This window comes from Spea bombifrons, chromosome 2 (assembly GCF_027358695.1).
Source record: "Spea bombifrons isolate aSpeBom1 chromosome 2, aSpeBom1.2.pri, whole genome shotgun sequence".
NCBI classification, from domain to species: Eukaryota; Metazoa; Chordata; class Amphibia; order Anura; family Pelobatidae; genus Spea; species Spea bombifrons.
Window position 1 is genome coordinate 131,725,449 of NC_071088.1, and position 69,340 is coordinate 131,794,788.

Consider the following 69,340-nt stretch of genomic DNA (forward strand, 5'->3'; position numbering starts at 1 on the left):
AGGCGGGAAACAGAGATGAACGTCAAGATGCACCCGGCGGCGCTGAGAACAGTTGAGGGACTAAAAAGTGAGGCGTGTCTTTTTTTGTGAGGGCGGAGAGTAGGCGTGACTAAGCGGTTCATCGTTGAGCCCGAATCTTGTGGGCGTAGCAAGAATGCTGGGTGGGCGTGTACAGAGAGTGTCAGGTTGCCGGGAGTGGGCGTGTCGGTCCTGCCTCTCCTCTGTCACCCCGTGTCTCCCTTTCCCCTGCCCGGTCTGTGCTCTCGGCTCGGCCTGCGGTGCACAGCTTGCCGGCAGCCCTGCCTCACCGGGGACAAGCATCACGATGAACCGGGGCAGCCCTGACACCCTCTGCAATAGCAGCAGCGACTACCTGATCTGCAGCAACTGCCACAAAGTGCTGAGGAAGGTGAGTCCGCAACTCCCAGCCAGCACTCTCGCTGCAAAAAAAACTTGCATTAACCCTGCCGCGGCCGGGCTAACTCACTGAACCCATCTAACCTAACTTAAAGTGACCACATCACGGTAATGCACCTCGTAACCAAAAGCCGACGGCTACGGTGCCAAACGAGCTCCAAAAAGCTGCACGGTTAACCCTCTGACTGCCAGGGGCAGTCAATGTACTTTAAAGTTTCAATGAGAAAAACAAGTCCCCTCCGCTGCTTGTCACAAAAGATCGATCCCCTTAAAGTGTTAAAACCCCACGAAAGATGACATTACAGCCAGTGATCGTGCGATCCATGTAATAATAGTTACCCTTCTGCCCCTTTAGACCCTGTTTATTGCTCAATATGCCAAAAACACTTAATTTATCGGTTTTGATGGCAAACCGGGGATCGCTGTATGTTCGGACTCAATTGATTCCGTAACTCCTCCGCTTTCTTTATCACAAGTCACTCCTTAATTAGATTCTGACATCATTTTTGAAAGATGGCATTCATTAAATATGATCATCTACCCCTCTGCCAATAAGAGCGGGGCTGAAAATCACTTGTTTTTGTCATGTTTGCCCCCACACAGCCCCCCCCCCCGCCCTTTAAAACAAACACTTCTTTTAAACCTATTGTTCCTATGGGATTTTTCCATGTTTTAAGATTTTTTTTCCCTATATTTTTTGGATCCCCCCCCATAATAACCGACATGTCATTGTCGCTACTTTCCCATTTCTCCGCTCTTTGTCGCCCTGTTGATGGCTGGATGTGGATTGCATACTTTTCCTGATCTGTTGCAGAATTTTATCTACCAGTCGTCGGCTTTATTAAGATTCGATTCATACGTGATTGCTGTTAAATAAATCTGTGCTGATTGACGGATTATTATTATTATTGACGGTGTCTTATTGTTGTTATTGTGTTACATTATCTCTGATGCAATCCCCTGACAATCTGCCCGGTACCCGTAGTATTTACCGCCTGTACGTAAATATGCACCCTACCCTCAATGGCCATGGTTAGACCCCGACCCCCATTAAGGGTTAACCACGGAATCTTTGTGGTCTCCCATTAAAGCAAATCTGCCCCCCCATCCTTGGTTATATGATTGATGTTTTATATATTATATTGGTGTTTTATACTGATGGCTGCACATCCGCTTACAATGTATCGCTGTTCTGATTTGCCCATCAATGGCCCCCTATATATATATATATATATATATTTTTTTTTTCTTTATTTTATTTCTTTCTCTCTTTGATTTGATGGCTAGGTATGATAAATGATGTTTGATAAACACGATAAACTCCAGTGTTGGAATGATAGAAAATTGTTTTTATTGCAGTTATTGAATCATTGGTGGGGTTCTTGAGGCATACGCGGTTTGAAAGTATTCCAGGTTGATTATCTGGATTTTGATTCTTGTTGACGTCGTGTAGTCATCTCGGTGGGAATACCGATGGAACTGTCTCTTTACTGTTTGCTGTAGAGCTCACACAAGTCCTCGGCTACGGTGCGTTGTGTGGAGCACGGTGCCGTTTATTCACTAAATGGAGAGTTTGCAGGAGATCTGTGTTTCAGCTCCTTGACTTTATTATACGTCGTGAAGAGACAACAGAACTGAACTTCTGCAGCAAGAAGAGCTTGGCTGGCCCTGTATCATGTATATTCTTTAGTCGCCACATGAATTGTATTATGCTTTATACAGGGCCTCTGGGGGTCAGGGCTGTTGTTTACCCAACAACCAAGTAAAGCAAATTCAATGGCAAATAATAATAAAATAACAAATAAATAAAAATAGTATTTAATGGGAAGGGAAAGAGCTTTCCGAGAGACCTACAAATGGATACGTAATGGATTTTAGATCACTCATTGGGATTCTCTATAAGGGGGTAGATTGGATTTTTATGGCTGGGTTGCCTTGGTTCCTTTTAGCATGAATTTGCCCCTGCAGTGGCATGGGGGGGCAGATCAGTGGTGACAAAGTGATCGTCATTCTTGATTCCAGGTGTTGATAATCTGGTGTCGGAAATAAACCCGTCCTGTTTTACTGACATGCTGTGCGAACAGACATTGCAGCCGCATCACCATCCATCTGTCAATTTCTGGAATGACTCCGAACAGCGCTCTCGTTTGGCAGAGAAGGAGTTAAGTGATCTGTTTTGGGTATAGGGTATGGGGGGGGGCAAGTTTAAAGAAAATTGATCATGTAGATCACGAGACACAAAGATCGAAATTGGCTACTAAAGCTGTTTTGGAGGGATGCATGCGCAAAATGTATGGAAATTTGTTGATCGGCCCCTGCTCAATGTTTAGATAATAATTATTATTATTATGTAATGAGGGGAATCCTCAACTGGCTCCCTGGCCCCAAGTGAGGTAGCCTCGTGGTAATCCGGGGGGGGTATAATATTTAATTTTTAATACAAGCCCCCTACCTGGAAGCGATTGGCGTTGACCAATTTACTGCTAATTGCAGGACAATGTATTCTTTAAGGCTTTACGGGGCGTGCACGCGGAGAGATTTTGGGACATTTACAGGGGAATGAAAACTCCTGTGGGGTGTTCATTATTAATTTATTATTATTATTATTTGTGTTTGTTGAAGGGGCTCGATAGTCTTCACGTCTTCCCGAATCACCTCCTGATGGAAACCCCTCTTTTAAAACGATGCTTTATGGGAATTCAAACTTATTATCCATGAGCCTTTCGTGTCCCCCATTAATATATAGATTTTATTCGTTATATATTGTTTCATAACGATATACATTGTGTCATAACGTTATATAAATCAGTAATAATTATATAGTAATGAATATATATACTGGCGGTTCTACCCCACCTAGAGGGCAAACTGGAGACAAAATGTAAACAAAGGCTGTTGTTTTCAATTATTTAGTAATCCGTCTATATAACAGCAGAGTGTTCTGCGTCCAAGTGTTGCTTTTTATAAGGGGGAGGCTGATACTCTTGTTGCGTGTTGTAAAAATAAACGTTAAATTATTAATAATAAAAATATTACTGCAGTATTAATGATCAGCATTTATACCGCTGGACTAACGTGCCGGATCTGCCGCGTGTAACTGGGAACCTGGTTTGGTTGCTAATGAAAACAAAAAGCCATGGCGTTGATGAACGGAGCCGTAATGGTGCAGAATATTGTATGGAACCAGCATGGACGCCGGAGACGCTGCTTATTAGTGTTTATTGATTTATATAGCGCCGTCATATTCCACAGCGTTGTATAATGGCTAAACAGGACATAACAAGTAGGGTATCACTTCTTAACAGGTAAGGAGGCCATACCTGGGAACTACTGAGCTCCGGCTACCCGGAGCCTTCCCTTGCGGGACGCGGCCAGGACTGCACACTGACGTAGGTGGGCGGTCCAAATGACGTCAGTGGGCGGTCCCAGTGATGTTAGTGGGAGTTCCCGCTGACATCATTGGGGAAACACCCCCATTTAAAGGGAAAATTGGCGGGGAGCAGGGCATGTCAAGACCCCGCTCCACGGAGGATTCGGGTGTAGAACCGGAGAAACGGTGCTTCACCTGGAGATCTCCGGGTCAAACCCAAAGTGTTTCCAAGTATTTAAGGAGGATCTTGCTTGTAGGATCTTACAACCGTCATATCTAAATATTGTTTGTCTCTGGTGTCTGAATATTCTGCGCTCCTTCTTCGGATGGGGCCATATCTGCTCGGTGGGGCGTTAGGTGCTGCTTTTGCTGTTTGCCCTTTCACTTACCATACTTAATTTATATCTGGAAGGGGTTAAACTGCCGTTTTACTCTCTTTTACGTTCCAATGTTGGTTATAATCCCATCGGAAAGAAGATTAGCCCGTTTTGGTGTCAAAGGGGGCAGCGATATAATCTCTTTAATGCAGAAACCAAAAAGATGGCTGCTTTCGGGTAATTCTCTGTCCTCATGTTAACCCATTGAGTGTTCGACTTTGGTTAAGGCCAATAGTGGCTCTTTCTGGGTGTTTGCTGGTAAACGATCTATAAATCAATAAATAATAATAGCAAAATCTGAAATAAACCGCTTCCTTTTTTAAGTCAGCCAGGCAAACCCTGAATGTGTCCGGCGGTGGGGAATCCAATTCAAGTAATTCACCCCCTCTGCTGATTTTAGATCTAGAGTAAAGAATGGAAGAAATTTGGTTATAAGTCTCCCCAAGTCTCCATTGATTACACTTTTAAATCCCTAGTAAAATTAACTGATATTAGTATTAATAATAAAATTGTTTAATATAGCGCCATCATATTCCGTAGTGCCGTACAAAGGTTAGACAGGACATAGCAAGTAGTATATAGGTTGTAAGCTCTTTGAGCAGGGCCCCCCTCAACTGTTGTCTCTGTAAGTCAAATTGTTATGTTACATACTACTTGTTATGACCTGTCTACCCATTGTACAGCGCTACGGAATATGATGGTGCTATATTAAACAATAAATAATAATATAGGCGTTACATTTGGATTTGCGGAGTCAGGTGAGCGGAGGGGGCTGCTCGAAGGAGCTTACAATCTACAAATGTTAAGTCAGTATGAAAAAAGTATTTAATACAAAGAGGACGCCTGGGTTATGTGACAGAGGGTTTAAAAAAAAAAAAAAAAAAAGCAAATACTTTGAAACGGTATCGTTTTTCAGCTCTTTGTGGAAGGTGGAAAATGTTTTTCTTCTGTTCTCTGGCGAGGAGCCAGTCCAAGTTGTTTTTCAAGCCGTATTCTGTTTTTTTGGCAGCTGGATCCCATGTAAAAGGATCTTGTTTAAGTGGAAGCTCGCAGATCGGGCTCGCGGATTGCAGGCGGAGGGAGCCGCTTCGCAAAAACAGGATTGGATGTCAGGAAAAAAAAAAATCAAAAACTTAAAACAAATAACGGCTAATAATAATAATGATCTAGTTTACATCTTATGAAAGGAGAGTGTGTGCAGTTATTTCTCTCTTAACTCCTCGGACCACCCCATTGGACTCCAGAGGAATGAGCCGCCCCCTACATTAACCCCTTTGTCTCTTGAATAGAGGATTCATGACTTATTATTTCAATGTTGGGAATGTTTGTTTTTTTCTCCAGAAGGCCTTCCCCCTTTTTTAAAAAAAAAATTGGCCATGGAGGAATACAAATAAGGTCTTGAAAGGGTTAAGCGCTAATGAAAAATGCATTGTGTGGGATTATTTTGGATTTAGTGAATATGGGGCTGTAACTAGCACATCTTAGGCAAAAGCCATAAATCTTCACCAAGCGGTCGGTCTGAGGAACGTTTCTTGCTCCAGATGTAGTTCTTTGTCCAAAACTTGGTCCGGTTTGTATGAAATAGATTTGCTGAATGTTGTCCGGGGCTGAGATGTATTAAGCTGCCCCCGGGAGGCAGACAAACAGACCAGCCTTCGTTTTGCTACTATTTACTTAACCGTGGAAGTTGGTCCAGAGAAGGTGAGTAAGGTGTAGCCACATAAACTTCCTTAGAGGTCCTTTCACCAGATGTATTATTATTTATTGCTTTATATAGCGCCATCATATTCTGCAGAGGTAGATGGTTACCTTAACCGGGATTGCACTCAAACCCGATATAGTGAATTATTTGAGATCCGTGTGCCAAGAAACTTTAACTCTGTCTGAAAAATCCATAATTTACCAATGCCAAAGAATTCTAATCTATAAGATACCTTTCTCAGAAGTTACAAAACTTCTGTCCCGCAATGAGCAAAACAGTCTGCACCTGGATCGATGGTTGAGCTTAACTCGATCCTCCCTACTGACTTTGCGTCAATCATTGGGCTTTATTCACTAAGGCATGGTTGTTGGGAGAGATATCTGGTTCAAGCTCCCTGGCCTCGCTATACATTATGACTGGCCAACCCCGGTACTCTTTCTGCTGCACGTGGAGTTGGCCGACCCTGTGTAATGTTTTAAATGTGGCGTTCCTCCAGTGTCTCCTCACGCGTTTTATTATGCATCATACAGGGCCAGCCCTTCTTGTTATGAGAAACCTGCCGGTTTGGGCTCTTGGAAGTGAGTTGAAACCTGTCACAGCTACAAAAAATAATGAATTGCGTTATGGGCGAAAAGGTGAAGTTGGCGATATTTAGGAGGACCGGTCTGGAGCGGCCTTTGCATAGATGGGGCAGAGGTCCATTGGGCTTCTGGCCCATTGGAGCAGGTTGTGAACTTGCGTGTGCAATCAGGAGGACGGCACTGGGGGTCAGGGCTGTTGTTTACCCAACAACCAAGTAAAGCAAATTCAATGGCAAATAATAATAAAATAACAAATAAATAAAAATAGTATTTAATGGGAAGGGAAAGAGCTTTCCGAGAGACCTACAAATGGATACGTAATGGATTTTAGATCACTCATCGGGATCTCTATAAGGGGGTAGATTGGATTTTTATGGCCGGGTTGACTTGGTTCCTTTTTAGCACGAAACCTTCGATGACATATTACTTTTTATACTAATCTCTATGGATGGATCCCTCCCTGACTTCTGAAAACACCCAGCTGGCTCACTGGTTCTACATAAATGTTTCAATCCCCGCTAAGGACTCGCTGCTGTCGGTAATTTTCCATCGCCGTGCTATCTGGGTTCCAGCCCAGGGCCGTTAAGCGTCTGGGGGGTTCTGGTGGGTGATATATAGTAGCGTTTAAGGAGATCCGTGGGCAGTCTCCGTTCGAGGATTGTTGCGGTCCTCTCCTCTATTCTCATTGTGTTTGTACGAAGTAAGAAGTGCTGTGTAAGCAGCTTTGGGAGCAATTATTTCTTAGGCACAGCAGACGTACTGATCCGCGGCAGAAATGCGAGACCTCTTTCCCACACACTGCTTGGAGAGGGCTCGGGGTCTTAAAGGGAAAACGCCGCTTTCAGAAAGTATTTAATATACATCTTATAGAACACCTCCGTTTCTTCAGTCTGAGTTTCTGAGTTAGCTCCTTAAGTATTGTAAGATATTTGTCAAGGTTAAAATGATAATGGCTATCCCTGGGCAACCTCGGTCCTAAGTGACCAGTGTCCTTGATGTCTACGGTAGACGTCTCTCTAGTTTCGCCTCCTTGTGTTATCCGGCTTCTGCTTAAAGGCAGAGGACGCTTGCCCCAAGGGGTCCATGTATAAAGTGGGTATAGAGGCAAAAAGCTGATCGTTGTTGGCCTTCTTTACATAAACTTACCCACAATCCCTTGCAGTGGAGGTAGAACTGCTAGATTTCTGTGGGAAAAGCGGGTCTTCTGGCTTGTTTGGTGGTCAGTAGAGGGGGTTTCCTTCACCTTTACCCCACCTCAGCTTATGTTGCGTGTGCCTAGAATAGTGTCGAAATTGGAGATGTTGCCCTACTTCAGGTGCGCCCTCGAGGCTCGTCTGATCCCTGCATGATCACTTTTCCTCCTTGCCTTCCTTCAGAGGGCACTGTGATCAGCAGCACGTTCTTCCTGCGGTCAGAGCCACCCGGCTTCCGTACTTCAACCTACGGATCCCAAGACCATAGTAGCTAACAGACTTTACTTAAAGCTGCGACGGTCACCCTTTTAGAAACTCTTGACGACTATTAAAAAGGGAGTCACACGGGGTAATATGTTTCTTCACCCGTTAAATGTATACAGTGTGCGTTGTGTAGCATTAAGGAAAGTAAGAAGTTGTGTTTATCTGCTGACCAAAACTGAGCTGACGGTCTACAAAGTAACTCATGAGGTTCTTTTCTAGTCTAAGAAGTCATTTTCCCCTCCCCCCATAGACTGTCATAGAAGTCCCTATGAGTGATTAAGACAGAGATGTTCTGTTGTATACCGTGACACAGCAAGATAAGGACTTTTGGTGTTTTTTTCTGGTAGATTTGGCTAAGATAACTGAGCTAAAACACAAACACGTTTCTTATACAGTTGTCAAAAACAATGTATTGCGCAAGAACTAAAACTGCTTTGAAACCGAAAACAACATATTTTTAAGCAATTTATTTTTTTTATTTTATTTTTTTGTTGTTGTTGTTTGCAAATTATCTGTGGCATATGGTGAGCTGGTAACTATTTTTGATGACTGCTACCGCAGTTGTTGATGCCAATAATACAGACACTCCATTGATTTAACAAAAAACCTTTTGTCCGGGGAGGATACCCAACGTTTTCCAGCCGTCTCCCTATAATGTTCAGACCACCGATTCACATCAGACTCAAGAAACTATTTTAAATGACGTTAGGATATATTCAACCCATAAATCATTATAATTCTTTGGATTATTAGTTGAATTAAATAATATAATCAGCATAATGGCTGCAAATCTTGTAATAGAACGATAAGGCGGACATACAGCAGGCAGGAGGACGATTGCCCCCTGGGGTTGTCTACCTGAATCTTTTTCAGCAGTTCTGGGATTTCCCGGATGACTGGATCCTTTATCTGCAACACCTTATGGGTTTTCTATACATTATCTTTCTGGTATTAGCAGTAGAGAGAGGGAAGAGCTCATGTCGTTGTACAGATCACTGGTGAGACCTCACTTGGAGTATTGTGTACAGTACTGGAGACCGGATCTCCAGAAGGATATAGATATGTGGGAGAAAGTGCAGAGAAGGGCTACTAAAATGGTTCATGGATTACAGGATAAACCTTACCAGGACAGGTTAAAGGATCTTAACCTATACAGCCTGGAAGAAAGACGGGACAGGGGGGATATGATAGAAACATTTAAATACTTAAAGGGAATCAACAAAGTAAAGGAAGAGAGTTTATTTAAAAGGAGAAGTATGACCACAGCAAGAGGACACAGGCATAAACTAGAGGGGCAAAGGTTTAATGGTAACATCAGAAAATATTACTTTACAGAAAGGGTAGTGGACGCATGATATAGCCTTCTAGCAGAAGTGGTCGATGTTAATACAGTAAAGGCATTTAAGCAAGCATGGGATAGGCATAAGGCCGAGCTAGATATAGGATAAGGGTAGGTACTAAGGAAAGGACTCAGAGGTTGGGCAGACTGGATGGGCCTACTGGTTCTTATCTGCCGTCACTTTCTGTGTTTCTATGGAAACACGTTTTGGACAGAACTGGATAGTGCACATGGGGGATATTTAGAAGACTTTGACTTCAATACATTGATTCGGGAAGAAGGTTGGAGAGAGAGAACTGTGTTCGGCGGATTAGATTGCAAATCCGTACACATCATGTAATTCAGATCACTTATATCGGTTAAGGGACGAGATGTCCACGGAAACTTTACATTTCGATAGTATCAAGAAACGTCTCGTTTGAAGGACGAGTGGTTCCCGTGCCCGTGGTTTTTGTGTTAATGATCATGAAATGTTGGCGGATCTTCTTTGGTAACAGATGACATTCTTTGAAATGAAACATTTGTAACGGTTCCTCGGAGGTTATGGAGGAAAGTTTGAAAAGTGATGTTATCAACCCTAGCAGCCAATGGGAGCGATCAGCAGGAAAGATCAGATCCCCTCCTATCCGCAGCGATCGCTGCACGGGACCGGCCGGGTTTCATGGTTACGGCATGCTGGCGGATTGTCTAACTGCCCCTGACCCAGCATAAATAAAACTCAAAAGGACTTCTAATCCCCATAAATGTGTAATTTAATACAATACAGTAATAATGCAATAAAATGCCAATAATGACTATTAGTTCAATATAAATGGATGCCCTTTTACATTCCACACCATAAAACACTTTATCTCAACTCTGCAAGACATTTTATGTGCCGCGCAAACCTGTAAATTAGGACAAAATCCGCTAACTTTAGCCTCCGCTTCATCGCCGATGTGGTTTAAGGCTAATACAGCGAGGGGATTAAACATGCGGGGGGTCGGCATACGGCTCCTGAATCTCAGACCAACGACTGATTAAGGTTTGAGTCTTTACAGCAGGGAAAATAGCCGAATGGGGCCGATCTGCTGTTAAATTCTGGTTTTTTTTTTATGGTATGAGGAATAATATTGAAGGAAAAAGTGTTATTAATCGTAAATACCGTATTGGCTCGAATATAGGCCGCATCTTTAAAGTTTAGTGCCATTTTTAAGAAAAAAAAAATTTTTCAGAAAAAATACACAGTGGAATGGTAAAACCGTGTTTTATCTAATGAACAGGAAAACATTTTTGGTATCTATTATTTACAAACAGAAAACCAATAGCCATTTTAAGACCCCCCCTTAATTCATAATGCACCTTACTTACAGATATGCCCCTCTATGACCCAGAAATGCTTTATAACCCCTGGTATGCCCCTCTGCCCCCCAGATATTGCACTCTGCCCCTTAAATCCTTTATAACTCCTGATATGCTTTATGCCCCCCTGCCCCCTAGAAATTACCAGGTGCGCCCCCCCCCCGTCTTACCAATGCACCCCCAGACTCCCTGGTGTCTATCGGGGCCGGCCGGTGAACGTCTGTGCGATGCACGCAGACAGCGTCCGCTGCCGGCACTCCCATCGGGGCTTCTATGGTGGAGCACTGGAAGGTTATGTCACACTGGTGCTCCACCATAGAAGCCCCGGTGGACGTGCCGCCAGCAGCAGAGGTTGTCTACGCGCATCGCACAGACCGCCCGGAGAGGGCTAAATGAAAAAGAAAGATATAAAAAACACGCAAACCGTGCATCCCTGTGCAAAACCCCGAATATATGCCGCACCCCCACTTTAAAGACCTCAAGTGTATGGGGGGGGAGTGTGGCCTATATTCAGGAAAATACGGTATTATAAGACGAAGTTCTACAAATCGTACAGCGCAGTGAAGAAACCGTCCAAAGTCCCGGTAGCCGGCCTGCGATTTGTTGTAGGATACAAAACACAACTTTTAACATTATAAACAAAAACTGGAGAATTTGCGTTAAAACAGCGGTGACGTAGCTCTGATTTCTGCACAAACCTTGTAGCGGCCGAACGTGATAAAAGTTACGGTCGGTTAAATATAAACAATTTTCACCGTGGACCTTCATACTTGGGGCAGGTACTTAGAACACGCAGCATTTTCATAAAAACTGCTTGTTTAGGGTTTTTTTTTTTACGTTCTATAACCAGGATCCGGCCGCCTCCATGGGATCAGGACGGGATGGACGGGGGAAGTCCTCTCCCTTTGTGTCGGTTCCTGTTGGATAAGTAAACACTCGGCAAGGAAATGTATTCCACTGAAGTGCTTGCCCCCTTAGTGTTAACCTCTTCCTTGCCAGTGCATTGCCCCCTCTGCTATTTCTTTTGGTTAAACAGAAATTGGGTCCTACCATAATCGCACAAATTATGAACAGAGATTTCATGGCCTTTATTTTTAGGTGAGCAGCGCCAGTCGCTGATTGGTCAACGAAGGGTTTGTGATTTAGGTACATGATTTAATAATATATAAATAATAATAGGTATCTCCTGCTCATTAGATGTCACAGCTGGAAGAACACTCTTCAAATCCTACACCAGAATAACTTTTTATGCACATGGATTTGTGTCTGTAAGTTTGAGAGAAACCATTTTTTTTTAATTTTTTTGTTCCTCAGAGATGAGAATGACAACAAACCCCGACTAATCATATCAGATCATTTATCTGTGTTTGATGTAAAAGAACTGTTAGCTCTTTAGTACGATGCAGATCTGTTTCAGAATAGGGGTTAGAGGACCCCCTGTCACCGACAGACCCCCGTCTAAGGTAACGTTCACCATGCGATCTAATACGAATATAAGTAAAGCGATCGCACCCATTCAGCCGGAATCCAGCGATAAGAAGCGGAAATGGAACAAAAGAATCTTTAATGAATCTGTAATATCAACATCTACATTTTATTGATTAAGAATACAAAGTCTCCGAGGAAAACTTGTGTCTGATGCGCCTGCAGGGGTCCAGCTGCCTAGGATTTGTGTAGACATCATGCCAACAACACGGGTCTATACTGACTGTCTAACTCACCGTGACGGCAGCTTGTTTACTGCGCTGCTATTGTGACATCACTATCATCATGCTGCAAGCTATCCTTGTAGCTGGTAGTTTATGATGTCATGCAGCTGCAGATGTTAAAGTGATATTACCAGCAGTAATAGTTCTCGGTTCATCACTTATTAAACTTTAAACGTCTCTGAGCTTTGACTCCGTCTTCTGTTGGACCAACACAGCTTTATCCTTTTCCCAAAGCAGTCCGTGACATTGTAGCGGCTCCCTGACTGATATCACAGAAACATAGAATTTGATGGCAGATCCGGCCCGTTTGGCCCATTATTCCTGGTGTAAATATTCTGACCTCAGTCAGTCCTTGGACTTGTCTTGGGGTCATATGCCTATCCCATGCATGTTTTAAACCCTTTAGCACCACTGATGGATGGCTGTTCCACTTATCTAATCTTAGCAGGGATATAACTAAGTGGACGCTCTGCAGCCAGACTATTGCACAGAACGTGTTGCGTCGTATCCCATTCTGTAGAATTTATTTTACAAAAACTGCCTGATAATTGCCTTGTTACCCTACTGGGGGCTAACAGCGCTAGTTACCCAATGATTAATCTGTGGGTATAAATTATATATATATATATATATATATATATATGTAACCATGCTCGTTAGTGCACCGCCAGTCAATTGGGAACGAACATAAGCCCTTATAAAAGCAGTTGGAATCGGCCCACCGATACCAACGCCTTACAGGTGTTCACACCCCCCTATGGACCCACAAAATACTTTAATGTGCATTCTCCTTTCACGGGGCGGCCCCTTTAACAAAACAGAAGCCATATTTTATTTCATATCAACGAAAAATAAATCAAACTGACTGATCCCCGCCCCCCCATAACGCAAGTTTCTAATATTACATTACAGTCACTTTATGGCACTCAGTGTTGTGCATTGCAGCATACATTAGTCACTTTATGGCACTCATAGTGTTAATGATCACAGCATACATTAGTCCAGGGGCGTACAGCCTCTGGCCCTCCAGCTGCTGCAGGACTACATCTCCCATAATGCTCTTTCAGCTAAGGGGCTGGCTGAGGAGGATGGGAGATGTCATCCTGCAGCAGCTGGAGGGCCCGCCGGTTGGACGCCCCTGCATTAGTCGCTTTATGGCACTCATAGGGTTAACCATCACAGCATACATTAGTCACTTTATGGCACTCCTAGGGTTAACCTTCCACCTTTGCTCTGCCAGAAGGAAATGCTCTGACATTCCTGTCAGGTTAAGCTCTCTGCCAGCAAAGCTTCTGCATGCTGTTATTCACATCATTTCAAACTGTAGAATTATGTTATTTAAAGTAGTTTTGCTTGTTTTTATCTGTAGTTTTGGTGAAATAAATTCTTTACCCAGTGTTCTTAATGAGGTCGACAAGCTGCTGCTCCAGGGCTCGGCGAAGCCAACCTGGCTCGCTTTATTGCCCCCGATCGCCTGTATTCTGAGCCGTGCTTCTTGGCAACTTTGCAGCAGGCGACTGTGTATACCATCAGCGCAAACGCCCGCCGGGGAGACCCGTGAAACCAAATACAAAAAGGGCAGGCGTTCTGCAAGCGCTGTCTACTAGAAACTGCAAAGACTATAAAAACATGAAGCACACCTGCTCCCTGGGCGTATAGTTAAGATGTTTCGTGCCTTAATCAAGAATGCTTTAGTTCTAGTTTCATGTAAAAACATTCAAGAACAATATTATTAACCGATATAACCGCCTGCCTGAGGCCGGGTCTATGCCTTTGGGCCGAGGGATCCCACCAGTAAGTGTTTGGTATTTACGTAAAGAAAAGAATATTTGGAAATGATCCATTTTTTCTTATTATCAGTAGAGGGACTGACACTGCAGAGAGTATATTTTTGATCTTCGTGCAGGTGACTCCTTTCTTCGTTGTCCTTATTTTCCGTGTGGTTAGATTTGCAGCGCCGCTGACTCTTCTCCCGTTTGGTATGTGACTTTTCCAGATCACCGGCATCGCTGTCGCAGCATGAAGTGCCCTCTCGGTTGGACATTCATCTCTTATCTGTCAGGGAATCTAGAAACCCGCTTTGCCAGCATGGTCTAGAAAAGAAGCTATTTCTGAACTCTTAGGCACTTATATGCTCCACGGAGAGGTATTTACATCTTTCTATGTAACACAATTACAAAAAGGAGGGGGAAAAAATAGAGGTGGTATTCCGGTGTTCGTAAGTCTGTATTGAGGCAGACCACAATTTAGCCTCGGATTCTTTCAGCTCTTTTACTGATAATTAACCACATACTGGGTTCTCTGTGTAAAGGGAATGATCGAGAACAAAATACTGTATGTGCTCTTTGGATATTCGGTACTTTAAGCTTTACAGGAATCACAAAGCCACATTTATTACACAGAGACCCCCCCCCCCCTGGTCTGTTAGATTTTCTTACACGTCCCAGGAAGAGGCAGCTGGAGATGCGAGTCCCCGATGACTGTTGTTGGGTCTAGAACCCTCGTGTTGATCTGGAACATCGTTGTTCTGCACACCGGTGCCGTGTTCAGACTCTTCATGCCAACATTTCCAAATTGGGCCCCATGCCATGGATTATATATTTGTGGTGAACCTACAATGGCCAAAACGAAGGGTCACTTGGGTGATGTGGCCATTCCTCTCTCTATTGGGTTTCTTAATCCCAGCCTAGATGAGCGCTCCAGCACGCTGTGCCGGGTTATGATTACTGGTTCTCGCGCGTCCTTGTGGAATGGTTTAAGCCTTCATGTTAGTTGGAACGGAATGAAAGGATTAGTGTTGATTATTTGGAATAATCAAGTAAAAAAGAATGTAGTGGAACATGCCTGAACCGAGTGAGCAGCAGCCCCGCGCGATGCCGCCATCCCTGTTAATTACCGTTATAAAGCAAGGCGGCCGCCTCTTAGTAGACTTTATTATTCAAGGCAAACATCTCTCTGGTTCAGGCATGTTCTTTCCCGGTTATAAATCCTGAAAGGTTCCTTGTTTTTATTGCAGTTGGAGCTATTTTGGTTGGTGCAGAATGTTCCACAATCGAGAATATGCATTAATTATACGTTTTCGGAAACAATGAGGATTTATAACATTTTATTGTTTCTTTAGAGGTTTCGTTAAGGTGGGGTGTCGGGGGTTTGTGGGGATTTGGACATGCTTATGATTGATTATTTGCAGAATTATATCATTCTGATTTAATGAAATCATGAAATTGTTTATATTTATCTACTTTTGTAATTCAATTTTTATTATAACTTTTATAGTGATTTTCTCATCCTGAAACCTTTTAAATTATCTGGTAGCAGATTAAAAAAATAAATAAATAAAAAGTCAATTTAAAAGCTGATTTTAATAATAATAAAATTCAATGTAGGCAGTCAAGGTAATATGGGGAAATATTTAAAAAAAAAAATGTTCTAAACACAAACAATACAGTTGCACTTTTTTTTTTAAGGACAATGGGCGGTCCCTAAAGCCATTGAAAACAATGCATTTTGAGCCCGTACATGTACGGGCTTTATCATTAAGGGGTTAAACTTTTGAGCATTATCATACCCTCTTCGTGAGTTTGTTTTAACAGGAATTTAGAAATCCTTTATGCAAATGCGTGTGAAATTGTGACGTTTTTCTTTATTAATTTGTAAAATTATTTGCCACCGCTTCAGTGTTTTCAGCTGTTTGAAGGTCGCTCAAGGACTTTTTCAGGTTTTTTTCAGCAACCTTTTTTTTTCTACATATGTTGATGTCATTTTATATCCATAGATTGCTGTAAAAGCGGCTTTTTTTTTTTTTTTTTTTATATATATTTCTAGGGTTTTTTTTATCTGTTTCCAGGCAGCTGCATATTAGCCATATGTATGTGTTTTAGCCCTGTTATGTTATCTACTGGACAAACATCCTTCCCATTCTGCCATGTGATAACCGATAGAATGGCCCAGTCTTAATCACCCAGACGCTGGTACTCTGACTAAAGAAAGTCTACAGAGTAAAATGTTTCATTGGACAAGAAGGACTTCGTTAGCATGGCCATAAAGCATCGCTGCGGTGATTGAGCAGGAAAGGTCACCCGCATTTACCAGATGTCCCCGACAGCCAGTTCCAGCCGCCGGTCAAGCCAAGTCCAAAACTTCCAGGGGCTGCCTTGGGCCGAATAAAGGAATGAAAAATTCAGCTTTTTTAACCCCTATCGTTCAAACGTGAAAAATGCTGTGGGGGGGGGTAGTGAGCCAGGTCCTGCCAGGGTTAACAAGTCCGTTTCTAGCAGGTGAGCAAAGAGTGGAGAATGAGTTTGTGATTTTTTTTTTCCACGCTGCTAAGCAAGAACATATCTTTTCTGAGTGCACGGAACAACCGGACAAAAAATCAGATTAGGACTTTGGCTGTAAAAAAATAAAAAGCATGATTGCAGTGATATACAACCCCCCCCCAATCCAGTTTAACCTCTTTTACTCCCCTAAGCACAGCATATCGTTGTTTAACCATGATTCCCCTTTTACGTGTTTCGTGTACTCTCACAAATTATTAGAATTTCTTTTCTTATTTTTTGAGCTATGGATTGAAACCAAGGATTTCTAGCGGGCACAATATGTGTTTGGGCTCCTATTTTATTATGTTATATTTTTTTTTACTTTTCATATTTTTTTCCCCACTGAAGACCCCTGCGAGGTTTATTATTTTTAATTTTTATACTGTGTATGTGTATATATAAATATTATACATATACACACAGTGTTTCTCCCTCTTTTTACTTTAATAAAAGAGATAAATACAGAATAAGTAATTAATGCAAAATGAAAGTGTTCTAATGTTTAATATCGTTCATAGTGAAGCGCTGATCGCAGCATCATGTTTCATCTTGGCCAGTTGTTAAAATTCTTTCTTACCCCACAAAGGCATAGCGAGGCTTCCATCCAAGTATCTTATAATAAATAACTTATAACTTCTGAGTGTAAACTAAACTTCGGCAAAGCTGTAATTCATAGATAACGCCAGGGGATGATGTAAATTATCTATTATCATACAAACCAACTGTCCTGGTCCCACCGACTCACCTAGCATTTCGGTCGTTATTTCCTTACTTACAAAAAGGGGTTGGTTATTATTTTTGGAAAGAATAAATTGCTGACGTGACGTGAGACTGTGAATGTGAGGAACAAAGGATCTGGGCTTCATTTTTACAATCTTGGCTATGACATCGTCGGTATGACATCAGGAATTTGGGGAGGTTATCTGTAGGGTGCACTGCTGATTTAAAGGGGTTGTATATTTGTAGGGTTACTCTGGAACACAAAGTGTGTGTTGTGTGAGGGGGGTTAGCGGTAACCTTGCTCGCTCGTCTCTGTGCTCCATCGCTTTGTGTGTTTGTGATGCCCTGAAGCCTCCACGCCGGCGCGCCTCACCCAGCCGATGAAGGTATAGCCGCCATCGTATACGTTCTGGGTTTCTGTACCTTTTAATCTTAATGCCTTCAGCTGTACACATCTAAAGGCCTCAGCACGACGTCGCCATCGGTAACCGTCATAAGATCAAATATTTGCAGCACACAATAAAAATAAAAAAAGACTGGTTGCTTAGCAACATGTTGCTTGGGCCTTTGGTTCTAACCCCCCCCCATGCTTAAAGATGTCGGCCGGTGGCTCTTTTGTTAATTAAGTTACTTGAGATGTGGATCGTGGCCATGCTGAGGTGCTGCCCGCCACACGCCTTCATTGTGGCTGCGAGTTCATTTTTTTTTTTTTAATCTCATTTTCTTGTAGGAGAAGCAACAGACAAGCCCCCCTCCCAACTTTATTCCTCTCCATAGTATGTGACAAACATACACATACTTGCTTAAGACTGATACACATGTCTGTGCCTCAGCATAATGCGTGAATAGGCAAAGGTTTGGTTTTGTTTGTTTTAAATAAAGATTATTGAAAATCACTATATTGAGCAGGATTTAAGGAGAGTGGGGGCAGCAGATATTAACTGAAAGGGACGCTCCCGCCATCACACGCGCTTTAACACGTATAACAGCGGCACGGTTCCCTCGTTGGGGGCCGAGGGGGACGCCATGGAAATGAAAAGGGACCACATAGCTATCATGTGCATGTGATGGCTGGAGGTTCCTTTAATGTATATTTATTTACCATAAAGCATCTGTTCTGTGGCACCCGAGGAGTTAATCGCTGGCGGTGCATATAATGCCCTCCGGAGCGGCGTGACAAGCTGGGGTCGTGGCATTAATATGTTTATGTATCGATAGCGTTCATTATTACCGTTCAAATTAATATTAACGCTGTGGCCAACACCCGCCCTGACATGAGAACGAGATCCGCTTATTTTTGCAGGACAGAAGTTTTGTTGATATAATCGAATAAGTCGTCGGTGTTTGGTTAGGACATCTCCATTCCCAGAATTCTTTGCAGCCGAGCAACTGTGACCACCCTGCTTCAGACAGGCCGGCTAATGCAGCGGGGCGGGGCGGGGGGGGTCTTCAGCCAAACAGCTGGAGGCTCTAAGCTGCCAAAAACCTCGTTAAAGGGGTCTGGTTTAATGTGTTTTTTTTTTTTTCACTTGTGTGGCTTAAGTATATTGATTTATTTTTTTAACCTTTTTGTGATAGATATTTCTATGTAGTTTGTTGTTGTTCACGAAATAACAGCCAATAGTTCCTTTCCGACTCTTTGTGGTTGATTCTCGTTTCACAATTCATTACGAAGTCTGACCTGGCCCTGTATAATGCATAATTCAATCTGTAAAAAGTCTTTCAAGAACTGTCACCGTTTGAGCTATACATTATACAGTGCCAGCCAAGCGCTCCCTCCTGCGGAAGCTCAGTGGGCTTGGCCCTTCGCACTGTATAATGAAGTCGAGGAGCGGAAACTCTTAGATGACTAGAGTAACGGCCGGGGATATAGAGGGGGGGGGTTCTAGTTTGATTCTATTCCTGTAATTTTTTGTATCGGGGAAAGTCGGTAATTGAGTCCCTTGAGTGACCGCGGGAGAAAGCGGCCTGTCCTTTCGGCTGAAAGCGCTGCAGCTTCCCAGTACATTATATCTGCCAGGTGCTCGCTCTGTAAAACATTATCAGAGACTCGTACGTTTTTATGATTCTTCAAGTTGTTAACTTCTAGATTGGAGATTATTCCAGGTCATTGTCACCGTCCCTTGTATTCACGTCATGGGACGCCAAAGCACGAGATGTCCCGGTTCTACTAAGCTGCCCCAGGTCAGGTCGGGTTACTCATACTTTAACATGAATTCTTCTATAGTAGGCAGTGTGGGGGACGTTTAACGCTCTGCTACATTGTATTCGGTGTGACATGGGGCGGGGGGGCTGTGCCCTGCATTATGGTGTGGGCACTGCTACATTGTATCTGTCAGAGAGGAGCCGGCGATGCCTGCAGAGAGGAGGTCAGGCTGTCGGGATTCATAACAGAACCGCCCAGGATTAGAAAACTGCCCCAGCCGGTGGGATACCGGCCACTCGGTAAAGCCTGCTTACTAATAAATCAATAATCTCCTCAGCGGGAGCTCGCGGCCGGCTGCTGTATCGCGACGAGGCCGCTTTTGGACCTTTGCACCCGAGTTGTTTTCATTCATATCCCGTATTGATCGAGGTCTGTGTGCGGCTTCATATCAGAGAAGCGACCGGATGATGTATCGCGCAGGCTAAGGTCCGGCTTCCAGGGCGCACTTGTGAGATACGTTATCTCGTTCGTATTAATGCCCTGTAATCACAGAGGCCTTATCCGGGTGTTGCTTTTCATTGTTAGAGGGTAATGTGATGTTAGAGGGTTCATGTCATGTTTGGGGATACCGTTGTGATAGGGGGTAGTGATTTATTATTTCTTTAAAATAGAATGCTTTTTAGCGCCATTAGAACTCCCAAGTTGTCAAATCCTAATTGGGTTAAGAAAAGTACTGATGATCTTAGGGGGCAAATCCAGTCCGGTTAGAATTTGATGGCGGATAGAGTTCATGAAAATACAAAATAAAAAAAAAAACATTAAGCAGACGCTCCAACGCAAACAAATATATGAGCGCGTTAGACTTGGTTGGAACCGGACTGTAGGAAATAGGGGGGCGGGTGACCCTCAAAGGTTTTTTCTGCTGCTCGCTTTATGGACGTACTCTCCTAGAGGTCTATTAATGATGACTTTCCGCTCTACCAGCAGTGCATTCTGGGTAGATTTCACTCGTACAATAACAACCACTTTTGTTTATTTGTAGCGAAAGAACAATTGGTTTACTTATAAAAATTGGACATTTGCAAGGACACTTTTTTATTATTTTTTTTTTGTAAGGTTCCAAAGCTGGTCTTGTCACCATAGCAACTGGAGAATATGCCATTGTGTTGGTTGCTAAGGTGATGAGATCACTCAGATCATTTTTTATGCGTAACCCCTGTGTATGCTTCCCGCACCCTTATATATCACATACATGTTACCGTATTGTTTTTTTTTTTCTCTGATTATAAGCTCAAAATCATTAAAAATATATCTATAAATTAAAATGCGACTCGTGTAAACTACTTTAATTAGTAGCACACGATAAGTATAGTATTTTATAAGATTTTGATCACTTTTAAGCCCTTTGTCCATTTTATTTTAGGATAAGAAAATCATAACCTCTCAGCCTTCAAGCGGACCAAGTGCCTTTATTCCCGAGAAAGAGGTAAATATATCCTTTGGCGTAACATTTAAAGTTAAGGAAACCTGCTAGCGACACATCCCGGATCTCACGGCCACATAGGGACCTCCTAATAAAATAGGATTATCTATTATTATATTATTATATAATAAATGTAAATGTTAAATAGCAAGCAATTCTTATAGTATTGAAACTCCTAAAACAAAACAAAACACTTATTTTTTTTTTCTTTTTCAATTTTATTATTATTTTGCCAACAATAAATACCCGCTAAACACAGACACAACCTGTTCATTGTAGAGACGGTTGAAGGCACTAAGGATGTTCTTTCATGTTGTTGTATTTTTGGAGGAATAGCCATTTTTATTTAATTTATATATTCATTTTATTCTGAATCTCAGCTCCCCTCCCCCGCTACCGGTGTTCTGCAAAGAGACCCTCTTTTCCATAGGCCCTCTCACTCCGGATGGCCTGTTGGCCATTGGAAGGGTCCAAACGCATCAGATCCTGGTACAGAATAAGGAGATGTCACATATTAACCCTTTCGATCAACACTTTCAACACCAGATTATTTTCTTTAGTATGATGCAAATAAATGGAAGTTTGAGAAATAAAAATGTTGTTTTTTTTGGGGGGGGGTGAGACAGATGAATATTGAACAGAAGTCCTGTAGGTGCTTCTCCAAGCTCGTCACCAAAATGTATATGTTTAACTCAGCTTCGTCGCGTGTCTGAACGGTATCATCCGTGAACATGTACGGAATTAATATTGAATACAAGACCTTATGGGTGCCAAGGAAGGAAGGGGGGCAGTAATTGCAACAACCCTTAGCTACTGTCTTAAACACTAAATGGGAATTGCTTTAAGGCAACGTACACGCATGGAAAGCGTCGCGTGTTACTCCTGCAGACCTCTGTAAAGGATCCGGATCACCAGCCTGACGTCACCCTGATGAGGATCGCGTTTGTACCGTTTGGTTCCGTGTAGAAATGACGTGGGGTAACGTTCCATCTTTTTTCCAGCCCGCGCTAATGTGGACCCTTCCGTTAACACTAATGGAAATACCACAAGCTGTACTATAACTTCATATCTAGTTAGTCTTTCTTTAATACACACTGCCGTTCGAAAGTTTGCAGTCGCTTAGAAATGTCCATGGTTTTGAAAGAAAAGCACATTTTGGCCATTAAAATAACATGAAGTGGATCAAAAATCCAGCGCAGACGGGGTTAATGTTGTAAATGACTATCGTAGCCGTAAACGGCTGATTTTTAATGGCATATCTTCATAGGCGTACAGAGGCCCCTAATCACTCCTGTGTTCCAGTGGCCCTGTATCACTCCCATCACTCCTGTGTTCCAATGGCCCTGTATCACTCCCATCACTCCTGTGTTCCAATGGCCCTTTATCACTCCCATCACTCCTGTGTTCCAATGGCCCTTTATCACTCCCATCACTCCTGTGTTCCAATGGCCCTTTATCACTCCCATCACTCCTGTGTTCCAATGGCCCTTTATCACTCCCATCACTCCTTTATCACTCCCATCACTCCTGTGTTCCAATGGCACGTTGTATTCGCTGATCCAAGTTTAAGCTTAAAAGGATAATTGATCGTTGGAAAATCCTTTTTATAAATTTGTTACAGCTAGAAATGTCCTTGCTTTCCATGGAAACGGCTAAGTGACCCCAAACTTTTGAACGTCCGTGTGAATGTTTCATTCAGCCTGTCCTAGAAGCAGTTAATGATAACTGTGCAGATTACAGGTAGGGCGCAGAAGGCTTTCCTCGGGGCATTGGGGTAAATGTTCCGTATTTCCTTTGCCTGCCCTGGTGGGGGGTTTAAAGGGTCGTTATTGTCTGGTTTGCTCCCAGAGAGTTGAATGTAAGTGCAGTAATCTGCACCGTTATAAAGCACAATTTAGAGTACCATCTACGTACCCCGTATATAGGGCCGTTTGGGGTTAGAAAACTTTTCTGTACTATAGTGGAGGCTGCAGATTTATTTATTTTTTTATTACAGATAGCCTGTGATCGTGTGCATAGTTCACCCTAAACTAGGTATTTGTAAGTAGCTTGGCTTTTTTCCCAAAAAAACAAAAATACTGTAGAAAGTTTAAGCGGTGTGTAGGATTATCAGCTCAGTGTAACTATAACAAGACTATGACAATTGCCCCGGCCCCTGGGGGGGGTCAAAGGGTTAAAGTGTTATTTTTATACGCATAGTGGTGTAAAGTACGGTTAGTGAGCCTTGCTGATACCAGAGTAGCCAGAATTGTAAAATTAGTAAATAAATTGTGTATTAAGTGGCTTGAGCGGATATTAATTTTATTGCGTCTTGATGAGAGAGAAGAAAATAGTTTTGGGGGGTTTTTTTGTGGGTATTTTTTGCATGTCGGTTTAATGATGGGCATAGACTAGAATTTGCTGAGAAATGGACATGGTTGAGCGGTTTTGGTGCCAGAAGTCTGGATTGAGTTTGTAAATCTGCCAGTCGCTCCAAAGTCTTGGCAGAGAGGAGTGCGTGAGCTTTCAGGAGCCCGGGGTGTCCATAACTTGGTCTTTGTGATAAAAAGTTACTGTGACCCAAACCAGGGAGAGTTATCAAATGGGGGTACCCCGGTGCTCATTGATCAGCGGGGATAATGTCAACCACATCACAGGAGCTGCTGCTTACATGGGTATGCCTTTTATATAGCGCCATCATATTCCGTAGCGCTGTACGATGGGTAGACAGGACATAACAACTAGGACAGGAGTTACAGATACCCCATGGGCTGATGTAAAGAGAGAGGATCATAAGATCCTTGTTGCAGATTAGAGCGTCACGAGATCCCCATTACAGGCAGCGGCGCGCCCCACGTGTCCTAAAGGTTCCAGCTATTCTGCAATAAATCAAATAGAAACATCGCACACAGAGCATCTCCCTGCCATTTCTCCCCAGAGTTTGTACGCACACGAACCCCTTATTTTAAGTATAATATATGTATGGAGGCGCGTGCCCTCTCCTCCCTGTTTCTTTCACCCTCGCTCCTGTCCTCCTTGGCTCCTGAGTACGAGCCTCCTGTCACGATCTCGTATCACGTGCTCGTGTTTCAGGGCTGGGGCAGGGTCACCGGGTTTGTCTAGTAAAAGGAACTCGCTGCTGAGCTTGCAAGTTACGTACGGCGCGGGATATATGCAGTGTCTGCAATCGCGTTAAAACAACCCAAAGCCGCAGAAAGAGAAGTAATGCGTGATGACATCCAGTTGTTATTAGAAAAGACATTGCCTTTAAACAATTCCCTAAATGCACAAACCCTTCCGTGTCAGCGTGTGCAGAGATGCCGCCCGTGTCATGCTTACTGTTATATGTTAGAATAGTTTGTATTACCCGGGTCACAGATTGTATGACCTCATTTCTTGTTTAGATTATGACCCCGTGGTCATTTCTCTTGTTTGTGATCGTGTATACAGCAGGAAATGTTGTGCAGTCACCATAGCAACCAGTGGAATGTTACTTTTGAGGAAAAAAATTGAGAACTATACATAACTATTACATTTCTTTTTTTTTTTGTTGTTGTTGTTATGGTGCCATTCCGCTCAAAACATTGCTTGCGCTCTTTGGTATATCGAGCAGATAAACCTTAGAAGGTCTCTTATTTTATTCTTTCCTCTAAATAGAGCTCTGATGGTCTAAGTGGAGAATACTCAGAAGAAGCTCTCGTTGCTAGTGGGGGCACCTTAATGATTCTTTTTAATGATGTTATTACCATAGGAGAGTATGCCCTTTCTACAACCACACAAAGGTCATCAACACGGTTGGCGTTCCTGATGGAATAAGCCAAATGGCTTACGATTGAAGCCAACGGTCGAGGGTGACAGCTGGTTAGGGGCACTGTGCTTTCAGCCATAAGACAGTAGAGGGACTTGGGAGTAATTATTTCTGTGGACTTTCAGGCACCCAAACAATGCAATGCAACGGAGTTAAGTGCGAGCGGGGGGCTGGGTTGTATGGCCGGTGGCATTAGACGCACGAAGAGACAGGTGGTTCTGCCGCTTTACAGATCTCTGGTCAGACCTCATCTAGAGTATTGTGGAGACAACGTTTCCAGAAGTCAGTAGATATTCTGTAATGAAATGTTATCGTTTTATTGAAAGCTTTATTAACTCATTTGTATTCCTTTAAAACCCAACAACTTGGCTGTGAAAACCTGGACCACATGCCGTCCTTTAGCGGTTCTGCTGCAGCTCTCGCGATGCTGACCCACCGGTCACCGCGTTGGGAGAAAGGTGTCCTCTGATGTGTTTATCGTCGGTTGTACATGGGAGTAAAACTGTCCTCGGGATATGTTTGTGGAAGGAAACATCTGGTACGCGGTGATTGACAATTGTTCTCTTTCAACCAGTTTGACCAAGGAAACGATGTGGACAAACTCACCAACCGACTGGTGGAGGAATACAGCACATCTGGCCGTCTGGATAACATCACCCAAGTGATGAGTCTGCACCCCCAGTACCTGGAGTCTTTCCTCCGGACGCAGTTCTACATGATGCGCATGGACGGTCCCCTACCCTACCATTACAGGCACTACATAGCCATTATGGTAGGTACCATATTAAAATGGGTTAGTAAAGGACTTTAAATAATAATTAAAAAAAGCTTCAATGGGGTAAACCTTAGAACTTAAAGGTCCGGCACCCCCAATAAAGAAACATGCATATTAAGACACACTTACCTGATGTAATAGCTGCAGTCCTGATGATTCTTACCACTGGCTACCAAACGGCGGTGATAAAGCGCTCCCATTGAAAGCAATTGGAGTTCTTTTAGTACATGTACCCCCACCCATCGTTGCAGTGCCGGGACTGCGTCGGTGAGTGTATCACTTCCAGGGAGATGTGTTTGGTCGGCTGGGGAAGGGGCAAATGTATACAAGGGGAAGGCCTGTAACTGCTTTCGGGCTCGTGTCCGTCCCCAGCCAGTCCTGCTGTCCCCACCGCAGCTTTCCCGCGCTCTCCGTGCATTTGTCGGTATCTACAGACCAGATGTTGGTCTATTCTCGCCGATAGACTTCAAGGCCTCTTGCTTTGGTGCTCCTTGGCTATGGAGTGGACTCGTTCCCGTTTTTCGGTTGACTCCCTGACCACACGCTTCACTGTTCTCCTCTATGCGTTTTGTATTGCAGGCGGCCGCCAGGCACCAGTGCGTCTACTTGATAAACATGCACGTCGATGAGTTCTTGAACACGGGCGGATCGTCGGAGTGGCTGAATGGTTTGGAATACATACCCCAGAGGCTAAAAAATCTAAACGAAATCAACAAACTTCTGGCGCACAGACCCTGGCTGATCACAAAAGAGCACATACAGGTACTGTGTCCATGGGTTTAGAGCAAGGGGAACAGACGAGACATTTAAATAACCCGATTCTAGCTGCCATCCTCAGCATTGTATTTATTTATATATTACCTGTGTATTTATTTTGTCACCTTTGTGGTTAAAACTCTGGCATACGTGTGCAAGTTAATACAAATGGCAATTGTCTAGCAAGAGCATTTAAGATAATTGAGATGTGACGGGTATAACCTAGAAATGTCTTTAAACACTTTAAACATTGACTCATATAGCATCCATCATACCTTTACTACTAAAGGAGTTTAAAGAAAGGAGGTTTTTTTTTTTTTTTTTGCAAAATAAAATCAATAAAAGTCACGGATGTATCAATACAAAAGGTTGACTTCTTATACGCGAGTCATTCGCAGAATCCCACCTTTTGCGTTAAACTCCTTTTTTTATTTAAATCAAAGTCTTTCTTTGGCAAATATGTTTTCTTTTCTCCTAGAAATTGGTAAAGACGGGAGAGAATAACTGGTCGCTGGCCGAGCTGGTCCACGCCGTGGTGTTGCTGGCCCAGTACCACGCGCTGGCGAGTTTTGTCTTTGGCAGCGGCATAAACCCGGAGAGAGACCCGGATGCTTCAAACGGCATCCACCCGGTGGAAAGAAACAAGTTCTGTGTCTGCGATCTCGCCAACGACAACAACATTGAGAACACAAGTCTCACGAGTAACAACGTCGAGGTCAGTGGACCAAAAACACCTATTTTTTTTCTCAAATATATCATCTCTCAGTACTTTGGTAGTACTTTGGTACAGGCTACCACATTCATATGTCATATAATTGCCCCTTACCGTTTGCTGGTCCTACCCCTGGTGATCATTTTAAGGGGTAGGCTCCATATCCCTGATGACAAGCTGGCCCAAGAAATGACCTTGACCTTGACCAAGTGCCTCCAAACACTCTAGTGGGAAAATCCCCCATTGATATATCAGAGCTGAACATCATCTTAAGAAGCTGAATGTAATGACGTCTGACTTGCTTTGCGATGTTATTAGCTGACATTTAATCTCGTATGAATATACGAGTTTGCCTGTTGGCAGCTATCTTTTCCAACACGTGTGTTTAGTCTCGTGTCCCAGGTTTTAAGGGCTAGATGTTTTAGTGCAAATCCATTGATCTCTGTGATTCTATAAGCATCTTCTAGCTTTGGCCAGCCTCTGGCTTCCTTAATTCGCCAGCTGCCTGTGGTCTCCAGGAGCGATCCTCATTCTTGTGTCTGGTTGTGTCTCGTTAATTAGCAGAATCTGGATTCTGAAAGCGAGCTAGAGGCTCTGATGGAAAGAATGAAGAAGCTGCAGGAGGAAAAGGAAGAGGAGGAGGCATCCCAGGAAGAGATGGCCACCCGCTTCGAGAAAGAAAAGAAAGAAAGTCTACTTGTGGTTTCTGGAGGTAAAACCCCTTTTATTGTGTATCTTGCACATGCGCCACAGACATAGCTTTTCCTTGTGACGGAATGAGCGTCTCCAAGAGGCTTCCAAGAGGATTATAGGTAGGTGAATACTCGGGTGATATTCACGAATCCGTAACCATTTTACACTAAGCCCAGGTCTCATGAACGGGTTGGCAGCTCCCTGAGGATCATGGCGACAGCAGCTCGCGCAGGTTGCTTTCCTCGCTTAATCGGAACATCTTTTATAACGCGTGTAACCGCTGCCTTTTCTTATGATTTTAGCTATATTAGAGCTGGAATTGCACCTTAACGTTATCAAGAGTCGGAGACCGCGGCCGTGTCCTGTCTCATCGAGATAGAACTGGTTATTTCTAAACCATTTAGCTAACACCCTAACGCACAGCAATGTTTACTGATCACATAGGCTGATATGTTTTACGTTCACATTAAACATCAACAGAGGCTGTAATTCCCAAGGACGAGCGCCAGAATCTTTGCTTTATTATTGTCGGGCTTCATGATTGGGTTGTGTCATCTGGTTGTGTTGCGAGGTGTTTACGTGTTTTATATTTGTATGCGCCAGTCAGCGGCTTTTGTGTTTAAAATCAGTCGGTGGAAGAGTTCACCGTCTGTCCGTGTCATACCTTCCAAAAAAATCATGATGTGTTCCCTGTAACCCTACAAGCCTAACCGCCAATGAGATAAAGAAGAAGAAGACATGTGTAAAGGAAGCTGGCAGCACATGGCATGTGAACGATGGCAACTAGTTGCAGTTCATGGATGATGATGGCTTCCATCTTTGTCTTTGTAGAGGAGACACATGTGGCCATCCAAAAGTCTTCCCATAGGGAGCCTCCAGCACTTAGAGCTGGTGCTTCACTTGGATGATGGAGTCTCCTGTGAGAGCACTTCCAGCCGCCAATATATATTTTAGATCATCTACTGTGGCACATCTAATGTTGGTTCCATAGCTCCGTGTTCAGTGACTGAGGCAGCCTGGCTGTACTCCCATCTACATCATTGTGACGGACTGAGGAAGCTCCTGTGATATTGGAGGCCCTAGGCTCTCTTGGGAAGACCGACCTCAGGGAACATTTTATGAGATAGAGCTGTCCCCCCCCCCATATATTCTGATCTCTGTAAAGGTGCAGCCCGTAATGATCCTCCGCTGATCCGCTGAGGTTCTCAAAGCCTTAGGAAAGATCCGATCCTGGTCATGTTCAGCCAACCTTTCTTCCACTGCCTATGGGTAAAACCCATCTTCTTAAAACTGCCTATGGGTAAAACCATTTTGGCATTTGTTTTTTTTCTACGTATATTTCTATTGTTTAAAATATACACATTTCACGCATTGCATTTTGATAAAACATAGCAGCAAATGCATGAACGCAAGGACCATGGACACATCAAGTTTCTCTTACCAAGTGTTAATAGTCTAATGTCTACAGTTATTAATACAGTAAAATAGTTTTGTGACCGAAAAAAATCCATTGTTTTGTGTTACATTATATCATTGACCCCAAAATCTTTTAAATAAATAAATAACTGACTCAAAATATAAAAAAACCCATAAACTTTTCACAAAAATTCTAGTGGCAACTTGCTTATTTCAAACTGGTATATATATATATATGTCCTTGTCGTAGCCTGTCCGGGCAAATGTCATGTTGGACCTGCCATCAGCTAACCTAAACTGTCTGCGAGATAGGATGTTAACATGGGGGGGACACACACTCCCGTGACATCAGTCCCCCGCCTAGTCGAAAATGCTTATAATATGTATGTGTGTGTATATATATATATATATATATATATATATATATATATATATATATATATATATATATATGTGTATATATATATATATATATATATATATATATATATATATATATATATGTGTATATATATATATATATATATAAAATCCAAAATTAACAATTGCACTCCAAATGCCAAATTTCTGCCCGGTGCCAAATAACTGCAGCAGTAAATAATATAAAGTCCAAAAATAATTACCGGCACTCCAGGGACTTTGCAAATGACCACACAAACAACTTCGGTTTTTAAGTCAACGTTTCAGTCTTGTTTATTACAGACTTGTGTCTGATGAAAGTCTGTAATAAACAAGACTGAAACGTTGACTTAAAAACCGAAGTTGTTTGTGTGGTCATTTGCAAAGTCCCTGGAGTGCCGGTAATTATTTTTGGACTTTATATATATATATATATACAAGAAACAAAAACTGTCTGCGCACATACACATAATAAAATAATTATAATAAAAAAAATTATATAATATATCATTTTTTTAAATTGTGCATTATACATCTGCTAAGAAAACAAAAAATACATTTTAGTACATAGCAGATGTATAACACACAATAAAACAAAATAATATTAATATTTATATATATATATTTTTTTTTCGTGTGTGTGTATATGTATGTGTATGTGTGTGTGTATATATATATATATATGTATATATATATATATGTATATATATATATATATATATATGGTTTTCTTAGCAGATGTATAACAAACAGTGAAAAAAACATTTTAAGGCTTATGAATCCCAGTGTGGTACGTTTCTGTTATTGCACTTCTCCTTTAACAAGTGACAGCCACCTCGCCATATGGCGCTCTCTTTCCCAACGCCTGCGGCCTGAGAATTATGGCCAAGGTCAGACGCAGTCAGCCGGATGGTAATTAACTGCATGCGAGGTAGTTACACAATGCAGCCACCTGCCTCTTCAGGAGTAAACGGCTCTCCGGGTAGATAAAGGAACTTTTTATTTGCTAAGTAAAACATTGTTGGAGCTCTAGAGAAATACCTGGTTACTGCAAATACGGGATTTGCCTCGGCTCAGATCGCCGCTGCCTACCTAGCCTCCAATCTATTAAATTGACGTTTCGGTGACATCTTAAACCCGCGCTTTGATTTACGCTCTTCACTAAAATGAACCGAACACGTTTTCTGCAATTTCAGGTGAAAAAGCAGATACACGTGAGGACGCAAGCCAGATAAACGCCGTGCGGGAGGGGTTTATGGATAAATTGCAGCGTGGGTTTTAGATGTGGTTGCGCAGCTGTCTTTATCTTGACAGATACTTTATTGTATCGTATTGTATGTGTGCTGTAAACAAAACTATCACATTACTTAATCCAGATCCACACCAGATACTGATGTTTCATGTTATTTGACTGGTAAATGATTTTATTTCTGTTGTGAGATATATATATATAAATATATATAAGCAGGTTTTGTGAGTCTAGCAAGGCAGGAAATATTGCCAAACTTATTCACTAAAGCTGGATCTGCAATGAGACTTCTACCTCGCACGCTATGCATGAAGAGCCAAGCGTGTGGGGCTTCTTCTGCAAGCTGGACCTCTGAACTTGTATGACGTATAGCAGGATTTCATGAAATCATGTCTCCTGTTGAGCTATGCATTATGCAGGGTCAGCTCTACGCCTCTTGCAGGGGAAACGTACCAGGGTTGGTGCATCATAATGCGCAATACAGTCGGGGAGTTAAAACAGCAACCGTCCTGCAAACTCCCCTTAAGTGAGTTAAAGGGGCACTCAAGCCATCATGTGCACTTTAATGCCTATGATAACTGCGTGGTCCCTTTAAATTTCCATGTGTTGCTTTTTGGGAGGGGGGCTGTGCCAAAAAACATTTGCCCCTAAATACGTCTCCCTGCAAGTGATGTAATCACTTGCACTCGGCTCCATCGCTGGCCCCGGTGAACGCTGTGTGGAAAGTCCTCCTATCGATTTCAATGAGAGCGTTTTCCTACCACTGACTGATGGCTTCACGTACGTGTTTTTAGTTTTGGAAGAATGTATATTCAAGTACTCAGTCCTTTAATATGTATTCTTGTATAGTAGGGGTGTCAGGGTCATCACTTTTTAAGAGGTAGCAGGTCTGTCCAGTGGTCACAAAGACAATACATTTTAAGGGGTGATTACCTAGAAAATAAGCTGTATGTCACATCTTTGTCAGCGGGGGCTATATGGCGGCTCATTAGGGGAAGAACATCTTATCCGGTGTGATATTAAACAGACAAAATAAAAGCTATGCCGAGCAGATACTGAACATACGATGTACCGTGTATCCTAGGAGCGGCGTCTGCCTTCACTGTGCCCGGTACCTGGAGCCTGCGCTGCTCCGGCCCCATAAAGTGCAGTATCATGTGAGGCCATTTTCACTCAAAAATACACGCTTCTAGAAGTTTGATTTGGTTAAAAAATTGAGATCTTCCGTAAGAGGCGTTTGACCTGTAACTGTCAGCTGTCCCTGCTTTCAACCCATTAATTACAGACGGGAATCCTTCTTTGGCTCCTTTTGATGGTTTGGGTTTATCTAATGTTCTCTTTGTTCCCCTCCTAGCTTTTGACGACGACGTGGTTTCCATGTCCAATGCCTCCCGGTACATTGAAGATCCTGGGTTTGGATATAAAGACTTTGCCAGGCGTGGAGAGGAACACCTGCCTACATTCCGAGCTCAGGTACTAAAGGGGTTCTTACCGTATGTGAAGTCCTTTTAGCGGTGCGTATCCACAGAAGAGGCTTACCCAAAAGCCCTAAGAGCCAAGAAGACCTATGAACTCTTACCCTACACCGCTTATTCACCACCCTGAAAATGGGGGTCCATAAAAGTAACATTATTATTATTATTATTATTATTATCTTTTATTTATATAGCGCCAACAGTTTACGCAGCGCTTAATACAATACATAAATTCAAGGGATATGACAAGACAAGAATTGACAGACTAAGACAAACCGATACATTTGGTGGAGAGAGCCCTGCTCGCAAGCTTACAATCTAGAGGGAAAATGGGGTGATAAACAAACATAAGGCATAGAGAAAGGGTGAGAGGTATTGTGGGGGTATCAATGACAAGGATGTTCTAGCAGCTAAGATGGTATGCTTCTCTGAAGAAATGGGTTTTTAGATGTTTCTTGAATGTCGGGAGGGAGGGTGAATGCTGAAGGTTCCTTGGGAGCAGATTCCAGAGATATGGGGCAGCTCGAGTGAAATCTTGTAGACGGGAAAAGGAAGAGGTGATGAGTGAGGAGGAGAGCCTTAGCCCATGGGAGGAACGTAGGGATCGAGTAGGAGAGTATTTGCTAATGAGGTCAGAAATGTACGGAGGAGCAGTATTGTGGATGGCCTTATATGTCAGTACCAGGATCTTAAATTTAATTCTAAAGGTAATTGGGAGCCAGTGGAGGGATTCACAGAGGGGGGAAGCAGAAGAGGAGCGACGTGCAAGGAAGATGAGCCTAGCAGCGGCATTAAGGATAGACTGTAGTGGAGAGAGTCGAGACAGTGGAATGCCAACCAGAAGAGTGTTGCAGTAGTCAAGACGGGAAATGATAAGTGAATGAACCAGAGTTTTTGTGGATTCTTGGGTGAGGAATGGGCGGATACGAGAGATGTTTTTTAGGTGCAGGCGGCAGGATCTGGCGAGGGACTGAATGTGAGGGATGAAGGAGAGGTTTGAGTCAAGGATGACCCCAAGGCATCGGGCCTGGTTAGTAGGAGAGATAGTTGTGTTGTTAATGGTGATAGAGAATTCAGGTAGTGGAGTGGAGATGGAGGGAGGGAAGATAATGAGTTCCGTTTTAGAAAGATTAAGTTTCAGGTAGTGTTGTGACATCCATGAAGAAATAGCAGACAAGCAGCTGGTGATCCGGGACATGAGAGATGGAGAGAGATCAGGAGAAGACAGGTAGATTTGGGTATCATCTGCATATAGATGATAATGGAGGCCAAATGAGTTGATTAGTTTGCCAAGAGAGGAAGTATAAAGAGAGAACAGCAGAGGACCAAGGACTGAACCTTGGGGGACACCAACCGAAAGAGGAAGGGGCGATGATGTCTCGCCAGAGAAGCTGACAGAGAAGGAACGGTTAGACAGATATGAGGAGATCCAGGAGAGAGCTGTATCTCGAATGCCCATAGAAGCAAGTAGGTCAAGAAGAAGGTGGTGATCAACAGTATCGAAAGCAGCAGAGAGATCCAGTAGAATTAGAATAGAGTAGTGACCTTTAGCTTTGGCAGAGAGCAAGTCATTGGAGACTTTTGTTAGAGCTGTTTCAGCAGAGTGAAGGGGTTTGAAACCAGACTGTAGAGGGTCAAGGAGGGAATTAGAGGAGAGGAAGTTAGTGAGGCGATTGTACACAATCCGTTCAAGCAGCTTAGAGGTAAAAGGAAGCAGAGAGATAGGGCGGTAGTTAGTCAAACAGATGGGGTCTGAGGAAGGATTCTTTAGAATTGGTGTGATTAGCGCATGCTTGAAGGCAGATGGTACCGATCCAGATGATAGAGAAAGATTAAATAGGTGGGTAAGTGATGGACCAAGGGATGGACATAGAGACTTTGTGAGGTGTGAAGGGATGGGGTCAAGGGGACAGGTTTGGGGTTTCAGTTTCGATCCACCTCCTTGGCATGATTTGTTCATGATGGGCTCTTCCCGAATATATACCCGCAAGTGACAATTTCTAGACCCACTACTTTACAAATCCCAGCAGCCAGGTTCTTCCTCCCCAATAATGTAATGGCAACTGTAAACTGCTACATGTCCATAGATAAGAGCTACTCTTACGTTGCTTGGTAATGTTTCCGGAACAGGACTACTCGTGGGAAGATCATGGCTTCTCCCTCGTGAACAGACTTTATTCCGACATCGGACACCTCTTGGATGACAAGTTTCGCATGGTCTATAATCTCACGTACAACACCATGGCTACGCACGAGGATGTGGATACCACCATGCTGAGAAGAGCTCTATTCAATTATGTCCACTGCATGTTCGGCATCAGGTATGTGTTATAAATGGCGGTTGTAATACCTTATAGTGGACCTCTTATGTTTATCTTAATACCAGTGACTTGTCGCTTTCCCAGTCTCAAAATTCCAGTATAAAATGTGAATTTAAGAACGTCCATAACACCTTCTTTAGAACATTCCATCTCGGAGACTAGCTTCTACGGGCTTCACCTTCTGCAGTTATAATCTCTGCCCCTATATACGTTGGGCTGTGTTTCTTAACCCATTGGACCCCAACAATAAATTAATAATAATAAATTAATAAATAAATTAGACAAAGCTTGTCTAAGACTCTGCCTGTCAGCAGACATTTTTGCTTTTATGTTTCGCATCTCCACTTCTTTTCTGACGTCAGGGACGGCTTGTGTAATTAAAGGCTTTTTTTTTTTTTTATTAGCGTCGCTGTTTGTATCTAGTTTGTCTCATCTTTATAGTTGTACGTCAGCTTTCAAGTCCATGCGCATCAGTTCTGAGATTTTAAGCCCTTCCATTCGTCCCATGGTATTCTTCCACAAGAATGCAACACACAAACGATCACAAAGTGGTTTATGCTGCTATGGCAACAAAACATTTTATATATGCTATACCTTCTTGAACTACTTAAATGCAGACCAGATGTTTAAACAATTACCCCGTTGTTAATTAAATATAAATAAGGGTAATAAGGTAATATTTTATGTAATTACTGAGCAGCATTTAGCATCGAGTCCTAGTGTGAGTGACGGTGCATAGTTAAAGGAATAGGATCATTTATATATATATATATATATATATATATATATATATATAAAATACTATTACTGTATCAGTTATGTGTTTTTTGTTGGTTTTTTTTTTATGTTTTCTTTATTTCCACCATGTTGGGGGAATAAAACACGTCATGTGGTTAATTGCTTACCTATTCTCGTGTGACTAATAAAGCGTTCTGCTTTCCCGCTGTAAAGATCTGTTAGAATAAGCTCATTTTGTGCGACCTGATTCTCCGTAGGTACGATGACTATGATTACGGGGAAGTTAATCAGTTGCTCGAGAGAAGCTTGAAGGTTTACATTAAAACAGTGACCTGTTACCCCGAACGGGCAACCAGGCGAATGTACGACGGGTACTGGCGCCAGTTCAAGCACTCGGAGAAGGTACGTACCGGGAGTCCAGACGGTCAGGACAGGTCAGAAACATTAGAAAGAGGACAAAGCCGTGTCTGTAGCCATAAAGCAACTCGTTTACAGCACTTGTCTGGGCAAACGTGACAATACTTTTGATGTAAAGCCTTAGATCTTGCGTTGTTGTACTGCGCGTATGTGTATGTATGTATATATGTGTGTGTGTGTGTGTGTATGTATATGTGTGTATATATATATATATATGTGTGTGTATGTATATATATATATATATATATATGCATTCTGTGTGTGGTCTACAAGGTACCTACCTAAGTAACCAAGCTCTAGGTTTAGAAGATTAGACCCCATTTAATATGAAATATGCATTGGTGTTATTATAGACCTAAAACCAACAAGCATGTGCGAAATCTTTTTCATACAATAAATATTACCGTCCGCATTCGTCATCACAATAACTTTAAAGAACACTTGGCTCAACCGCTTGGATCCGTGGTTGGTTTGAATACATTTAACTTACTTGTATAGCGCGATTACAGTAGGGGAAGGATGAAAATGAACCAAAATGTTAAAGCTGACAATGTACAAAGTTGCTAATAAGATTAGTTAAGAATGGGAAGAGGGCGCTGCTCTTGCGGGCTTACAGTCTGTTAGGAGGTTGACCAGGAATGAGACGGAAAGAGAGCGTTGGCTAACAACGGCTCCTTATTAACAATTGGGCTCACGGCATGTGGAAGTTGGCCGTTAGCGGACGATGTTCCGTCGCACCAATGCTCTTCTTACTCCAATCGGTCTTTGGTTGTGTATTTCAGGTCCATGTGAACTTGCTCCTGATGGAAGCCCGCATGCAAGCAGAACTTCTCTATGCACTCCGCGCTATAACCCGTCACTTGACCTGAGCGCCGCTTGCCGGCGGTGTCCCCGACACGCAAAGCAATCTTCTTTCTTACTAAAATCGCAGCAGAAGCCGTTCGTGATGTAGCATCAAAATTATATGCATATCTAGTGTCAAAAGTTTGCCGGTCTGTGCGGCGGTCACGTGCAATGATCTGTGTTCTCTGTACCTACGACGCGTATCATTTACTAATGTTAGCGGAAACTGCACTACCTTTTTTTGGTTTTCATCTTCACTTTTTAGCCATTTTTTTTGCTAAAAAGTTTTGTTTAGACTACAGATCGAAATGCGTTTCCAACCCTCACGCGTTTTTCCTTTTTATTTTTTTGTAGCAAAATCTGATCGTGCCCGTTCCAGTTAACTGTAGTGCTTTGTTTTATATAACAAACAAAACTAGAAATAAGCTATTTGCTAATAGAGAGAGCGAGCGAGAAAGTGTGAGATTACGTGAGGGTTTTTTTTTTTTTAACCATGCAAAAAGCCTGATATGTGCCATAAATGGAATTTTATAGCTATATATATATATTATTTGCTATCAAAATAAAGCTACCGCCGCGTCCGTGGGATGATGAGCGGGTGTTGGTGGTCGGACTCACCACTTCTGCTAAAAAGGACATTAAAGTCGAACGGATGTTGGTTACTGGCTTTAAAAAAAAAAAATAATGTGAAATTTATCGATGTATTACCGTATACTCTGCAGCAATCTACTGACGCGCACAGCTCCCGTATACACTTCTTTCGCTTCCCGAAGACCATTCCTTTCGCAATATCGTCCTCCTTCCTCGAGTGCGCAGCCGAGGAGATCTTCTTCATCCTTTTTAGCGAGTGACGGCAGGTACTCGGATGCCTTACTCTGACTCGCGGACCCGGTCTCACATCATGGTGTAGGAAGGCTTACCGACGCTAATCTGTTACGGTGGCTTTAATTATTCTCTTTGCGTGCTTTTTGATTCCTGCTTCGTCCATCGCGGTAACGCCGGCTATAAAACATGCTTAGGACCGCAGCTCCCTATAGGACCAAAGCGACGGCACGACAGCTCATGAAGCATGCTTTCTGTATAAAATAACCAAACTCTGATGTTTTTATTCCAGCTTTTTTTTTCTTCCCATTGATCTGGACTTAATTGCATTAATAGATCATGGAATCTATACATATATACGTATTGTTTGGACTATCATAGCATGCATTCTGTATTATAATTACTCCGTGCTCTGTCAGTTTGATCCTGGATGGGACTGCAGCTTTAGGCGTTGAGTTTTAGAGGGCTTACCGTGCCTTTTGAGAAGTATTACATCATATTTGTAATCCAGCACATGCGTTAACCCCTTATTTCCCCAGGGCTAATGGTGCAGTATGACGGCACAGCTCCAGTGCAGGAGCTGGCTGAGGAATCTGACCAAAAGTTGCATTTTGCACATCGTTTCTGTATAGTCCCCTCCCCCTCTCCCCCTATGCTTTCTGCACAAAAGGACGATGTCTTTTGTGACCTTTGTTTCTATAGATTTTTTTTCTTTTTTTTTATGTATTATACTTAGAAATGTTTACTCTGAATCCTAAGCTTACTAATGATGGCTCCAAACTGTGATTTACGTGTGTGTGCATTGTTGTTGGTGAACAAAAATGTTTAAAAAGTGCAATATTCATCTTGAGCAAACCCCATCTTTAAAGCTTGAAGTGTCCTTTGTGAATGCGTAATAAGGAGAAAAAAAAGCAGTAATTGGGCAGATGTGAAAACATGTCTGCGTTTTAACATTTTTTCTTTTAACATGGGTTATTTTTCTATTACTTGGAAGAAGGAGGGGGTTGAAAATGTAAACAGCCAAAGCATTGGGATAAATTAACGTAAAGTTGTCAACTCTGTCATCCGTGTTCTTAGGATATGAAACCTTTTGTGTGCTGGTTGCGGCACTCGGAGGGTTAATACATGTGCATATTGGTTTGTTGTTCTTGTGCCAATGCAAGGATCCGACGGATTTTAGCCGTTGATGAGAATTGCTGAAAATCCAGGTTTGGAGAGGTTGATGACGGCTGTTTTATGTTGAGACAAATGTCACTAAAAATGAGAGGGGGTCTCGAGTCATAGAAGTGCATAGAGAGATCCCCGACCCCCCAGCTTGTCGGCTTGCAGGAGGTGCGTTTAAGCCAAGTGTGTTGTCTGCTTACCAGTGCCCATGTGTGCCGGTCAACTCTAGTTCAATGAGAGTGCTTTCCTGCCACTGATTGGCTGCTTCAAGCAGCCAATCAGTGGTGTGAAGCCACGGTGGAGGTGGGGAGCTGCAGCTTCTCTCTACAGTAACTATTTTATTGTTTTTTGTAGCTCTAATGAATGCTTGCAAAGTACTGTCATGTGCATTCATTGTTCAAGGGCTCCTTGGCACACTGGAGCGCCTCTTTAGTGTAGACATGTTAGCACATCACTGCTAGACCCACTACACACACTATGACAATCATGGGGGGAGATGGGCACAGAGAACCGGACGAAGAACATCATGATGTTCTGTTGACCTGTGTGTAATCTCCACAGTAAATGATACTTCCAGGCCACAAGCTGCTCCGACTTTCTTGCGGTTCAGGTAGAACATCTTGTTATTCCCGAGGTTTTTAGTAACAGACACGTGTGGTTGAACCCAAAATATTAACTACATTAAAACTAATGGTTCAGACCTCAACGGCATTACCTTTCAGCCTTTGATTGTAACTCTGTGACCTCCGGTGTTCTAGCACTGGCCCAATGGTCTCAGTTTGGTGGCCTTTTTGGACAGGGTGCTGCTCTAGTGATTACATTGAGGAATTACACTGATTGTCCCATTAAGTCTGAAAGAACAGTAATGTCCTTCGGTGTCTAGGTTTCCCTTGCGTGTTACTGAATTCATTGAGGATTTGGGTTTACAGAAAGTGTGTAACTGTGAATGCCGCCATTTTGTTTAATGTGTATCCTCTGGCTTTAATTCGTGTAGAAAAAAAAACAACCAGGGCCGTTAATTCTTACATCTCATAGGCTGGCAGATGATATATAGTGCACTTTGCCCTTTCCTTATGGAGATCCTGTCACTTTCAGTTGCTAAATAAATGATCTTTACAGATTAAAATAAGCAATATATGTGTATTAGAAACCCACCTTATGTGCGTATCATGGGAGCAGCCGTAGTAACTCCACATTCTATGGACTTTAGTGTTTATTTCTCCCCATTAAGTAATTGCTCCCAACTGGATCCTGTAGGTTAGGTCCCCATTTGCCACTGAATTATGCTTTATTGAGTTAAAATAGTCCATTACTTTTCAATCAGATGTATCAGAAACAATAATAAACCAAAAAGCACAATCTGAGTATTTTTGTAATCGATTTTAACGTGGCCGAAAGCTGCATAATTTTTCACTTCCACATTATGGATAAACCAGTTTTTCTTTCGGTAAAAACATCGCAATTGGTCCAGCCAAGGAACCTCATTTTAATTGTTTGGTTCACAGACTGCAGGGACAATCCTCATACTGCTTATTCCTAAATTACACAAAAAAGTGGTAAACCAATCGATAGTTAACTTAAAATCAGGAAATTGTAAATAAAAAAAAAAATATATAAAATAGACATTTTATTGACTAAAAGTCCCTAAAGTTATGTGAAAAGGACCATTTACCCAATGAATCAGAATCACTATGTGGTAAATTGGTTATTTTTGGCCGACCCCTGTGAGCTTCTCCTGCCTGAAGGGCTGAGCTGACCTTGCGTGAGCCGTCATTAATTTGGGGAGATTTCTTGAACGTCTTCTTCACCGACTATGTGTTAAACCCCTTCTTCCAGGAGACGCGAATGTGAAATGATACCTGCACCTCCTTGTTTATACCAGTAACGGAGAAGCTGGTAGCTGGTGGGACTTTGACCTGTTTGGAAATGCTGCTAGAGTCTTACTCAGAGGTCCGTCCTCTACAATCTCCCCTAGGCGAAAGACAATCGAGGCGACCGGTGATGATAGAAACCCTAGCAGCTTTTTCGAACCCCTGGTTTAGATATGTAAGTGGTCCCGATTTGTATTATTTAACCTTTTAAAACACATCAGTATCAAGTCTCACGCCTCCCCTTTGACCGTGAACATTGTCCAGAACCTTTACAATGCACTGAAGAGCAAACACGTCACCATTTGGCCTTGCATCTATCAAACTGGGCTTACTTCTGAAAATTATAATGGCTTGCAGACCCCCTCCATAAACCGAATGGGTTTCTGCGCAGTATCGCTTTGAATGTATTAGCCCTTTAATGCCAAAGGAATGGGAAGTGTTGAGTTCATCAACCCAATGGCACCATAGGGTTAACAGACGACCAGCAAATTTAGATGTTATACTTTCTTTTTAATAAGATAAGCACACGCTGTAAAACATCACTTACTAATAGCTTTATATTAATCAGTATTAGCAAAGAAATTCAGCGTCTCATTTCCGTGGTACTGTTTTTTTTCCAGATACGAGCTCTTTTGCTCATTGACACTTTTGGAAAATAAAGTAACAGCGAATGTATCCATTTAGTAATGTGAAGCACACCCGGTGTCAATAAGCAGGAGGCATAGAGCAGGTAGACTTATCAAGATCTATTTTTCCCAAAGGAATCCATCGTTCCTTCTTGGCCTCCAAGTAGTTGTAATGCCTGAAGCTACACGGTGTAATTCTATTACCTCTTCATTCACACAGTCACTTTAATACAGCAGCGTCTCCCGCTCGTTTACTTCCAATAGGCGACCGTGATTGGTGGGTCTCACCAAAGAAAAAGTAGCATGCGTGTGTTAAAAGAGCTGCGTCAAGACCATGGCTAGTGGTAATGGTGGCAACGTAATGGTTTTTCCACCGAACTTCCCAGAGTTGGCTGCTTGGAGCTCCCCATCTGCTTTCAGTGTCCTAAACTCCGCTTTAGAGTACAGAAATCATGGCCGTGGCCTTTTCTATAGTAAAAACTGGCATATTGTATCATCGCTTTTATTGTATTCCTTATTGGTTCTTTTTTTTGGCCTAATGGAGCCAAATGAGATGGAGACACAGCTGCTTTAAACCATATTTGTTCTTAACAGTAATAGACTCTGGTCGAAAATAAGCTTTTCGTATTTCCTAAAGAATGGTAGTTATGGTTAGAGGTGGGCAAACCGGCTATGGTGAGACACGAGCCAAGCCACAGCCTGGCCCGGATCTCCACGCATGTGAAGCAGCCAAGGAGCCGCTGGATACACGGGTCCTCGCGGGTCTCCTGCTGGATGCCCCTGACGACACAATGACAGGAGTGGGAATCGGGGAAGCCTGTGGCTGCTTCTGGCCTATGCCGATCCTTGCCTGATGAGTCCACACAGGCTCGTCCGGCTATAACTATGTTGCCTTTTTGTGAATAAGTATCCTAAGCTGGGATAAAGCAATTAGATTTTTACCCTTCCACCCCCGGTATTGAAACTCCTCTTCTTGGTCTCATCGTTGCATGCCATGTAAACTGATGAATAAATATCATCTCAGTCACCATCCCTGACTAATTAATTATAAGGAGGACAGGAATTCTAGTTTCCGCGAAAGCCGAGCTGTCCGACCTCTGGTGTCGGCCGTTGACGCTGGCCACGTTTGCGCCGGTGACCAACGTGTCTGGATTCGCCGCTGGAATAAATATTAAATCTATCAGGCCTAAAACCATTCTTTTTATTTCCTTATTCAGTCAGTTCTGCAGTGTTTTTTAGGTTTTTTTTTTATCTAACCAAAGGGTGCTTGAATATAGATTATTTTCTCTGAATCCATTTTGTACATTTTAAGTTTACTATCTTTGACTGTAGCTTATAAACCATACATTTACACTAGAATGTTTTTTTGGGGGGGGTTTTGCATTTTGATTTGCTTTTTTGCTTTGCAAGCAAAACTGCAAACTTAACTTTCATCTTGCAGATTTTGTTTCTGTATTTTTTTTTTTTGTTTGTTTTATTAAAAAAAAAAAAATGAAATGACTTTTTAATTCTGTGTACAGCAACAATTAACCCCTTCAGCATTGAAGACAACCGCAGCGCTTGTCTGCTGTGCAATCGCTACTAAACTGACGGGGTGGTCGTCGTGCCAATCGCGAAGAGCTCAAAAGATGCAGTATAAATAAAGAGATGTCCGAGTGAGCGCGCGTAACGTAACCTGCTAACAGCAATTCAGAATTCTGCACTTTGTTTTGAAGGTTTTGAAGAATATATTTATACTGTAGGTACGGAGCGATGGGTTTGTTTGTAACAGTAGATCATTTATACTTTGCCGGAATTTCTTTTGTTGTTACTTGTAGATTTTTTTTTTTGTTGTTGTTCAATAAAATTAATGAAAATCAATCATGTTCTGGTGTCGTTATTTGTAAAAAAATAAATAAATTAAAAAAAAAAAAAATATATATATATATATATAAGCTTTAATCCATCTGAAGAAAAGAAATCTTATATAAAGTTATATATTTTATATATCATATCTCTTGGACAAATATAAAGTATCACACAAAAGTGAGTACACCCCTTTCATTCCGTTTGAGGATGCTCCACAAATGCTCAATAGGGTTTAGGTCTGGAGACATGTTTGGCCGGCCCATCACCTTTACCCTCGGCTTCTTTAGTAAGGCAGTGGTCGTCTTGGAGGTGTGTTTGGGGTCGTTATCATTTTGGAATCCTGCCCTGCGGCCCAGTCTCCGAAGGGAGGGGATCATGCTCTGCTTCAGTATGTCACAGTACGTGTTGGCATTCATGGTTCCCTCAATGAACTGTAGCCCCCCAGTGCCGGCAGCACTCATGCAGGCCCAGACCATGACCTTCATGTAGGCAAGACACTCGTCTTTGTACTCCTCACCTTGTTGCTGCCACACACAAACCATTATTTTGCTGAAGTTAGATCCAAGGATTCCATATCTTTTAACGTATATTCTCTTTTTTGAGATTAAAAAAAAAACATATTCGTGAATATTCTATAAATAGTTATAGCGACGCGGCCGGCGTATGTTCCCGATGACGGTGAATGATAGCTTTAGGGGCAATACAAACTATTGTTTTTTTCCTCACAGATGCATAGATTTTGGCGCAGGATATTAAGGAGATCCAAAAGTGGAGAAGCGGACATTTCTCCAAATAGTTTCAGACTGTGGGAAAAAAATTGCCATCCGGAGTTTGTTAATGTGGGGGCCGGACCACCATTCATGTAGCATGGTACCCACGTCGCCGCATTGTCTCCGGCATAAATTACTAGTGTTTGGATATATCTCGGCCGGTTTGGTAGGAACGAGGTGCCGTCTCATGAGGACTTCAACGAGTGGCGCCCCAGGAATCTCTAAGTGATTTTAGCCGTTGTTCCTCAGAGCTGGGAATGCCAAGAAACCCCAACTCATCATATCAGATCATTTATCTGTGTTTGATGTAAAAGAACTGTTAGCTCTTTAGTACGATGCAGATCTGTTTCAGAATAGGGGTTAGAGGACCCCTGTCACCAACAGACCCCCGTCTAAGGTAACGTTCACCATGCGATCTAATACGAATATAAGTAAAGCGATCGCACCCATTCAGCCGGAATCTAGCGATAAGAAGCGGAAATGGAACAAAAGAATCTTTAATGAATCTGTAATATCAACATCTACATTTTATTGATTAAGAATACAAAGTCTCCGAGGAAAACTTATGTCTGATGCGCCTGCAGGGGTCCAGCTGCCTAGGATTTGTGTAGACCTCATGCCAACAACACGGGTCTATACTGACTGTCTAACTCACCGTGACGGCAGCTTGTTTACTGCGCTGCTATTGTGACATCACTATCATCATGCTGCAAGCTATCCTTGTAGCTGGTAGTTTATGATGTCATGCAGCTGCAGATGTTAAAGTGATATTACCAGCAGTAATAGTTCTCTGTTCATCACTTATTAAACTTTAAATGTCTCTGAGCTTTGACTCCATCTTCTGTTGGACCAACACAGGTTTATCCTTTTCCCAAAGCAGTCCGTGACATTGTAGGGGCTCCCTGTTTGGCCCATTATTTCTGGTGTAAAGACTCTGATCTCAATTGGTCCTTGGACTTAGAGTCAGGAGCCGTATGCCTATCCCATGCATGTTTAAATCCCCTTAGTATATTGGCCTCTACCACCACTGATGAGTGGCTGTTCCACTTATCTAATCTCAGCAGGGATATAAGTAAGTAGAAGTTTTAAATCAAAAGTATCTCTACAACAAAACCCATATCTGCAAATGCAGTCAAATCAGTCTTTGTAAAACCTACAACAGTGACATGTTTGGACATTTAAATTGTAAGTCGAATTGTAATGTTATATACTTGGGCTGCAACAACTCATTGCTAAAATCGATAATAAAAATTGTTGCCAATGAATTTCATTATCGATTAGTTGAATCAATTAGAGGTTTTTTTCTAGCAAATGCTCTGAAAAATACCCCTCGTCTTATAATCAGATCTCAAACAGAGGTCGGATAATATCACAGCGCTGCAGGGGACCCGGATCCCCCTCTCTGGCAGCCGGTGAACGTCTGTGTGGAGCGCCGGCGTCACATGACCTTCCTGACATAGAAGCTCCAGCGAAAGTGCCGGCAGCAGCAGAGGTTTGTCTAAGCGCATCGCGCAGATGTTTACTGGCTGCCCGTTCCAGACACCAAGGAGTATGGAGCACGGGGTTAAGTCTTGGGGGGTAAGAGTGGCATTTCTGGGGGTATAAGGTATATTAGGGGCAGAGTGGCATATAGGGGGTTATAAGGCCTATTTGGGGGGTATATTTGGGGTATAAGGCATCAGATGGCACAGGGGCATATCAGGGGATATATAGCTTATCTGGGTGGGCAGAGTGGCATATCTGGGGGTATCAGGCATATCTGGGAGGCAGTGTGGCAAGCCTGGGCTCAGCTGTGCATAACTGGGGAGGCAGGTTGGGGGGGGGAAACAACAAATGCATTTTTTTTATTCTGGTGTTTGTCTTTAACGTTAATCGAAAAAATTATTGGCCTACTAATCGATTATGAAAACAATCGTTAGTTGCAGCCCTACTGCTAGTAAAAATGGATAGAGGAATTATTTTCTCTTATTTTCACAATATCATTAATGAATCCTGCGCTCTCCATGAATCAAATCTACATCGAGGCACTCCGAGCATCGTGGGAATTGTAGTCTATAGCAGTCATTGGCTGTCCCTGGCCTATACCCTCAGCAACATTAACTATAAAGGAATACGCCTTACGACATTTTCTTTGCAATTAGGTTTTATGTGCTCTAGAACACGCCTGGCGTCATAGCAACGAAAGTCTATTACCGTACCAGGGGTTTTATGGAGGACAGCGCAGTCCATAGTCCGTTGTACGGCCCTTTGATAAAGTACAAGTAAAACATTCATACATCTGCTGTGTCATATCTCGCCCTAAATAGAATACAACGTGCGCGTTTGCATTTACGGAGAGCTTTTACTAGCCATTCCAACATTCATGCGTCCGACGGCCTGTGTAATACTTTGGGAGTCATGGTAAAGTCTTATGGAAAATGAAATAAAAACTTACTAACCCTACGTATTTGTAACACTTAAAAAAGAAACTAAATTAGTAAAGGACAAATTTTTCACACGAAAAAAAAATATAGTAGGTAAATATAACAATTTTTTATATATATTATCTCACTAAAAAATTCTTGCCCATCGCCAGTAGCTGCCTAGTTTGAATCGTAAATTAAATCACAAAATACTATAATTGGTTTTGTGATACCGGATGGCGCTGTGAGTGTGAGTGAGCTCGACCACCACCGCCATGGGCTGATGACAGCGTATGATGTCACGTTCGGCTATCCCGTTGTTAGCATTCGTTGGTCTCTAATCTCACGTTCCGGACGTTCTGCGTCTGCGGAACCCTCTGTGCTGCCGCTTTTTATGGGTTAAATTTGTTCTGTTTTATAAGGGTTAAGTAGCGGTGAGGTCCAAAAGTTTTAAGATTTTGATCTGTTTGATCTCAAAAGTAACACAATATTTAGATCTTTTAGTCTCATCTGTTTTGATTGCTGACACCTGGGAACTTTCTGGGTTTGGCTTGGAGCCTCCAAGGCAACATTTGATCTCTGGGAAGCGATGTTTGTCTCCGCGTTCTCACTGCTGCGGTTCCACACACTCTCTTCCCCAATGAAATTACATTTTATATAATATTTTATATGTTTTATACCGTAAGGTAATGTATGGATCTTTTTATCCGGTGACTTTCCAGTTGATGTGCCATTGGGAATCCAAGCAGAGTCCAACTATAATGTTTTTTATAGTTATTTTTGCGAATGCATTTATCATACTATACAAAACTTACAAAAGCAATAAAAATCTCACTTCTTCTGGAGAACAGGGGGCCTTAAAATGTATATATAATATCTATATATTCTAAACACAACCAAATGACTGATGAATAATTTATGATTTTTATGGTTTGGTACAAAAAAAAATGGTTTGTAGAATATTGAGTTTTTAATGGTCATATAGTTTCAGTCTTTAGACTTATGAAAGAATGTTTCAAATTGAATCGGACGTTGGTGAAATTACCGTATTTGCTCGATTATAAGACGACCCTGATTATAAGACGACCCCCCGAAATCTAAATATTAATTTAGGAAAAAAACAAAAAGCCTGAATATAAGACTACCCTATAGAAAAAAAAGTTTTACTAGTAAATATTAATGCATGTAAACAATTTTTTCATATCTAATAAAAACTATGATTGAGAAAAATATATATATTTTTTATTTCCTTTTATTTGCCAACCTGCCCCCCCAGTTATGCACATCTGCCCCCAGGGTTGCAACTCTGCCCCCAGAAATGCCTTATACCCCCTATTTGCCACTCTGCCCCATGATGTGCCTTTTAACCCTCTATATGCCAGAGTGGCATATAGGGGGTTAAAAGGCATATCATGGGGCAGAGTGGCATATAGGGGGTTAAAAGGCATTTCTGGAGGTATATATACATATATATATATATATATATATATATAACTGCTAACAGCAATCACACTCCTATCAAGCCAAGGCAGCTAGTACATGCTGGAACCTGGGGATGATAGGAGTGTGAGTACAGCCTCCCTATGCCATGCTACCACCACCACCCACCTTACACATCCATGCTATCACACACACACTCATTCACAAACATTTAAATACTCATTCATTCCATTACTCACACATACTTGCTCAAAAACCCTCCCCCCCACCCCCTTACCTGAACTGCAGATCTCTCACTCGAAGACTTCTGCAGGGGCCCGGCTGTGCGAGCAACTTCTCTGGCCCCGCCCCCAGAGGAAGGAGGGGGGAGGCAGAGTTATGTGACACTCTACTAGCTTCCTGTTCTCCGCTGCTAGAAGAAGAGACGCTGCTCGCGACCAAAGCAGCGGTAAGCAGCCTGGCAACCTAATCGAGGTCTGATTAGAAGACGACCTCGATTATAAGACGAGGGGTATTTTTCAGAGCATTTGCTCTGAAAAAAACCTCGTCTTATAATCGAGCAAATACGGTAGTTACAAAGTCAGAACAAATTCAATCCTTTTTTTTTTTAAAGCTACAATAACTTTCCGTATAACTTTTCCATATTTATTAAATATTTTAATTCATATTATTGGAAAATCTCAAATCATTTCTTTTTCTATTTGTCAGGGTGAACATTGATAAACACAAAACAAAAATCCTCATGGCATGAGAAATGTGTATCTTAATGTCATTGGGTTTAATAAAGATTTATTAATGGAAAGTTATTGGCTCCAGCCCAAATTATGATTTTAAATGATGTAAGCAAACACTATAGCGTCACATTATTTTTATTAATATTATCGTTTATTTATTTGGCGCCAAAAAGGTCTGCAGCGCTTCTTACAGTCCCTACATTCAAAGGGTCTGACAAAACTAGAACGGACGGACTAAGACAAACTGATATATTAGGTAAATAGGGTCTGGCTCAAAAGCTTACAATCTAGAAGGAATGGGGCATAGAGAAACATAAGGTATGGAAAACAAAGAGAAAGAGTTGTAAATGGATGTGGGGGACCAGAATTAGGAGAGCAGTCCGTAGAAGTTAAAGAAAAATATTTCGACTGGTCTAATTGAGCATAGCGGGTAGTGAAGGGATAAAAAGGATCGCTGTCCTGGAGGGCCGCAGGTTGGACACCCCTGTTTTATGATATCTTTTGTGGCATAGAAGCCCCGGCGGATGTGACGAGCAGCAGCAGAGATTGTCTATGCACATCGTGCAGGCATACATCGACTGCCCCCACTAGGCACCAGGGAGTCTTGGGGTGCATTGGTAAGTTGGGGGGTCAGAGTGGCATATCTATTGGGTCATAAAACATATCCGGGGAGCAGAGTGGCATATCTTGGGGGCATAAAGCTTATCTAGGAAGGTGTGGTGGCATGTCTAGGGGGGGCAGAGTGGCATATCTAGAGGGCAGGGGTGCATATCTGGGGGACAGAGTGACATATCTAGGGGGCAAAGGGACATATCAGGGGTGCAGAGTGGCATATCTGGGGGGCAGAGTGTCATATCTAGGGGGCAAAGTGACATATCAGGGGTGCAGAGTGGCATATCTGGGCGCAGGGGCATATCTGGGGGCAGAGTGTCATATCTAGCAGGCAAAGTGGCATATCAGGGGTGCAGAGTGGCATATCTGGGGTGCAGAGTGGCATATCAGGAGGAGCATAAAGCATATCTGGGGGCAGAGTGGCACAATTTTATGTGCTATTTATGGATAGAAAGACAACCAGGGGAGTTGCAAATATATTTCATTACACTTTAAATTTTATAATAATAGAAGTAAAATGCACAATAAATGTAATGCACTTGAATCAAACCCAAAACACCCCACCCCCGGTCTGTGGAAAAATTGTCTCCCACAAAACCGGTCCCTGGGGCTAAAAAGGTTGGGGACCGCTGATATAGATTGTAAGCTTGTGAGCTGGGTCGTCTTGACCGAATTTATCGGTTTGTCTGAGTCCATCAGTTTAAATTTTGTCAGACCCTCTGAATGTAGGGACTGGAAGAAGGCATTAATTGTCTTATCACTTGTCATTCTACGTAGTGAGAAGTAAAGAAATATATACGGCGACGGGTCTTTCTGGCTTTAAATCACGTTTCAGCAGATGGGACCTGTGGGTGCTGTTCAGCTACACAAGAATTTAATCGATAGATTAAAATGATTACTTATTATTTTATATAGCACCATCATATTCCGCAGCGCTGTACAATGGGAAAACAGGACATAACGATTAGTATATAACATTACAATTCGACTGGGCCCTGCTCCAGTGGCGTCGGGAGGGGGGGCCAGGGGGGGTTTTCAGAAACCGATCAGAGTCAGAATGAGAGAGAGAATGAATGGATTAATGTGTGGATGCATTAATGAATATGTGTAAATAATTTGTGTGAAATAATAAATGATTGTGTGAATTAGTGAGTGAATGTAAAAGTGTTTGTGAACCATAGGTGTATTGTTGATTTGTCAGAAAAGCAAAGATTGGATAAGCAGGGTGTTTAAGCACTGGGGAGAAAGATGGCACAGGTAGCATGTTTATGGGGCAAAGATGGCGTACGCTCAGCTGTTTGGGGACAAAGTTGACTCATGCTTTGTTTCCATAAATTATTTATGTTTGCCTGCAAATATAGGATTTGTATGTCTTATTCAGTTGATCAATACCTGGAGTGCTGTTTCTTAGAGTTGTTTATTTGAGCTATACCTTCATTGCTGAGTTTACATGTGATTTCCAGTAGATCTATATCTGCAATACTGAGTTTGTGTGTTCTGTTGGTTTATACCTGCAATGCTATGTTTCCATACATTATTTATGTATACCTGCAAATACAAGTTTTTTTCGTCTTATTCAATTGCATGTGCTGTTTCCATTTGTTGTTTATTTGATCTATACCTGAACTACAGGGTGTAAGTAAAAGAGCGATATGGTTTAGTGAATGATGGGGACAAAGGGACTCTGGGGATGATTACAGGGGAGAGGACTCTCAATGTCACGGTGCAGTCAGAAGGAGGGAAGACTGCACTGACTCTCACTGTCTTCCCCTGATCTGCAGTCAGTGTGGCAAATATATATTTTGGTGTGGTAGCGGAGGGAGTGATTGCATGCAAGGGAGCGTTGAGCGGGGCCCAAGGAAATGGTTGGGTAGAGTCCAATTTCTTCACTATAAAATATATTGGCAACAGGGTCTAATATTTATATATATATATATATATATGTAACCCTGGTATCTATATACCTCCAGTTACCATAGATACAGACTTCCTGGGCAGAGAGTGATCACTGGAGCACTTGGCATGACTTGGGGCCAATAGGAAGTGAGGTTCTTCCCCCAGGCTGCCTGGGGAGTGTAGAAAGAGAGACTGGAGGTGGCTGAGCTGGGGAAAAAGGAAGGGTGACTTGGTCTCTGCAGAAAAGCACCCCAAGAGATCTCTGTACCTTCCCTGCTGCTGACGGTCCCACAAGTCTCTGCTATTAGGAGCTGATTGATTCCTGTGTCAGGCTGCCAGGTGTCTGAAGGCAGATGTGCTGCAGTGAGCTTGCCATGTGGTTCCAGTTGGAATACTGAATCCAGTATACAGCAGAAGGCCCACATTTATAGAATAAGAAGCTAAAGCTGCCAGACTGCACCAGATCCAGATATCAGAGGAAGGTACTCAGGATTAGTTACAGGCATTGAGACCATCACTACCCATTTCAAGGGAAGTATTGCCTCCATCAAGGGCCCCAACATCTATGTGCACCAACGTTACCCCAGGGGACTGATAACTATGCAAGGTTGGGTTCCTAATTATTTGGGGAGGCAGGTGATTTGGACTGGGCTTTATTTAGCTATATTTTGTTTGCTGTATACCTGTTGATATTATTGAAATGCTGTTGGTTCCTGATTTAAACTAATACATGAGTTCATCTGTTTGACAACTTTACATTCTTTGTGTTTGAGTTATATATGTGTCCTAGTACACTACACTCTAATTCCCTGGAGTAATTACTAGGTGGAGGCACTGCCAAACGGTCATATTAACCCCTAACTCTCCACTATGCAGAGGCCAGGATCTCCTGTAGGCACCAGCCAGGATGTACACACTATGATGGATGTCAGGCCCAAAGTAAAAAGTGTTACATATATATAGTATATATGTACCGTTTTATAATTGGCCCCCCTACTTTGGTCCCTGGCCCCCATGTGCCCCCCCTAAATATGAAAGCTGGAGACGCCACTGCCCTGCTCAAACAAGCTTACAATGTAAATGTCCAAACATGCCACCGTTGTAGATTTTACAAAGACTAACTTGACTGGATTTGCAGATATGGGTTTTGTTGTAGAGATACTTTTCATTTAAAACTTCCACTTACTTATATCCCTACTGAGATTAGATAAGTGGAACAGCCACCCATCAGTGGTGATAAAGGATTTAATACATGCATGGGATAGGCATATGACTCTAAGACAAGTCCAAAGACTGGTTGAGGTCAGAGTCTTTACACCAGGAATAATGGGCCAAACGGGCCGGACCTGCCATCAAATTCTATGTTTCTGTGATATTAGTCAGGGAGCCGCTACAATGTCACGGACTGCTTTGGGAAAAGGATAAAGCTGTGTTGGTCCAACAGAAGATGGAGTCATAGCTCAGAGACATTTAAAGTTTAATAAGTGATGAACCGAGAACTATTACTGCTGGTAATATCACTTTAACATCTGCATGACATCATAAACTACCAGCTACAAGGATAGCTTGCGGCATGACGACAGTGATGTCACAATAGCAGCGCAGTAAACAAGCTGCCGTCACGGTGAGTTAGACAGTCAGTATAGACCCGTGTTGTTGGCATGATGTCTACACAAATCCTATTGCTGTGTTTTCTCTTTTTCGGTGTTTGCGCCTCCATCAAGGGGCAAGAATCGCACGATGGCTCCAGCGCTAAAGGTAATCGGGGGTATTAGAAACGGTTTGCATCGTATTGGATTATTTTAACGGTTCTTTTCTCCTTCTCTGAATTATGTCATTTTACACCCAACACGATAGAGGCTTTTAATTTACGTTTAATTTCTTTATGTTTTTATAGCTTTTCCCTCCTTCTTCAAACTAACTAAACCTTATTTTCAGTTTTACCTTTTTTACCTTTAAAGTTTGGATTCCAAGTGAAACCCAGCAAGTCTCATAAACATTAGTTGGGTATTTTAAATGAAACAAATTATATATATAAAGATATTTCTACTTTTATATGACAGAAAAACATGAAATCCATATCTGATGCCCAGATGGGGAAGTAATATAAGGACTGATCTAAATATTATTCAGCTAGGATTTGGAAATGTATATTATTTTTCTGTAGGCGATGATTATACAGACATTATCACCCTGAATAGATGTGCTATTTTTCTTGGGTTTTAATATTTGGTAAACTGAAAATATTAATGAAACATCAAAATAAATGTTTTAACTTAAAATCTTTCCTTAGGAGATCCGGAAGTAGAAACCGGGAAGATTTCCGATGAAGTTGTCCTATACGCGACATATGGAATGGCCGCAGTGACCGCGATCCTGCACCTCGTTTCTTCCTGCATCATGCTATTCTACGCCATTCTTAAAAGAAAGAGATCCGCGGAGCCAACATCAGTCTAAGCGGAGAAAGCAGAGCGCTGCCAGTGTCCTGACGGGAGGTGGTCGGGCCGCACAAATCAAATGCCCCGAAAATCAATCAAATCCTTGTTTTTTGTTTCTAGATTGGCGTTAATTTGACGTTATCGCTTGATTTCGCTTGTGAACTCGGATATCACTCATTCTCAGGACGCACGAGAGGCAGCTGGACCCCTGCAGGCGCATCAGACACAAGTTTTCCTCGGAGACTTTGTATTCTTAATCAATAAAATGTAGATGTTGATATTACAGATTCATTAGATAAAGATTATTTGGGGTTTGTTGGCATTCCCATCTCTGAGGAACAACGGCTAAAATCACTTAGAGATTCCTGGGGCGTCACTCGTTGAAGTCCTCATGAGACGGCACCTCGTTCCTACCAAACCGGCGGAGATTTATCCAAACACTAGTAATTTATGCCGGAGACAATGCGGCAACGTGGGTACCATGCTACATGAATGGTGGTCCGGCCCCTGCATTAACAAACTCCGGATGGCAATGTTTCTGGAAAAAACTATTTGGAGGAGAAATGTCTGCTTCACCACTTTTGGATCTCCTTAATACCCTGTCCCAAAATCTATGCATCTGTGAGAAAAAAAAACAATAGTTTATATTGCCCCTAAAATTCACTGTCATTGGGAACATACGCCGGCTGTGTCACTAATTATTTCTAGAATATTCATGAATATATTTTTTTTTTATCTCAAAAGAGAGAATATATGTAAAAAGATTTTTGGACTCACTTTTGTTGCCAAGGTTTAGACATTAATGGCTGTGTGTACACCGTTATACAGGCGGTATACTCACTACTTTACATTGTAACAGAGTCATTTCTTCAGTGTCGTCACATGAAAAGATATAATAAAATATTTACAAAAATGTGTGAGGGGTTTAGTGACTTTTGTGAGATACTGTAACTATGTTAGATTTTATTCAGTGTCTGGTATCCCAATTTGTGGTGCGATGGGGAAGCGATCAGTTGGTGGAGTTTAGACCCACTTTGTGAATTTGGAACGTGATGATAATTGTATTGAGGGAAGTGCTGGAACCGAGTGATGTTATTCTGCATTAGCATGGAAATTGGTTTTGTATTACGATTCTGTATCAGCGTTTGGTGTCGAAGCTTTCTGTTTGAACCGTTCATCGTATTAACATTCTTTTATAATTCATGACACCCAAAGAGGTCATCTATATGCCCGCAATGTATATAACCCTTTCCCCTATTCTTTGTCTATGTTTTCTTTGTCTTCATCAAACCTTACAGCGGACAAGATGTTCTCCTGACTATTTTTAATTTTGTCATTATAAAAACAAAAAACACAAAAAGATATATTGTACCAGCAAAAATAAATGCACATCTTGAAAAGAAGAAAACATTGAGTGCCCCTGTAAGGCGTTGGTAGCGGTCGGCCGATTCAAGCTGCTTTTACCGATCCACGGCTTCTTTTATGATGCAGGACGGGGTTTCGGACAAAACCAGAAGGCATCCTTGGGAGCAGATCGGGCCAACGTTGCTAGGTCTGTGGTGAAGAACAAACAATCACAGCCCCATACACCGTGTTCTTTAACTTAGAAGCGATCCGGGTTAAGATTCGGCATCTGCTGATTTTCCAGTCATTCCCGGCGTAAAGTCACAATACTCTCAGCCAGCTTTACAACAACATTGCGGGGTGGCTTCCAGACAATTTTGGCTCCTCAAAGTCAACAAACTCTCAAATAAGTTTGTAAGCTTGTGAGCCGGGTCCTCTTGACCTAATTTATCGGTTTGTATTAGTCCATCAGCTTTTGTTTTGTCAGACCCTTTGAATGTAGGGACTGTAAAAAGCACTGCAGAGATTGCTGGCGCCATATAAATAAACGTTAATAATAATCAGCGAGCGTAATAATTAATGTGGCAATTTGCATAACTGCTAATTAGATCTGTTATTAATATTCCAGTTACTTTTGCAGTTTATTTATACCCACAGATTAGTCATTGGGTAACTAGCGCTGTTATAGGGTAACAAGGCATTCATTGTGTTCTCACTTGTCATTCTGCGTAGTGAGCCGGGCCGGACTGGGACTGAAAAGCAGGAAACATTTGGAGACCGGCCCCATATAGTTTATCTCGCGGTCGCGCTCTTATACTCACACGCACCCCTTATACATACCCGAGTCACACTATTTGCCATACAAATAACTATAAAATATTCTTTTTATCACATTATTTGTATTAAAATGCCAGAAAGCAAAAGTGTTAAAAGGCCCTAATAAATGAAATGCATTAGACATAATGGAATAAAAAAAAAAAATGCACACAGTTCATGGTGCAAAGTGATCTGGTCTTCTTTCCTTTAACCACCTATTTTTTGGTAATACTTACATTTTTTTCCTGCTCTCCTCCGACGTGACGATCGTCTCCATGTCACGAAGAACTCTTGTCTGGAAGAGGGACCATAAAATCCGAAAAAAAGGGCACTTGTTCGGTATTGTATTGCAGACATCTTTTCAACAGCTGGAACTTATAAATTAAGTAGTTTCGCGACACAACACTGGAACAACTTTTGAAGATTGTTGACCTGCTGCCTGATAAATATGAAATACTAATGAGGACCTGTTTCTTCTTTACGTGGCTATACACCAAGCGCATTAAATATAATGGGCAGAGACGACGGGGAGTTCGGTGTCCTGAAAGCTTCAGTTAGCTTTAGAAGAAGGTACGTGTGAAAGGATGAACTCAATGGACTGAAGTCTTTTTTTCAACCTTCTATTCTTTGAAAGCGCAAGCTGCCTAAGCGGCGCGCTAATTGTCCATTGCTGGACATGAGTTATATAACAGGGGTCACTAAAAGGTCAGAAAAGTTAAGGCATAAAGTTTTGGCGGGCTAGGTTAGCTAAATCTAATTCTAGGTTTCTGGGCAGGCATTTTATTTAGCGCAGCTGATTGGTTAATCAGCTGTGCTGCAGCACGAGGTTTGAGTGGGCATTCTGTGCGGCGGGAAAAATAAGCGCAGCTGATTGGTGCAGTCAGCTGTGCTCCCAGCGTGAGGCAACTCTAAAATAAATAAATAAGCTGCGCGCAGGGAGATTAAATTCACCTCAAGAGAAATCTGCAAGGAGCTGTTGCTGATCAAGCGTCCCACCCCCCCTCCCTTTTGTATTTAAATGTAATGAATGTAATATGTTATATTGTCGTAGTTTTATAAGGGGTAAAGGTCGCCTCTGTGTTGAGGTGGATAGAGGCTTGGTGTTACACAATCTGGCTGAGAAAGGGGCGGATTGTATTTGGTGTATTATATATAAGAAGTTATTTGGTTATTACGTTTAATGGTTTGTGTTGTTAATGCCTCTTATACCCTTTTAAATAAAGCTACGGCCAATTTTATCCAATTTACAATTCTGTGTCTGTGGTTATTTTATTGATTTGTTAGGGGTTAATATGTACATGCAATGGACAATACTGTCGCCATGATACTTGTGTGATTTATTTATTACAAAAGTACATTGACTAGTGGCTATTATACTGCTAACAGTTCCATTCCTTCTCCATAGCTGACAAAACTGAAATGAGATTTTCTCTGGCGCCACCTAGTGTCATTTCACTGACATGGCCTTTGGAGAGGCTGCAATGGGAGTTATCGCTTTTGTTTTCTTCACATCCTTACTGGCGCTGAGTTGAGCCGATAGGTACATTCCAGCCAACATATGCACTAACGCTGAGAGGTCCCAACCTCTTCACGACAAAGCCTGTACATGTACGGGCTCACAATGCATAGTCCTTAATGGGTTAAATTTGTGTGGTGCCCCTGCAGAATGCTGCAGAATCCCCTTATATTTATTTGCTCCTTGCACAGGATATATTTATTATTTACTGCCAGAGAGCTCCAGCTCCGGCTCAATGAGCGTTGTGGACAGAGGTCTATCGAGACCCTCGCTCACGTGCACGGAAAGCCTTCCCATTGATTTCAATGAGAGCCCTTTACTCTCACTGGGAATGCTCGGACCAAGGGAGGGGGGCAGTGGAAGCTGCAGCTTCTCCCTAATATAAGCAAATTTTCTTTTTTATCAACTTTTTTAACAATGCATACAAAGTACTTTCATGTGCATAGTTAAAAGGAGGATTTCTTCACTATGATCAGCCCTTCTCATGCTCGGCATTTATACAGAGAATTGTCTTTCAGGGGTCCAAGTCAGGACACTTGTATTGGTAGTTGTGGCAAGAGCTGGCCCCATTAGTGTCAGGGTGCGTCCACCTGGCCGCTTTTACAGGTAGAGCTACTTTGGGTCACTTATCTTCATAGGGTCACCAGTGAGAGGAGATTATCAGGACTGTTGGGAGGTATGATACAATGTGGAGCAATGTTATGCATATGAGGGGGGTATATGTGAGTGGTACAATAGACTGCAGTTGTGACATGTTGGTGGAGAAAGTGGGATGTGCAGTTAGGCTAAACTGCACATCCTATCAATAAAAATATTTTTAGAAACCCCCAAAACTTAAATTTTCCAACCATTATTTACAGTGAACCATTTTAGAAATCCCCCTTAGAAAATATATTCAATAAATATGGTTGTACATATACACACAGAAAGCCTTCCCATTGATTTCAATGAGAACCCATGACTGTCAGCCATATCAGGCTGCCTGCTACATGGACCGATCAGCAGTCTACCCTACCCTACAGGCACTCTAAGGGTTAATCATTGCTGAAGAGAGACTTTTTTTTGTAGGAGCTTTATTGTAATGCTTTCTCCAAAACAGAAAACAGCCACTACAGCTATAACTGTACTACATGATGTTTCATTTATTCAGAAAGGAATCCAATGAATTATTTCTGTTTACTGTGATCATCCCGCAGAGGTGTTATCATCATCACTAACAATAACAGCTCAGGAACGACCAGGCACATTCAGAATATGTATACTGCCCTCACTCACTGGGCAAACTGCCTTAGCCCACCAGCAGGGCCGGCCTTAGGGGTGTGCGACCCGTGCGGCCGCACAGGGCGCCATGGCAACAGGGGCGCCGTCCGGGACTTAAATTATAACATTGTTTGTTTTTTTTGTAACTTTATTTAACATCCTCCATATTAAATAAAGTTTTTTTTAAACTTTATTTAACATGGAGGATGTTAAATAAAGTAAAAAAAAACAAAAACCGGTGTTTTCATTTAAGTCCCGGGCAGGGGCGCCGAGCGGTTGCTCGTGAAGTTTTCAGCAACCGCTCGGCGGCCCTCACTCTCCGTGACTACGTCGCAGTGCCGGCGTTTCGTGCTAAGCGCCAGAATTATTCTGGTGCTCAGCTGTGAAGCGCGCACCGCGGCAGATTGGGAAGACGGATGCCTCCCGCTCCCACCGCAGGACTCCGGCAACAAGGTAAGTAAGGATAGGGGGTAGATAGTGATAAGGGGCAGGGGTGGAGGCAGTGAGAAGGGGCAGAGGGGGTAAGGCAGTGAGAAGGGGCAGAGGGGGAAGGCAGTGAGAAGGGGCCGAGGGGGGAGATTTTTTCCTTTCTTTTTTTTGTGATGGGGGGGCGCCAGAACACTTAAGGCCGGCTCTGCCCACCAGCATTTGATCAACTTACCTGGGAAATTGGCCACCACTGCCCACTAAAGTCGGTAGGTGTTCTGCTGATCCAGTGATGTAGTTACCTTTGGCTTAACCCAAGGCTGTGCCGCTAGCTGCACCCTGGGTGGCGCTGCCCATACGTACCAAGCACTGGGATATGATGTCATATCCTGACGCTCTGCCTTTTAAAGACACATTGTGCTGGGCGGAGATGAGCTATGGAGGCTGTTCCTACATCTGGCGCCCCAGGCCTTGTGGGGCTAGACCAGAATACGCCCTTATTTGGCCAATACAATTATTTATATATATATACACCGTATTTGCTCGATTATAAGACGACTCTGATTATAAGACGACCCCCCAAAATCTGAATATTAATTTATGAAAAAAGAAAAAGCCTGAATATAAGACGACCCTATAGGAAAAAAGTTTTACCAGTAAATGTTAATTCATGTAAACTATGTGATCAATTTTTTTTTAATAAAAGCTATGATTGAGAAAAATATTTTGTTTTTATTTCCTTTTTTTTCAACCTGCCCCCCCAGTTATGCACATCTGCCCCCTGGCAGAGTTCCACGGGGAACTCTGATCTCTGACAGCCGGGGAAGGTCTGCGATGCGATGGACGCAGACAACCCCCGCTGCTAAACGCACCTCCTCCCGGCTGCAGCGGAAGTTGTCTACGCGAATCACGTAGAGCTCTACACGCTGCCCGGACTAAGCACCGGGGACTCAGAAGTACCGGTAAGTGGTGGTGGTGGGGGGGGGAGACAGGAGTATCCAGGTCCCCTGCATCGCTGTGGGGGATCTGGATCTTAGTCCCATAGTCAGACCTAGTTGGGGTCTAATTATAAGACGAACCCGATTATAAGACGAGGGGTATTTTATAATCGAGCAAATACGGTATATAGTGGTATCAAGTAAGAGGTGTAACTGTCGATAAAGTGAAATTAGACATGGGAGATTATATGGATTGGAGGACTATTATGTGATAGAGGTTGGTTACTAAACTCCTTCACCAATGTCTGACCTAATGTATCGGTTTGTCTTAGTCTATCAATTCTCGTCTTGTGAGACGCCTTGAATATATGGATTGTATTAAGCGCTGGGTAAATTGTTGGCGCTATATAAATAAAAGATAATAATAATAATTATAAGTGAACCTTTATTTTCAACAGCAGCCAACTGACGCAATAACCAGATGTTATCAGACGTAAGTGAATAGCTGGAATCTGCGCTGTATCCACAGCAATTAATAATCTTATTATATAACTGAGCGGAAACAAAACCTGTTACGTTGTTTATATCGACAAAAGGAGTCATTATTTCTAATAGATCTCAGCGGCACATGCAAAGTGCTGCCCCCTGCAGTATGTTGGATGTATTACTGAGTTATTGATTCCCTGCTGGTCAGAAACAAGTGAAATGGGATGCGTTCCTGGGAGAACGGCCAGGTTATGTTGGCGAAAGTGCATGCAGGAGAGGGCACCATTAGCATGGTTTGCCTAGGGCACAAGGTACCCCCAGAGACAATTTGTGCTTTACAATTCTTTACCTCCAGGGATCTATGTCTACCTTCGTGGCGCTACGGTCGGTGCAGAGGGTGCACTGCTCCAAACATACCAGCAAGGTCATATAATGAGTATGGTGTTAGATTGTGTGTTAGTGTGTGGTATTAGCATGAGTGTGTGTATTGCGTTATTGTGTCCATGTTAGTGTATGATTGTAGAGTGACTGTGTGGGTGCATATGGTGTATAGAGTGTGCATGTGTTAGTGGTTGGTGTTAGTATGTATGTGCGTTAGTCTATGTGCTTGTTAGTTATGGAAGGGCAGGTGCAAAAAATACTGCACCACTAACCCTAAGCTTATCCCTGAGCTGAAACCTGCCAAGAAAGGAACATGTTCCACTCGCTTTACCAAAACAAAAAGTGAGTGCGTTAAAAGTTACATCCGCACTGCCTTATCTACCAGAAAGCAGACGTTTAACGTAGAAAACAAGCTGTTTCCAGGGTAGACTAATTTAGACCGTGTCCACGTGAGACATTTTTGTTGGCTGGATCTGTGATGATCTGGGCCAACGCCAGCTTCGCTAGATGCCAATATCTGCCAACACCCACTGCTGACTCACGAGAGCGCTGTGGGAAAACACAAGGCAATTAAAAGACGCATATACTTTGGTTTATGTCACACGCCTTTACTTTGAACGAGTAGCAGATGTAAGGCACACATAGTGTTATTATTGAAGTGCGCTTATGGTCAGATGAAAGCTCCTGTGTTAACCTGTGGAGTCACGTCACATATCCTTTAAGATGTTACCCCATAAAAGCCCTCACTCTCCATTATTATTATCCCCTATTATTTAATAAACGTAAAATATCACATGATTCAGCAAATGGCTTTGAAGCATTAGAACAGACCATGGACGCTTCTCCAGCTACTGTGGACTGTGTTGCTTGCCGAGATCACTTATGGGGTCTTCCTCAATTAAGAACATTAGCGTTGAAGTGCGTATGACGGCTGGAGTGTTTCTTTAATTGTTTTCTGGAATGTGTGCCAGTAAGTATTCTACGCAATACCCAGGACAAAAATTCTTTGCACAATATGTATGTAACCACCTCAGGGCAGTAGGTGACTCTGTACTCCTCCGTGGCTTATCTTCAGGCCCTGGATCTCACAGCTACTTTGCTGAGAATCTCCTCTTTGCTGGCAGGCAGTCTCTCGTCACTTTGCTTAGGCTGAGACGGGATCCTGTCTCTTCAGCTAGCTCTACACTCCTTCAGAGCAGATAATATGGGACTGATGTCTCACACAGGGACAGTCTCTGCTTCTTCTGAGTTCTCTCCACTCTCTGCAAATCCTTCTTTTTTGAGGGACAGTCTGTCTCTGCTTTAAAGACAGAGCCGCATGGCATCTCCTCGCTCCCCACAGCTCTCCCCAGCTCTCCTCTATCCTCCAGTTCATATACAGAGCGGTCTTATCGGATGGGATGCTGGCTTCTCCCATTAAGCTTAGTAAGGCTTCCCACTAGCCTCTGAGCATTCTAAATGGTGTAGTCTCTGGAGGTCACATATATGTAGCGCTTCCAGCAATAATGATGATTCACGGACTCCGAGCTAATCTTTAAAGGTAAAAAAAAATTACCCCTATGTAGGGAAACAGTTGTACTGTACATATTATAATGGGCAGGTTTTAAAATATATATATGTAAATGTTGTGTTTATCTTGTATGGGTGTCAGTTGGTATCAAGGGGATCTATACACATTTTAACTGCTAGTTTAGCTTCATTGAACCTACTTTTTCAATTGCTTTGATTGTAATTGGCTGCCCAGAGATTTGCTTTGATCATTTAAACTTTAATAATAAAAATAACTACAACAATAATACTTCTGATGCTTATTAATACTTAGCTAGATTTATCTTACAAAGTATAAAAGGTGCCAGCATTGCAAAGGTTATTTTGCAATCCCTTTTTAACTGTTTTAGCGCTTTAATAGGATCTGCCCGTTTAGCTTAATTTAACCTAAGTGTTCAATTACTTTGATCTCAATTGGCTGCCTAGAGGTTTCCTTTGTTTTTTGATGCTTTGATCAGAAGCAGTGATTTTTTTATTGAAAATAGCATATTGTTCGGAGATACAAAGTAGCATGCGCTAAACATGTATACCAGGTCGAGCAGTTAGCGCATGTTACTCGACTGTGTGCTTGGGGTTGAATCGCTGAGTACTTTGCTACAATCTAGTGATTCTGCACAGGGGTGGGGAAACTACCGTACTCACCGGTGTATTACACGCACCGGCGTATAACACGCACCCTCGCCGGAACCGGAAGTGCGGGAGACGCGGCTGCAGATCGTGCAGCACAGAAAGTTATCGGCGTATAACACGCAGGTAGGGTTTAAACTTATTTTTTTAGATATAAAAGTGCGTGTTATACGCCGATAAATACGGTATATGGGTCTTTGGCCAATTATTTTGTCCTTTATGGCTCTAGAACTCTGCCGGGGCCAGACTGGGGTAGGAAAGCTGCTCTGGCACTTTGAGGCCAGCGGCCACTGAATCATGTACATGTAGCCCCGGGCTGGACATGCACTGCCCCATGCTGTGCTCTTACACTTGTGCAGCGCGTTGCTGGTGCATTCAGCGCATCTGCACATTAAATCACCGCATCTGCTCCGTGGGAGGCAGTGCCTATAGGCTGCCTGGGGACTCCAGGTGAAACACCGCTTCGCCAGGTCACCACAGAGAGAATCTGGGCCGCCGGGGGGCACCATTGCGGCACGTTTTCAGTGGGACCGCCCATTGACATCAGCAGGACCACCCATTGACATCAGCAGGACGACCTATTGACATCAGCAGGACCACCTATTGATATCAGCAGGACCACCCGCCAACATTAGGGGACTGCCCACCAACATCATCACAGCAGCCAACTTAAGTCTGTGTAGCCGGAGTCTCGATGTTCCAAGGTATGACTATAGGTGGCCCATATAATCTGGCACCAACCTACAGGATAATTGCCAGATGGCCAGAACGGGCCTGGATACACCAATACCCGATAAACATTTTGAGTGCCTACAAAAGAGGGATGTCAGGAAAGGAGGGCCTGGAGGATTTGGGTCCCAGAGAGGGACTGTTCTTCCCTCCGATTCCTTCTCTACTTTCTAATTTATTGTTGCTGATTTTTATTTTTTTCTTATTTCAATATAGATGCTGTCCATATATGTTTCTCTCGATGACTGCAGAGCTAAATATGTTATTGTGCTTTCCATTGCACTTCGTATGCCATAGCTGGTTGTACTGCAGGCCAAACATTCCTTCTCTAAATGGAATGTTTCGAAAGCGATGGAGTATTTATACAGGGACAACAAGAGTGAACCTTTTCAGAAGAGACTCCTTATTCAAAAGCTTGCTAATATAAACACTCATTGCACAGAATAAACCCATTTAAGGACCTCTCCTTTTATTTCACACCCTATATATATATTTTTTTTTCTCTCAACTGCCGTCCAGTTTAGGAATGTCTTTTTGCACTCGAGTATCGAACTTTTGAACCATTTGGGTTTATTGGCTGGACTCATGAGAACTCATCGCAAGCTTCAACCAACATGCGATGAGATGGGGTGATGTCATGACTGGAGGTAACGGGTCAGGCAGGAGTCTCTGTGTAGGGAGAGGTTCAGGCTTAAACCGCGGCTTGGGGCAGGCAGGTGTAGATGCGCCCGGTTGCAGGCCGATGAGCAGTCATTGGCAGAATTGGCAGTCGGAAACGGAGTCTGGGGAAACTGGCAGAGAGAGAGTCAACAGTCTGAAGCAAGGCAGCAGTCAGGGGAGACTGGCAGGCGACAATGACAACTGAGTCAAAGGAGATCAAAGTCAAGCCAAAGTCATTCACGGAGAGGAACACGTACATGGCACCAAAGGAAGGAAGGTCCAAGCCATAGGTCAAAATCTGGATAACCACAATCAGGCGAGGTATGGAGGGCAAAAACATGATTGCAATCAGAGTCTAAGAGATCAAAACCAGGAGATACAACGACCAAACAGGATCCACAATAATGCAGGGCCAAGAAGTACAATGTGCAAGCCAGGAACAACCCCGGTTAGGAATGCCCTTGTTTACTGGATGGGCATCATGCGTGTCTCTGGTTCCTGTCACACAAGACAGGGACATGGAGGAGACAAGAATCCCAGCAACCACAGAGCCTGGTGGCATCACCCATAGGTGAATGGTCAGCCGTAATCAGGGTCTCTGGTTCAAGTCCTGTCGTTCCTGACAGGTGATAAGATGCTGCTGTTCAAAGTGTCAGCCAAATATACGCAAAACATGACACATACCTGGGGAGGGACCCTTCATCACAGCCCGCTAGGATTTTGCCACTGACAAGAAACATGGCTTGTCAGGAGGTGAAGGTTTTGTGAATGAAGCCACCTGTATTTAAGCAGGAATTTCAGCTGTTAATAACATAAACTGGAATGTTACGGTGTCATTAAATTAGGGTAGAATATGAAGGCGGCAGTGTGAGAATCTACCCTTTCCCACATGCCGTCCATGTACATTTGCTAAATCAGAAGATGACATGTTTGTCCTCACATGACGTGTCCCGGTTCTGCGGTGCCCAATCTCATAGTCAAAACATATATATAATAAATTTTACAGCAGGCTAGATAGGCCACGTGGAATAGGAATAATGCTTCCAAGAGCTTTAAAAAGGATAATCACTTTTTAAATTAATTTTAAAATGTGTATTTTTGTAATATTAATTTTTCTTTGATTTACTGGAAAATATAGCCCTTAAAATACCATTTGTGGGAAGAATTTTGTCATGGCTTTATAATAACCTTGAGGTATTCGAGAATTAATAAAAAAATGGATTTCCATGGGTCTGTATTTGAGCAGCAGAGAGAAAAACAAGGAGAAAAACATTTAACGCAGTGATGGTTATTTACAGAAAAATGAATTTACTGGCTAATGGATATTCCGTTTGGACTAACAATTTATCAAGTGATTTTATTGTGTCATTTACGTTTCTTTCCTGTTAAAATGCATACATCCCAATATCGGCGCTGCCAATTTTTGCATTTATACCACCAGACTAACATGGCTGTCCTCAACAAGGTAAGCATGTGTGTGTGTGTGTATATGTATTATATTTCCATATATATATATATATATATATATATATATATATATATATATGTACATGCATGCATACATACATATACACACACTTACACACGGTACCTAAGTATATAAAGTACAGAACTTATTTTAATCCTGAATGTACCGTATTTCATTTTCTAGGCTACATGCGCCATTAGTTAGAATAAAATTACGCATTTAAACCCAAAATGAAAATCATGAGACTCTCATTAACAAAATCAGAGTCTCTCGAAGGGATTAGTGCCACTAATGTAATCTCATCATGCACTCTGCGCAGACCTGCGCCTGATTCTAATTAATCTTCATGGCAATCGGCTGGCGGAGCAGTGGGGCTGCAGGAGTGTAATTATACCGAGAAAGCACAAATTCGTTCCTGCATTTAACATAGAAATGGAGAGGACTCTAAAATAAGGAGACCAGGAGAGAGAGAGAGAGAGAGAACCATAAACTTTAGGTGAAAACAGGGGTTGCTCTATGTTTTTAAGGGTACTAAACGTTCAGATTGGGGTCTTTTCCATATATATATATAAGCTGGCAGTGCAGGCGTAATGTATAACTTCCTGTTTTGGGGGAGTGGCTTTATCAAGGGGTGGGGCTAGCCTTGGTTAGCCTTTAAGTGGGTGGGGCATATAGCAAACCTGGGCATGGAGTAGGCATGGCCAAATTATGCCGCCCCCCCACCCAGAGACTGTACACTGTACATTAGCGGCATAAACCGCTAGGGGTCCTCTGACCAAGTAGGGGCCCCAAGTGGCCTCTTCATCTATTTACATGATTGACCACCACTGGGTGACAGCCTTACATTTTACCTATTATTTTAAGATCCCGAGCCCCCTTAGTACATTTATGGAATAGAGTCAGAAATGTAATCCGATGTAATCAACTTCCTTTATGTTTTTAGTGCTAGGAAGTTCTGCCATAACTTATGGAAACCCAAAAGAGTCAGAAAGTTACAAACTGACTAAATACATGTTGCTTCTTGCCCTAAACCCCACTGATTTAGCCCTAATTAAAAATAAAAAGTAGCATGGAAGGAACATAACCGATCCCAGAGCAGTGCATTCTACCTACATAAGTGGAGTTTCTAGGCCAACAGATTTGCAACAACACAAAGTCTGTACTTGGGGTGGGCTACGGTGCTCAGATCGATGAATAGTCCCTTTTGATCTATACCATTATTGTAAACTACCACATTATTTTTCCATGATCTGACCCTCCACCCCAATAAACCATTATGTTAAGTGTGGGTCCACCCTGTGTTAAAATCATACCAGCCTGCTCCAGGACACCAATAAAATATTAATTAAAAGAGAACATAAACACACTCAAACACATGCTAACACAAGATAATAGGCAGATGCAACAGTGTTACTGGAATAATGTCTGCTTTCCCTTGTAAAACATTCTTTCCTATATAAACGATGACTTATTTATTGACAGCATACGCTGCACGCTATTACATACCATGCTCCAAAATATACCACACATTTATTGCTCCAATATATACCACACAATTGTTTAAGGAGGCATTGGGTTTTTTTCCTTCTTAGGTTGCCTTATTATTGTTTGTGTATGTAACTTTTGTTATTATTGATATAGCTTAGCAGATAAAACCCTTTCGTGCTTCTGATACCATGGTATGGTGGAGATCTTATTGTCCTTGTTGGAACCATTAGAAGATCCTTCTGCATTTTTATGTTTTATCCGATGGGTTGTTTTCTGGAACCTCCTGCACCCCCGGAGGTATTAAACATAATAGAGTGACACGTCAGAAAATAAGGAAGTCTAGCTTGTGTTTCGACATATTTCCCATTTACTATGTTGGTCCAAAATGGAGGTGGGCACTTGACCATTGCCAACCGAAGAAAGGCCTGGGAAGGGACATGTTTTAAACCACTTATTTTGTACATGGCTTTAGATATTTTACATTTTAAATTAAATGCGACAGGCTTGACAGCGCCCAGGGGATGTGTCCTAGTTTTGTGAATTTGATACCGAGAACATGTCCCAAGGCCCCCCGGTTTCCATCAGTTCTGAATGGATCGTTAGTAAGGGATTAGCCCTCACCCGGTACTCTGCCTTTGAGTGTGAAAAAGAATCTGCCGGGAAAAGGGGCTCTCCCAAGCTAACTTGAAATTATCCCCCATCGTAGCGAAATCTCATCCATCTTTTCATTTTCCTTTCGTTTCTTCTCTAGCTTCTTCTGGTTGCCCGCGCTCATTTAGTTTCATATTCACAAACATTCATGATCAATATATCTACAAATGTAATTATTCCAAGTGCTCCAGCATTTCTAGAATATGCATGTGTTAGATTCTTTTAAGCACCTCGTTTTTTTTTAAAGTTTTCCATGGAAATACGAACTAGATACTAGAAGACAAGGGTGCCGCAATTATGTATGTATTTATTAGTAGCGGTGGGAAGGACGCTATCAGAGCACAAGCCACGTTTAGTCCAACAGAAGCCAGCCTTCTTTAGTTTGAAAAGTCTCTGAAGAAGGTGAAACAAAAATGAGCATAAATGTACAAAGTTCCATTTTTAGATTTTATTTCCATTTTTTTCCCCATTTTGATTTACACATTTGCATGATTAAAAATTAATGAAAACCACAAAATACCTTTCCTCCTTTTTTTGTAATATCAGTGCAAAACAGAACATAAAGAAACAAGAATTAGGAAAGACAGAAACAATGTAAATTCCAGGAGCCAACGTTAAAGCACGGATTTCCTAAAATGCCAATTACATTTTTTTTTTTTTTTATTAGTTTACAGGTTGTTATACCCTGCGTACACGGCACAGGACTGGGGAGGGGGTGGTCGTAGCCAACGAGAAAGATAACTGAAGATAATCTAAAATACCAATTTATGGATTAGCGTCATGTGATCTAGTAGCGAAAGAATAAGCAGGGGAATGTACAAATCACCATAACTGGGAGCTCTTGGGAATTTGCTTGGAGGCAAGTGAAAGCTACCCGCTTCTCACTCAGATCTGCCCTCTCCCCATGCTTGTCCTGTCCTAATACCAGATTATTTTGGGGCTTAACCCAACGTGGCTAACCCCATCCCGTCAAACCAGACATACCCCTGTCCTGCCAAGTAAAAGAAGGACAGCTCCAGTGGGCTAACCCTACAAAAGGTATAATAATCACTAGTGGGAAAAAAAAAATATTTAATGGTTCATCATGACATGGAACCTATTTAAATAAATTGAACATGCTTAACCCCGAAACAACATTCAATGGAGGGAAATGGGAGAACATGCATCTTGTACCCTTTTAAGCTCCTTGTACTACATGAAAGCTGACAGCTCATTAGATCGAGATATATAAATATATATATATATATATATATATATATATATATATATATATATATATATTCATAGAACCCCTATAACATACACTATATTTTACAATATTCCATATGCATAGCAGAGGTGGGAATTTAGTTTTTGTAAAGAGCAACATTGTGTTTTCTGCATGTTTCTTTAATGCTGCGGTAGGTGGTATCAAACATGACGCTTGAGTCATTTTACTACACTTTTATTTTTTATTTTTAAAAAGGGTAATAAAAAGCCAAAGCCAATTAAAAATAAAATGTATATTATATATTAATAAAACCATTGTTTATTTTCAGCTAATCAACACATTAATCATGGGGAGCCACACACCCAATGGAGAGTTTGAGGACGACTGGAAAAAGCTTCTAGAGCAGATGTATGGAATTCTTAAAATGTGCCGTTCCAGCGCTCAGCTCGCACCCCTGTTACAGATCTTTGACTCTTATCTACTGCTTTTTAACAAATTATCAAGTATGTAGGAAATATTTTGATCCTCAGTGCCTTTTTGAATACTGATATCCACCAAATGAACCTTGTAATAAAAACAGATAATTTAATAAAAACATGTTTGATCTCGCATAGAATCTTAGATAAT

General features: G+C 42.3%; 1 protein-coding gene and 1 long non-coding RNA gene across 3 annotated transcripts; both read left to right on the forward strand.

Annotated features, from left to right (window-relative positions):
* Window positions 1-212: 212 nt before the first annotated feature.
* Window positions 213-37,227, forward strand: SESN3 (sestrin 3). Of its 2 annotated transcripts, none has more exons than XM_053456525.1 (10): window positions 213-409; window positions 20,902-20,964; window positions 25,323-25,520; window positions 26,103-26,285; window positions 26,758-26,994; window positions 27,553-27,703; window positions 32,103-32,221; window positions 34,354-34,544; window positions 35,540-35,684; window positions 36,482-37,227. In XM_053456525.1, exons 1-10 carry the CDS (start codon window positions 326-328, stop codon window positions 36,566-36,568), a joined length of 1,458 nt encoding a protein of 485 aa, XP_053312500.1. In that variant the 5' UTR covers window positions 213-325; the 3' UTR covers window positions 36,569-37,227. The 2 variants fall into 2 exon arrangements, with proteins under 2 accessions (XP_053312500.1, XP_053312501.1); XM_053456526.1 differs by having other exon boundaries at window positions 27,556-27,703.
* A 15,080-nt stretch (window positions 37,228-52,307) lies between these two features.
* Window positions 52,308-53,452, forward strand: LOC128475388 (uncharacterized). The gene is made up of 2 exons (XR_008346495.1): window positions 52,308-52,485; window positions 53,021-53,452. It is a non-coding gene; the product is annotated as an uncharacterized LOC128475388 (long non-coding RNA).
* The last annotated feature ends 15,888 nt before the right edge of the window (window positions 53,453-69,340 follow it).

Bases quoted from the DNA above. Each gene is read 5' to 3' on its own strand.
- SESN3 (XM_053456525.1), top strand. From the start codon at position 326: ATGAACCGGGGCAGCCCTGACACCCTCTGCAATAGCAGCAGCGACTAC. The intron at 26,286-26,757 runs GTACTGTGTCCA...CTTTTCTCCTAG, and splicing joins TCACAAAAGAGCACATACAG to AAATTGGTAAAGACGGGAGA. The intron at 26,995-27,552 runs GTCAGTGGACCA...CTCGTTAATTAG, and splicing joins TCACGAGTAACAACGTCGAG to CAGAATCTGGATTCTGAAAG.